Source organism: Malania oleifera, chromosome 2 (genome assembly GCF_029873635.1).
Source record: "Malania oleifera isolate guangnan ecotype guangnan chromosome 2, ASM2987363v1, whole genome shotgun sequence".
Taxonomy (NCBI): domain Eukaryota; kingdom Viridiplantae; phylum Streptophyta; class Magnoliopsida; order Santalales; family Ximeniaceae; genus Malania; species Malania oleifera.
In genome coordinates, this window is record NC_080418.1 from 4,968,009 (window position 1) to 5,040,097 (window position 72,089).

The 72,089-nt window shown below is 36.9% G+C and overlaps 3 protein-coding genes across 4 annotated transcripts; all 3 read right to left on the bottom strand.

Moving 5' to 3' along the window:
* Positions 1–14,903: 14,903 nt before the first annotated feature.
* LOC131147972 (ran-binding protein 1 homolog a-like) lies at positions 14,904–27,988 on the bottom strand. The gene is made up of 4 exons (XM_058097673.1): positions 27,678–27,988; positions 27,438–27,589; positions 27,202–27,327; positions 14,904–15,495 (listed from the first exon to the last, which is right to left on the bottom strand). Exons 1-4 carry the CDS (start codon positions 27,833–27,835, stop codon positions 15,245–15,247), a joined length of 687 nt encoding a protein of 228 aa, XP_057953656.1. The 5' UTR covers positions 27,836–27,988; the 3' UTR covers positions 14,904–15,244.
* A 4,695-nt stretch (positions 27,989–32,683) lies between these two features.
* On the bottom strand, positions 32,684–42,488 carry LOC131147973 (ERBB-3 BINDING PROTEIN 1). Its single transcript, XM_058097675.1, has 10 exons — positions 42,161–42,488; positions 41,940–42,076; positions 41,693–41,777; positions 41,291–41,440; positions 41,009–41,162; positions 34,228–34,443; positions 33,979–34,115; positions 33,782–33,873; positions 33,264–33,446; positions 32,684–33,084 (listed from the first exon to the last, which is right to left on the bottom strand). Exons 2-10 carry the CDS (start codon positions 42,028–42,030, stop codon positions 33,011–33,013), a joined length of 1,182 nt encoding a protein of 393 aa, XP_057953658.1. The 5' UTR covers positions 42,031–42,076; positions 42,161–42,488; the 3' UTR covers positions 32,684–33,010.
* Positions 42,489–46,431: 3,943 nt separating this feature from the next.
* Positions 46,432–59,544, bottom strand: LOC131147974 (ERBB-3 BINDING PROTEIN 1-like). Of its 2 annotated transcripts, none has more exons than XM_058097676.1 (10): positions 59,385–59,544; positions 59,156–59,278; positions 58,945–59,029; positions 58,555–58,704; positions 58,295–58,448; positions 47,872–48,087; positions 47,623–47,759; positions 47,424–47,515; positions 47,048–47,239; positions 46,432–46,881 (listed from the first exon to the last, which is right to left on the bottom strand). In XM_058097676.1, the coding sequence occupies exons 2-10, from the start codon at positions 59,244–59,246 to the stop codon at positions 46,808–46,810; spliced, it is 1,191 nt and encodes a 396-aa protein (XP_057953659.1). In that variant the 5' UTR covers positions 59,247–59,278; positions 59,385–59,544; the 3' UTR covers positions 46,432–46,807. The 2 variants fall into 2 exon arrangements, with proteins under 2 accessions (XP_057953659.1, XP_057953660.1); XM_058097677.1 differs by having other exon boundaries at positions 47,057–47,239; positions 59,385–59,520.
* Positions 59,545–72,089: the final 12,545 nt, after the last annotated feature.

A 72,089-nucleotide genomic window follows, 5' to 3' on the forward strand; every position in this document is an offset into this window, starting at 1 on the left:
AAATATTTATGTAAAATAACACGAATAAGCTTTAGAATTAATTTTAACATTAAAACACGCATATAACCTATTTTTATATATATTTAAAATGAAAAAAAATAATTATTTTCATTATAAAATATTTTAAAACAATAATTATGTACAAATTAATTTAATTTTTATATTTTTAATTTTTGTATAAAAGAGGGGGAAAAGAGAATGAACTAAGGTCTCACAAAATTAAAATCATACGCATCCAACCATAAGAGATGACAAAAGACCGAGGGAGGAGAATTTCATGTAATGAAGTGTCCTCCTTGGCTCCAAACTCAACTAAAAGTCAAATAATAATGAATGTTTATCATCTTTTGAATAAGCCAACGATCCAAATCTGTAAACTACTCGCATATTAATTTATTGAGGTTCAACATATGAGTCTCCTGTCATCTTTCTGTAATTGGAAAAGGAAATGAAATTGATAGTTGATGTCGATGTAAATCTTTTTCACTAGGCTCTTGTAATTTGAATACCAATCCACCTAAATCTTTATTAAAGAAGTTTTGTCACACCAAAAATACAGTCCAATAATAAATAATTTGGCTTTGGAGCGGTCCTAAATAGCATGGACAACTCTCTCTTTCTACTGCTGCATGTACAGAGACTTAGGCTCTGAAAAATTGAAAATATGGGTCCACATATTGCCGACCCATCATTTTGAAAGAACCCATATATCCCATTAGTGCAACGTACCATTTGCCAATGGCATTAGATGCTAAATGCCTAAAACCTTGATGCCAACCTTTCTCTCTCTCTCTCTCTCTGTATCTTCCCAATGGGGCATAGTAATATTGAATTTGGAATAGTTAGCTAGAACACTGCTCGATTAAGAAAGTAGATAAATGAGATGATATGTACGTTCAACAACCAAATCTGCCTTTGTTTCCATTCTCCCAAAATAATTGGGTACATTTTTCAATATTTGCTGGTACATTGCATGGAGAAGCTAACATATTAGAAGAGAGGTAGCTAGTGAAAGCTGTGGGATGTGTTAGGTGAGGTTTCTGCATCCAAGTGCTTCAGCAGATTTCTGTATTTCTCATTTCTGTCCCCACTAATTCAATTATCTATTGCATTTCAAAAATTGGGTTGGTCTTTTGGGCCTGCACCCTCCCCCACTCTACCCTCCAATTGTTTGAGATGGAGGGCGATTGATTGATGCGTGCCCTTTGCAGATCATCCCATGTGTGCTAGAGATGACTTGACACTCATTTAAGGTGCAATGGCCCAAATGCCCATCAAGGTGAAATAAATGTGATGGCTGCAGAAACTGCTTGGGGTATGGAACTGGCACGAGTTTTTTCCCTGATTATCTTTTTTTTTTTTTTTTTAAATATATTAAATAATACTTCTTTCAGGGAAATATTTCTCAGAATGACTCTAACGTAATCTCGCTACTCCAAATAGCGAGATTTGCCACGTATTGACATTAAACAAATCTCGCTACTTGGAGTAACGAGATTTTGCTGTCACGCGTCTCTGCGAGAATAGAGCCTCGCCTTTAAATATCGCTACTTTGAGTAGCGAGATTTGCTTAATTTATAATTTGTAATTTAGTTAAAATATAATATATAACAATCATACACTATAAATAAATAGTAATTATATTTAATTAAATAGGAAAATCTTTATATATTTTATTATTGAGTAGGAAATATTTCAATGTTATGTTCCATATATTGCCGCTATCTGTAGCACAAAGAGACTTGATGATTCATCAATTTATCATACTGTTTTTTTTATCGAAAAGTAAATATATTGATCAAAATGAGTATTTAAATTAAACACTCGACAGATATAGGGGGGAAATGAGTCCCATCAAAATTACAAGCAATAAAGTCAACACTCAGGATCTTAAGAGAACCTGAGCAATCTAGGGGCCTTTTGGCCTAGTACTGTGTATATATGTTTCTGAATTGTTACAATCAACTCCATTGGGGATATGAATTTTCCTTCAAACCTTTTCCTATTTCTGGCATTCCATATGAGATAAACAGTAGAGGTCAGACCAACTCTCTTACCAACCAAAAGGAACAATACAGGTTTCCTTCAAACCCAATAAGTCTATCACAAGTAGGTAGTTTCCTTATAATTCTCAGCCAAAGAGTGAAAGCATGTATAGGGATACTTCCACTCTTCCAAACCACCATGGACCAAGGAACCGTAGTTCCTTTAGTTATCCAGAAGTTATAGTAAATGGAAGAGCTAGAATGATCGAGGTCCCATTTCTCAAAAAGCTGAAGCACTGCATCCAGGTGGTTGGCACATCTTGACATAATTTGGTTCTTAATTCCAATGAGCTTTTTGTATAGTGAGGATTCATCATTTTTTATCCTGGCCTCCCACAGACTTGAACATTTCAGGTAGATTTGATTGACGCATTTGGACCAGAGAGAGTCTTTTTTAGAGTGGATATTTTAGAGTGGATATTTCAGAGTGTTTTTGTGAGTAAGAAAAGATTCCAAGCTTTTAGATCCAACACACCCAGACCACCTATCATTTCACAGTCCCTCTCCTTTCCCATCTATCATTTCACAGTCCCTCTCCTTTCATTCAGTAGTAGTTGCAGGTCACCATCTGAGGGATTATCGTGCAGTTTTTGTTGTGAGCTCGATCACATCATTCCCAGCCTTCTATGCTCTAGCCGAAATGTGGGAGAAATGGGATGCATTAAGAGCCTTTAGAGGTTTTTTTAGGCCCTGAAGTCTCCTCACCAATTTGAATTGCTCAAAGCCCTGGACCTGCGCATCCCAACCTTGTTTGATAATGTCGAGAAAATTATGGTTTAGAGTCCACATGTTGAAAATTTTTAAAGATCATTTTCCCAGACACCCCTCTTCAAACAGGGAAATTAAGCACACCAAGTGATTAGAGATAATCCCAGGGAAAAGGAATTCAACCTTAGCCCTCAGATCCCAAAATCCATCTCTGATTAGCAATCACCCTGGCCAATTTGCTCCAAACCATACCATTTGTCCAAGTAAGGAAACACCCTGATGATCTTAAATCAGATAGACTAGTCATTACTCCTCCAATGACTACTACAATTATACTTATCAGATAGACTAGTCATTACTCCTCCAATGACTACTACAATTATACTTATCGAGTCTTCTGCTCATTTCAAAACTTATTGTTCTTGATGTTGGGAATTAACATGAAATTCCCCAAATGTCAGCGAGGAAGAAAGTATCAAGGGCTGCAACACAGAAAAAGTCGTTAATTGTTACATAGATATCTGATGGGGAAGATGAAAACGATAATTTCAAAGATGAAGATTTTAAGGTGGAGGTGGTAGCTGCTGGCCCAGAAGTGGGAAAGAATGGGGGTAGAAGAAAACAAGCAGCAACAAATGCCAAATCGGCAGGGACAGCAGCATGAAAGAAGAGAGGACAAGATAATAAGCAACAGCCTCAGCTAGTAGGCCAGAAGCTGCTGACGGACATTTTGAAGCCTGCAGAAAATCCATGGATTTCACCAGAGAAGAAGAGTAATTCAGTGTTCGGCAGGATAGGTGGTAATGAAGTGAAGGCAGCGAGTAGCTGAGAGAAGCTGAATTCTGATTCTGCTTCTCCTTCAGACGACAATCCCCCCTTGGATTGTCTTTACATTTCCGAATGTTAAAACCCTTTCACCCTTCATGAATCCTACAAAATTTAGAGATTTGTAAATTATTTCCTTCTTCTATGTTATTAACATGTTCTAGCATATAGAGTTGGGACAACACTGTCCTGCATTTAATATTTTTTAACTTTGACTTCTTCATCATATATGCATCCATTATCGATAGGAGTTGATAGAATTTCCTCCTTTACAGATCGCAGGTTATTATTTCCGTCTGGCTCATGTTTAACTTTCTACATTTTGGATTGTCATTACATTTCTGATTTTATGATTGGTTCTATTGTGCCTTTACTTGGCATTTGGTTTGTGCATTCAATGATTCCAAAGTATTCCAATGTTTTCCCTCGTTTAGTTCGAATTCCATTATCGAGAATAAAGATTTTTCATTGAAACTGTTCATTCATATCTAGATTCGCAACTTGGTAATAATTAACAAAAAATCTTAAATTATATTTAAAAAAAATAAGACATACCCTCCTTTCCATATCAATCTTATTATGAACAAAAGATTAATGCTCCATGCCAAAAAATCTATTAGCAATATGTTTGTGATCAAAACATTAAAATTCTTATGTTCATGAAAATTTTGTATCTTGAGTAACATAATTCTGAAGCATCCGAAAGTGGAAGGAGACAATGATGCCACGAACCAAATGTTGTAGAAATACAAATGGCTCGGTATACACTTTTTAGGATTTTTTTTTTTTTTTTTGGTAGTTCTAAAGATAAATCATCATATCATACAGCTCTTTTACTGAGTATACATTTCCACCCTATTCAAGTTGAATTGCACCTAATTGAATTATTTGCTTTTTCCTCAGGGCCCGTTTGGTATTACTTTCAATATTGTGAAAATAAAAGTAGAAATAATAGAGAGACTAAATTATATTTCACAACGTTACATTCACGATATTCGTATACATTTAACCTATCAAAACACTATACTAATTTCGGCCAAGTCCTATTTACAAATTGAGCATATCCATCCACGCACCTGTGCAAAGAAAACATTCTTCAAATACAATTGATACCAGTATGTTCACAACGTTACATTCACGAGATTCATATACATTCAACCTATCAAAATACTATACTAATTTCGGCAGAGTCCTGTTTACAAATTGAGTATATCCATCCACGCACCTGTACAAAGAAAACATTCTTCAAATACAATTGATACCAGTATGTTCACAACATTACATGCATGAGATTCGTATACATTCAACCTATCAAAACACTATACTAATTTCGGCAGAGTCCTGTTTACAAATTGAGCATATCCATCCACGCACCTGTGCAAAGAAAACATTCTTCAAATACAATTGATACCAGTATGTTCACAACGTTACATTCACAAGATTCGTATACATTGAACATATCAAATTACTATACTAAATGATACCTACTTGGCACTTTACCTAGGGGTGCTCTATAGATTCAGAATTAAGAAAATTACATTATGTACAAATGATACTCCAAACAAATACATTATGTACAAATGATATATTCTAAACAAATACATGCTGTACAAATGAAGTCATGAATAAATACATTATGCACAAATGAATAATGAATAAATACATTATGTACAAAATGAAGTTGTAAACATATATCTGATATACAAATGAAAGTATGAAGTAATTAACAAATGCATATATCACCTACTCGGTACCGCATGGAGGTCGTCTCCAGTGTCGGGGTGGCTTCCGTCTGCGTCTACCCTCACCTGGCTGCTCTTCCGCGTCTGGCATCCGGTCACGTCGAGGGGCTGCATGTCTGTCGTCTCTACCTATAGGTACTGGATAATCTATCTCTAGGTGAAGCGTACGGGAAGCTATGTCGTATGTAGTCTCTGGACGAGTCCGAGGTGGCAACCCGAGTGCGTCCACGTCCTTTGCATCGAGAGGGTCGTCTAGTAAGTACGACATCAACAGTATCGCAGCAGAGTCAGATCGATAATCAACCAGTCTACTGGAGGGTCCCTCAAAATCAGCAGCTGTTGATGGGGCATACGGTGCGGACAGCCCAAACACGTACTCCTCATGTACAATGGGCGGTGAGAAGGCCGAACTCGATGGACGGCTGGAGGTAGCTGCTCGACCCCCTCGTACTGGAGCTGCGCGATCACCTCGTGGTGCCGGGGGCCGGCGTGGGGTAGGGATCCATCGCCTGTCCTTGTAGACAATATCCAAATCAGCTATCGCTAAATCGCTCACAGCGGGGTCTGATGATAACGAGTCAACCTGGTGTAATAGGTCAGCCTGTAGTATACGAAAATTGTGGTTACAACATTAAACTGCTAATGTAAACGGTAACAAATTAAGTATACGTTTAAGTAAGCGTACGAGGCTCACGTAGACCACCGTGGTCCTATCTACGAAGCGACGTGTGATCAACCTATACCACATGTAATACGAATCCTCCGAACCCATCGAGCCGTCCACCCGCACTCCCTCCACGATGTACTCCCGCCTATATCCCCACATACTCACGTACATCGCGTGCTCGGCAGCCCAATCCGTGTTCCCCCAACCGCGACCATCAATCTTGTGCATGTCGTCCCCACGTACATCGACCACGAAGTACAGAAGCGGCTAGGGATGCCCTGTCGAAAGTCAAACTGGCGCATCACTCGGTCTGAGAGATGCCACTCGACAATATAAAAACATATAAGTGGCACTCGGGCAACCCAGAGGTCCAACCCAACTGCATAGCCAGTCGGTAGGTCGGCAACAATGTCATCAATGTAGGGCGCCCATACGAACTACGCGTATACATATAGTAAATGTAAGAGGTGGGATGGGAATATCTACAAATAATGCAAAATACTGTCAATGCACATAACCAAGACTACCTCGTACTCTCGGTGCATGTCCAGCTCGAATCTGTACCAGGGCAGCGTGTGTTGCGCAAAATTAGGCGCCAACAACTGATCCCTCCACCTGTATAAAATGAAACGTAAGTTAACAAGGTGTAACCACCAGTACGTAGTACAACTCAATATACGTACCACTTATACAAGGAAATGATTGTAAGTGGAGTTACTAACCTCCACGCGAGTGGAGCTAGGTCAATCGGGCTTCCATCCTCGTCCCTCTGAATAAGACGCCGGAGACCGCGGCGCGTAGGAGCTAACGACGTGAATCTCTTCCACGCCTAAACCTGCAATAAGCAAAGTGCTCCTCCGATCTGTGAGTGGGAAACGTCAGCGGCGCGGCACATCTCCCGGTACAACTAGGCTAACGTCGCAGAGCCCCAACTATAATGGCATATCTCTGCTCGCTCTGCGAGGAGTGGAAGGAACATCAAGTGTGCGTAACTCCCCGATAGGTCACAGAACAGCGTCCCACATATCAATCGCAGCATATGGGCACGTGCGTGACACGCTACAGTGTGATCATCGGCATCACCGGAAGCTGGCAAAACATCTCCCCCTCTAGAAACCGCATGCGAATGCGGGAACTAACAAGCTCACCATCTAGAGGCACCACTCCTAACAATCTCTCGCATATGCGGCGAAGTGCTCCCCCCTGACCAGCGCCTCCCTCCTGTACTAGTCCAATTGTACAACTAGTGACGGGCAACCCATCAATCGGTAGCCCTAACAACACCATGACATCCTGTAAGGTGATAGTCGCCTCCCCGTGCGGCAAGTGGAAAGTGTGTGTCTCTAGCCTCCATCGCTCCACCAACGCGGTCACAAGATGCCAATCCAACTGGATATGGCCAATCTGATATATCCTGTGAAAATCCGCGTCACGTATCCAATCAATAATGTGAGGGTCTGGGCCTATCCTACCATGTACGCTCGGACTGCCCCCTCGGCAATATAACACGTCAGCATGTGAATCCGTCCACGCCCGACTGGACCGGTGACGATCGCTTATATTCAGTACACTAGTATCGGACGGCCCTGGATCGATCCTGCAAACAAGCCAGCATATTTAAAGCATAAACATAAAAATCATCAGAATTGAGTATTTGTCACAGCTGCTTTGTATGGTGAAACTGAACAAAAATCTCAGGGTTTATCCTAAATGTGTAAAAATGAAAATATCTCACTGAGTTTTTATCTCAAGATGCACTATTCTCCATTGATGAACACAGTGACTCAATTGCTCAGAGCCAAATTGAGCATGGAAGGAGATGTGTTCACCGAAAAACGAAAGTAGCCTGAGGATCTTACATTTGGAATCTAGGAAAAAGGCTCTCCTTATCCAAGCCCATGTTCATGAATCTTCACGTAAATGGATGTGGCTGACTTATTTATAATCGCCTTGTTTAGAAGGAAGAAATAGCATGGTAGCTGAAAACTTGTCGTGACTCGAGGACTATGAGTAGGCAAATCGCCTTAACCTATAAGTTATAGGTCAGTGCAAAGGTCCAGCTGCATCCCCAGGTTGTGTCCTTCTCGGAAATCTCGTGCGATTATGTCCTTCTTGACGACATATGCTACACGTGATATTTTTCCGACCTTCCCGGGCATCCATCTCGTTCTGTATACGTGAGCTCCTAGGCTGACCTTTATGTCGAGCGTATGCAGGATTTGCCTGCAATTTCGGCAACGAGGAAGTTGGCCAATATGCCTCATGTATAATTGGATTAAATTCGACAGCATATGTTGCATAGTGCTCGGCAGTGCTCCAATATGGCTCAACATACTGGCTTGCATTTAGTCGTGTCTCGGCACAGGCTGTGAGAAGGTGAGAGCAGGGATAGTGTAAAGATTGCCACTTCCCGCGAGAGCATTCGCGCCTCTAAATGCTCAAAGTTTGGACATTGTTTTCTTTATGGGGTCCCATCTGCACGGTCATGATACTAAAAGTACCCCTAGACCGGTCGAACGTCGTGACTCGTTGTCTGGTCGCCTTCAACTTCCTTCTTTCCATCGCTAGCAATATATGCGGAGTCAACGTATTTCTTCCAGATATTACGTTACGAGCAGCCTCCCGTCGGCTATTAAAATAATGTGCAACGTGATAAAATGTTAGTTGCACAAGAGCCGTTATGGGAAGGCTACATGCGCCTTTTAGGACGGCGTTGAAACATTCGACTAGATTGGTGGTCATGTTTCCATACCTCTTTCCACCGTTGTGGCACTGAGTCCACATATGAGGAGGGATCTGATCGAAGAACGACTTGGCTGGCTTTCCACCCTCATCGAATATCCTCTCCATCCACTTGTCAAATTTTCTCACCTGATGCTCCCTTCCCGCTCGCTCAGTCATTCGCTTCATATTGACACTCCGCATTTTCATATTAAAGTTGCTCACCACATGTCGAAGGCAGAATCGGTAGTGCGCACATGGTGGTTGCCAATCAGGATTGTGCTGCACCGCAGCAATAATCCCTGGATGCTGATCTAATATGAGGCAAATGTCATCCCTGTCGGTAATCAAACGCGTACAACATAGAAACCAATTCCATGTGTCAAGGCTTTCCTCTTGCACAATAATGAATGCAAGGGGAAATATTTGCCTATTTGCATCGGGGCACGTCGCAATAAGGAGTTTGCCCTTGTACTTACCGTACAAGTGTGTCCCGTCCACACATATAATGGGAGGGCAGTGACGAAAACCCTAAATAGATGCTACGAATGACCAAAATACAGATATGAAGGTTGCGCTGTTCTCGCTACCTAGAACAGGAGTTGACCTCCACCTGACTATAGTCCCAGGATTGTACGCGCGCAACGCTTCCATCCACTTCGGTAACGTTTCATATGATTTCTCCCAATCACCGAATACTTGGGCTATTGCCTTCTGTTTGCCCAACCAAATCTTCTTATAAGAGATTGAATACTCGAATCGACGATCTATGAACTTCTTCAATGTAGCGATCGACGTCGACGCATCTCCCCTGATCATATTCACTATCTCCCCAACAATGAGGGACGACGTGATTTGGTTATGGTCTTGCGATAGAAGTTCATTCAGACACGTGTGTGGACCACCATATTGGGTGATTTCGAATAAACGGTGTATCATCTGATACATGGCACGCAATCTCCATGCGCAATCGTGGTCCTTACACCTAGCAACCCACAACTCAGGGGTAGATCGCACCGCGTGGAAGTCATGGTGGGTGCGAGCGTGATATATTCGCACTGCGGCGATCAACTGATCCTTCAATCCGAAAAGCATCCCCTTACTCAACTCAGAGGATTCTTCCCAATGAGTCACGCGTATAGGAAGCTTATCGACCGCAGTTAAATCTGCAACATCTAGGTCAATATGACCATACATCGGAAGCTCGCCCATGAATTACACGTCAAACATTGCATCGTCTGCGTCATGGTGGGGTAAGTTCACATCATCGGGGACATCATTTAACCCTTCACCCATTTACTACTCATGCATGTGTTCGTCTTCAAGATGAACATCATTTGTAATGTTTATGCCCTCGTCCAATGCATCGTTCGCAATGGCGAACAACGATGCTGGTCCAGCACTCGGGACGTCTTCGCAACCTCTCTGCAGAAACGTGTGAGGAACAGGTGCTTCGTACGCCGATGGTTCGAATGACGATCCCGGATATTCATTAAAATCGACCGTAGACATAGCACGAACCTCCGCACCAACATCGACCTGATGTGTTTGTTCGGTGTCTTCACCAACCTCATCCAATTGCTCCGCGGGCGCATCTGGCTGCCTAACCGTGATTACACCCATTTGAGGAATGGTCTTGACATACAATTGCATCGTTAAATATGTCTCACCGACGCAGTGTGCGTCCAATACAATGCACAACCCATAATCATCTGATATGGGAACAGCCTCGTAGAAGGCTGTATTGTTTAACTCCCGCGCAAGGTATCTTATGGTCACCCGCAATGCATATTGATCCAGATCAATATGCATATATTTATATATCTTCGTATATAATTTACTTAATTTACACCTACGGCCAATTCGAATAGGTCGAACTACCCGACTACTATACCTAACACCATCTAATCTGGTTATGATGTTCCCCCCTATATATAATAATACCATCACCGGAGCACTGCTTGAGCTTCCTGCCATTTAGATCGGCGATCGGGAAATAAAAAAAACATACGCAAGACAAAATTGTATGTATAAGTGATATGTGTAAATTATATCTTAACAAAATAACTAATAACTATAAACCAAATAGATGTATACAAATTCTAATGATTGAATGAACTTAGAGTTTGGACCTAACTTTCCCACCAAGAAAATAAATAAATGAATTCAATGTCTATGAATAAACAAACTCTAGAGTTTGGAGCTAAGTTCAATTTCCACCAAGAAAGCAAATAGATTAATTGAAAAGTGTAATGAATAAACTGTTAAAACATTAATGTGTATTGATTTTCCCCATATGACATATACTTAGGATTTTCCCAAAATGGTACTTCAACTTAGAATCCAAAGAACTATGAAATGGTGCTCTTAAGAGTAATTTTTCCAAAATGGTACTTCGTACTCTGCCTCATTATGGGTTGGGTTGCCACTTAATTTGAAGTTCAATTTTGTTCAGTAGCCTTTTGAGGATTCATTGCTGATCCGAACAGCCATCCTCAAAGGAGTTGAAGGGATCTTTTGGAAAAATGTTACTTAGGACGCATAACATCTCGATTCATGAAATGGGAATGGGATCGTCTTATGGCAAGTGCTTTAAAATGTGAACACTAGGGGTACATTTATATCTATATATTGGTGAAAAATACATAAATTCGGGGAGGATCTTCAATTTTCACAAACATAATAAATGTGGTGTTCATTCTTAGTGATAATTTCCACTACATTTTTAAAAATATGCTCATATTTCTAAAAAGATTTTCAATATATGAAATAATCTTAAGCATCAAGTTGCTTAACTCTTCAATATCCTTAATATCTCAATGTCTCAAAATATTTAATTTACTTTTTTTTATAAAAAAAAAAAAAAGGGACAAGATCAACTCCACAAAACATGTGCAATTATGCTCTATGCTCTAATTTCACACCAACTATCACAATATATATATTATCAATATGTTCAAGATTCATTCACAAGGGTATTAAATGTCCAACTCAAAATGTTTTTCATTATGCTCAATAGATTAAAAAGAAAAATGCAATAATTAACAAATAAGTTCTCAAATTGAAAATTTCCACGAGAATGGCAAATGAATGTTTTATATACTCCCCTTAAACCAATGGAGTCCAATTTATAAAAACTTTGGCAAAATTTTAGCTTCAAAATCTCAATAGTCTATATACATTCATCAGGTTGCACTCAAAATTCCATATCAACAATTCAGTATAGCTTCTAATCATATATCCCAATAACAATCAATCCAAAATAAAGCACTACAATTGTAAAACTACTTCCATAACACATCCATAAATTAAAGTTCATAATTACCAATTTTTGCACAAATCACAAACATCAAGGAAATAATATTTTTAATTACCCTATATGAAAGATATTAAACATCTCTAATAAACATAAATAACATTCATATATTATGCAAATACAGCTACTCCACACATATAATGTTGTAGTTAATGAGTCCAGTATTACATACAATTTCAAGAGGCTTAAAGCTATTGATCACTCCTATCCTTTTAAGGGCTTTTTATTAGTCTGAGATAATCACACGGTTGAATACTTGTTAGAGGTTGAGCATCAAATGCTTCCATCTGATCAAGAGATTTATTTAATGAAATTGAAATTTCATCTGAGAGATTATCAAATCGTTAATGATTTTCTTCAAAGTCTTACAAAAATTGTGATATATTGAGTTTTTAAATTGGATGTTTGAAAAATCAAATTTTTAACTCATGGAAATTTTGTTCCATGGTGTAAATTTTTGGTAAGTTTTGCTAATATTTTAATAAATTTCGGATGTTTTGTATGTCAAAGGAAATTTTGTAAAACAAACATTAACCACCCTCTTTCAATTTCAACATGCTAGAAAAGGAGAAGAAAAAAAATATGTGAATGGAAATTTCAACATTTTTTTTAGAAAATCTATTTGGAAGGAAATTTTGTAGAACAGACATTTAGCCTTCTTTTTCAATTTCAAGGTTCCAGAAAACCCAAAATATGTGAATGGAAATTCAAAATAGATTTATTGAGTGGAGGAAACTTCAACAAATTTTAGGGCAGAAAAGATAATGCATTTTACAATGGAAACAACAATCCCAAAAAAAAAATTAAATATTGAACAACAGTTTGAATGGAAAAAATTAAATATTCTCGGCAAAAAATCAAATTCAAATACCAAAAAAAGAAATACTAACCTTAAGAAAAGTGCTTATCCTTGAATCTTTCAGCACAAATCACAAACTCACACTCTCCGCTTATCAAAGGCTTTGGATGAAATAAAATTAATGTAAATATCTATGCACCGAACATTGAAAATATAACTTACCCCATCTCGAGTTTATATAACTCTCGATTTGAAGCCCGCAACGGTCACCTGCGCTCCGGAGTCTCCTTCAACGGTAACCTACGCTCGGCTCTGCAAAGGTACTGGCTCTCTGTTCGCGCAAGGAAGGAGGAAGAACGGGCGAGGTTAGTCTAAAGCAAATCTTGCTACTCCAAGTAGCGAGATTTGCCACGCGTCGATAGCCGGGTGGATGGTCTTTTCAAATCTGAAGTAAATCTCACTACTAGGAGTAGCGAGATTTACCACGCGTCAAACGGCGGTTGGCAGAGCATTAAGTATCCGAAACAAATCTCGCTACTCCAAGTAGCGAGATTTGCCACGCGTCAACACGAACCCTTCAGTCAAAAGTAAATCTCGCTACTTGGAGTAACGAGATTACGTCAGAGTCATTTTAGAAAATATTTTCCTGAAAGAGGTATTATTTAATATATTTAAGAAAAAAAAAAAGATAATCCGGGAAAAAACTCGAACTGGCACCCCCTGGGTTTGGAGGGTAGCCGGATGGAGCAAATTAGAGTGTCCCTATAACCCCACATTGAAGGGTGGCTCTTTGGGGTACCCAACAGTGACAGGGTACCCTTGGATTTGAGGTTAATTAACTACTCAATTGAGTATAATGGTAGCACGAGCATTTCAGATGGATCCTGCGAGGAAATCTGCATCTTAAAACCAGTGAATGTTGAGATAAACTTAAAAAATTTGAATGAATAAGAAGAGAAAAATTATTGGTTCAAATCATGAATTTAAATTTAGTTAGATTTGAAAAATATAAAAACAAGTTATAATAAATTTTATTCTAATTCAGTACAACTCCGACGTCTCTAAACATAGGATTTTTTTTTTTTTCAGACCACTTGGATTGATAGATATTTTGTTCGCATTATTGACCAAATGGGAAGAGGAAAGCATTGCATTATTTGTTCAAATTTTTAATTTTTTTTCCACTTGAGCAATGACACTTGCACGTCTAAATGCTAATAGGGCAAAATTTTAAAAAATACAAAAATTTACTTGTTTTAGTGGTGTCTGTAAGATCTACATCTATAAAACTTCCATGTAATTTTTAGCGTAAATTTCAACCCTAGGCTATAAATCTGTATATATAATTTTTAGCGTCAATTAACAATGTAATGATCCTAACTCATAATATTATATTATAAAAAGTACTGAGATTAAGAACTCGTATCAATAAGTAATATTTGACTTATCACTTAAACATGCACTTATTTTAAAAATATTTTTATAAATTATATTTTTTTTAAAATAATTTCTTTAAAAAGTAATTATTTGAAAAAAAAAACATAAGCATTATAAGTAATTCTAAACAACATTTAAACAAGTAATTTTCAAAATAAATACTTTATTCAAATTAGCATTTCTCTATAAGTGATATCAAACAAATCAAACCAAACCTTTTTCCCTCTCTAGCTCCATTCTCCCTCTCATAGATCTAACCTTGGTGGTACAATGGATTGAAGTGGCAAAAGGAATGAATGAGGAGATTCACGTAGCTTCGTAAATCAGAACATGATGAAAATACAATGCATCACCGTACAACTATTAGAAAATACAAGGGAGATGAACATTTACAAATTTGTGCAACTACAAGTCCCCGATTAAAATGACGACTTTCCAATTCCAAACCTTTAATTTTATTTTATTTCACATTACTTAGAAAAAAAAACACATCCTCCCAAAAAATAAAAAATATTAAGCATAAACTCTGCTTAATGTGTTTATATTGCAGTTTCCTGTAAGATAAAAAGCAACCTTTTTTTTTCAAACTCCTGACACGAGTAATTCTCACTGCCAAAAATATAGAATAAACCAAGTACACGTCTTAACAAAAGCTCTGCTCAAAATATATAGTTAGTTCTCACTCAGCATCTGCAAGAGGATGATGACAAGCAGCTTACACAAGGTAAATAAATTGTACTCAAAAACCCCCTAGTTTAATTTTAAGACCCTTGACATGCAAACCAGAACCGAAGTCTGATCAAATGTTAACATTTGACAGACACAACTGAAGAAGAGACATACCCACACACCATTCCAGCCAATCAATCACATCTATTGGAGTTCACCAGCAGGAATAAACCAAGACATGGACCAGGAAACAAGGCAGAGAACTACTCTTGACAAGTATATGGTATAGGAGAAAAAAAAAAAAAAAAACCATTCTTAGGTTGAGGAAGGCTCCTCCCCTTTCTTTTCTGCATCCGCTTTTCCCTTCTCGCTTTCAGTTTCCTTTTGCTCGGATGCAGCGGCAGCGGCAGCAGGAGGTTCCACTTCCTTGGTCTTGTCCTCGGTTTTACTATCTTCAACAGTCAACTTATTTAGAAGCCCAGCAGCAGCTGATGCATCTTCATTCTCCTCTTTCTTCTGCTGTGATTCAGCAACCTCTTGTACTGTTTCCATGAAACTTTTGCAATCTGATGTAAAACACCACAAACAGTCAACAATCTACACACACAAGGATAATATATCCAACACAAACACACAAAAAATTATACAAGAAAAATACATCCAGCTACAAAATTACTTGCAAACACAACTATGTTGACTACCTTTCCATGCTTCTTTTGCACAAGAAAATAAGTCCAGCAGTTCAGGAAAGAATGTGGAGGATCATAGCAAAGATATTCGATAAAGAAAAATTATGCAATTCATGCACAGGACTCATACTCTGGCAATTTTTTTTTTAAATCCAATACCAAGCTTCAAGGACAAGCCGTCATCAACAAACCACCACCACGACCATGTCTTGAGTTGCACTGGGTAGTGTTGACTACATGAATCAACCATAGCCATTCCACGCGAGCTAGCTAGGGGTGCAAATGAGCCAAGCTGTTCAAGAGCTACTCAGTGCTCAGCTCGATAATAGCTTATTCGAGCTTAGATTTTGAGCTCAAAAAACTAAACAATTCAAACTTTACTCTGAATTGACATCATTCTACGCGTATGTTTCAAATTATTTTCTCCTTAATCATCACTAATCACATAGTTTTATTCATCTTAAAAAAAAATTTAACGACATAAGATAGTAAAACACAATTTAAAATACTAATTTTCTGTTTTAAATGAACTGAATCATTTGTTTGTTTATATCAATAAAAAATTTTAGATTTAAGTTCATTAATATGTAATCAAAATTTTAACGAGATTAATCTTGGCTTGTTTCAGCTCATTTTAAAGCCCTTTTGAAAGAAGCTATTCAGGAACAGATGGAACGCTTTGATTAATAAATGAGCCGAACATAAACAAATCTGAGCTTGGCTTGTTTTGTTAATGAGGTTGGCTCGAGCTCAGTTTCAAAGGCTCGTTTATTAAACAAGCCAAGCCTGAACATGCTAAAGCTAAGCTCGCTAGGCTCAATTGCAACCTCTAGCATAAGAAAGTTGTAATTCTACCAAATTGTCATTATCTTGATACAAGTTATTCTAGGTCTTATAATTTCCCTAGAACTTTAATTTTGAAAGGTTATTATATAATCACAAAAAATGCAAGAAACACTTCCCCATTTTACACAACCATCTTTAACCATATGTATTGAGATTATCTTACGAACACAAAATAAAAGCTATTAGGCGCAACGGTAAGGTTGTCACCATGTGACCTCACGGGTTTGAGGCGTGGAAACAGTCTCTTGCAAAAATGCAAGATAAGGCTGCATACTATAGACCCATTATGGTCCGCCCCTTCCCCGGACCCCGAATACACTAGAGCTTTGTGCACCGGGCTGCACTTTTTTTTTTTCTTGGTCCTATGCTCAGCAAAAATTGTCAAAAAAAAAAAAAACAAATTTGAGAAGTCAATAATTTTATACAAAGGATATAGAGCAGTTAGAAAATTTTCGTAGAAGCATATTTACATATTAATATTATATAAGAAAGAATAATAAAGGTATATGATGATATGGCAAATATAGACAGCAAAATTGTATCAAGATTTTAGAGTTATTGCCATATTATATTATGACAATGAATACTTCTTTTTGAGAAGTGAGATAAATAATAACTTTCAAGATTGAACAAAATAAAAGTCTAATAGGTTTTCTCTTAAATAAGAAGCAAAAGCTTTAAATACACAACAGATTGTTAGTATTAAAGATATGCACTAACAAATGAAAGAGAGGATAACATAGATCAATGTGAGAGAACTTGGAATCTGAAGTCAGAAAAAATAAGGGTTAAAATCAATTAAGACCACTAACTTTTTGTTAGTTATAAATTAGCCACTAATTTCAACCCTGTACAAAATAGACCCACCAATTATTGCACATAATCAACCCGAGAAAGACCCACCAACTATTGCACATAATCAAGTCAACTCATCAAATTTTTTTTTGAGAAAAAATGAGTTAAAAACATAGAAATCTACTCTATTTTTTGGCAAATAAATCCACAAAATATAATTCAATATAAAAATCATTTAAGTATCCAAATATACTGAGTTAGCTTATTAATAGTAATTACTTTCACATCATACATACATACATAAATATATATATATATATATATATATATATATATATATATTATGGGTTTAATATGAAAGTTTGGAAAGATTGATTCATTTGCAAATAAGTCAAATAACAGCTTTTGAATTCAAAAATCTAGTGTGTGTGTGTGTGTGTGTGTTGTGGGGGGGGGGGGGGGGTGGATATATAAACAAAAGAAGAGATTTCAACAATAAAAGGAGAATTTACAAGAAGGAGAAAAAGACTTCTCCGGTCAAAATACTGGAATAATCCAGAAAAAATAAACTAATAAAATAAAAAACTGGAAGAAATAATATTCAGAAGATTCCTCCATTCTCACTGAACCTCTGGCAAACTAGCTCCTTAGTCCTCTACATATATAAATAATATCAGCTAACATTTTAGAAATTTTTCTTAGAAATGCATAACACCAAAAAAAGATACAAATAATTTTAAAATTTAAGTTTTTGAAAGTTAAAAGTACTTTTTAAAATGTATTTGGTAATAAGAGAAATCTTATGAGATTTTTAGTAATAAATTTATGCAGTCCAATATTATAATAATCCATACAATTTTACTACAAGTTATATGTTTACAAAAATAAAATTGAGTATCAAAATGAGTTTAAAAAAATAAGTAAAGTTATAAAAAGTTATCTTAAAGATAAAACCATAACAAGGCAATTAATAATTAACAAGACGATAAAATTGACTCGGTAAACTTAGTATATTTGTATACTTCTTGATTATTTTGTCTTTGTATTGAATTAAATTTAGTGAATTGAACTGTAAAAGGAAATATTTTAATATTTTGTGGAAATAAGTTATGAATAAAATATTATAATAGTTCATACAATATTACTATAAGTTATATGTTTATAAAAATAAAATTCAATGTCAAAATGAGTTTTAAAAAAATAAGTCATAAAAAAAAGTTATTTTAGAAAAAGATAAAAGATAAAAAATAAAAATGTAAGGTGGCAACTAATAATTTACAAGGCAATAAAATTAACTTGGTAAAGTGAACTTCGTATATTTGGATACTTATTGATTATCTGTTTTTGTAGGGAATTAAATTTGGTGAATTGAATTGTAAAAATTTTAATAGGTTTTTATGATTTTAGGTTGCTGTTTTTTTAAACAAAATTATAATAGAAGAATTGACTCAATCAATCATAGTAACATAGGTGTTTTTGCACCAAATTTAAATTAGCAAAGTAATTTGCAACTAACAAAAAGTTAGTGGATTTAATTGATTTTAACCTAAAAAATAATAAAATTTAACGGTAAACTAATTAAAGAAGGCAACTGGACACCATCAGCCGTACAACAGATCCATACTTGAGAGTCTCAACATGTTCTACAACCAGACAATAGCTAAAATTAAATGTCAACTTCGCAACAAAGGCATGTAGACAATTACGACAGAAAATTTGAAGTTACAAACTTAATTGTTCCTCTTAAAATTCAAGCCTTGATATTGAAATTCCAGGACTATAATCTAATTGGAAGCTGTGAGTCCCAGTGTTATCTTGCCACTTTCTACTATATATTAGTCAAGTCATCTCAAGATAAACTAGTGTCACAGATTGTTTCCAAGTGATACACTGAAGGCAGGCCAGCATCCAAGAAGGCTTATCTCACAAGATCATGCCACAGGACCATGACAACAGACAAGTTCAATAGCAAAACTATGAATAGGAAAAAATATAAGAAAAAAGGTATTTATATTCAAGAATAATGAAATCAATATGAAATTGAACCAGTGCATTATAGGAACAGGACAGTGTGTAGTACCCATCCCATCGTCATGAGCCGAGCTTGTTCAAGGCATTATGCTTGCTTGTGACCGCTTGTCTCGTGCGTTGGGGATGGGCTTCCATCATGTAAATACTAGTGTGGGTTTATTTTCTAATAGTTTCTCTGCATGCCAATTAAGGCAGTATGACTCCTCGGTCACTTTGATGTTTCCTAGTGCCAGGATGAGATTTGCATATAAAACTCTTTAAGAAAGGGTGAGTGTTCATCAATCTTGTAAAACTCACTAGCTATTGTAAACGTGTTTAGCCTACTTGCCTCCATCGCTAAACACATAATGTTAACGGAAGTGTTGTTAATGAATTATGTGGCTTCAATGTTTACTGCTTGCTTGCCACTGCTTTCATAATTGCTTACTGCTTCTACTGATATTTGATTGAATGATAATGAAAGTATTTCGTGGATGAATTGTGGTAAACGATAGGTTGACTAGTTAAGCAAGAGTGTTTTAGCTAGCGCCGCACGATCTTTTCACAAAGGTGTAAAAATAGTCAGCCTGTGACACCTGGTATTAGAGCTCGGTTAGTTGCTACGTTAATTCAGTTACCTTCGTTGTTGGATTGGGAAAGCTTTGGTAAATGACCATGGCACCAACCAATGCTGATAGAATAAGTGTGTTGGAAGCACAGGCTGAGACAACAACCAACAATGTGGCCACAAAGATGGCCCAACTGATGGGACTTGTTGATGAAGTGATGGAATCACAAAAACATCACGCAAGTTTGATAGGTGAAATGTCAAAGGACTTTCACCATACTGTGGAAACTTTGCAATCTGATGGTTCTTCCTATGGAAAACTCTAAAACTCCGGGCTTTAGCAAGACCAAGGTACCATAATCCGGGACGTATGAGGGTGCCCATGATGCCTAGGAGTTGGAGAACTTCTTGTTTGATACGGAGCAATACTTTGGCACTATGAGGCATAGTAATTAAAGCGCGCCTCAAGCACAAGGCCCAGCGAGGCGAGGAGGCTAGCGCCTCATACCATGTGACGCGAGGCAACCTGCAAGAGGCGTAGTGAGGCGCGATGAGGCAATAAGAGGCGCCAGACGCCGTGCCTTGAAAATTTTGAACCTGTTAAATGAAGAAATAGCCAGAGGCCAAAGCCCTAGCCCTCATTTGACTCGAACAAACAGGAGCCCTAGCCCTCTTAGACCCTTCGAAGCCCCACGACCCTTTGCGAGTTCGTCTTGCACATTTCGAACCAGGAACAGCCTTTGCGAGCCTTTGAACTAGCAACGTGAGTTCAACTGCGAGCCTTCAAACCAGCAACGTGAGTTCGTCTTTGACATTTCGAACCACCACGACCCTTCACGACTTCACCTTCCACATTTTGAACCAGCAGGAACCTTCACGAGTTCGTCTGCAAGCCTACGAACCAATAACGTGAGTTCGTCACTTCATCTTCAACATTTCGAACCAATAGCGAGCTCGTCTTTGAGCCTTTGAACCTTCATAAGTCGTCGTCGTCTTCTTTTTCACTTCTTCTTCTTCTTCTTTCTGCTGCCTACTGCTTCTTTTTCTTCTTCTTCATCTTCTTCTTCTTCTTCACTTCTTCTATTTCTTCTTCCTTTTTCAGTTCTTCTTCTTCTTCTTCTTTCTACCGTCTGCTGCTGCTTCTTAGAATATTATATGCAATTAAATATGTAGTTTAATCTTTAATGTAAATTTATAACTAATACATAATATTCTTTTTACTAAATTTAGCTACTATTTTGTAATCTATTTGGAAATGCATTATACAAGTCTTAAATCTTAAATGGGTTATTGCTTGTATTAGGCTATTAGCTACTAATACAAAATGAGTATGCTGATGTTTTATTAGGTTATTGCTTTGAAATCTTATTAAGTTATTGCTTTGAAATCTTTTATTGTACTCTTTTATTTTGATGTTGAACGATGTTGAATTGTTGGTGCTTTTGGCCTCGGCAATTTCATTAAATTTCCAATTCGCTATTGAATGTTTTGGCATTTTAAATTCTAATATTACTAGATATTCATATGTTCATATATCAATTACCCTAAATAGGCATTTTACAACATTTTAATAGTTGTGCGCAAGGCAAAGGCTTCAAATACCCTTTGCACCTCGGCTCACCTCGCGCCTCTAACTACTATGCTTGAGGACAGCCTCAAAACAAGTGAAAGTGGACACTGCGACCATATACTTGGTTGGTGACACTAAACTGTGGTGGCGCACCAAGTACAATGAAATTGAAAATGGACGTTGTATAGTGGAGAGTTGGGCAAACTTGAAGAGAGAGCTCAAGGCCCAATTCTTTCCTGAGAATGTTAAGTATAATGCTAGGAAGAAGTTGATAGACCTTGAGCATACTGGGTCAATCAAGGAGAACGTGAAACAATGCTTTGATGTTGGATATCGGGGATGTGTCCAAAAAGGATAAGCTATTCTATTTTCTTGAGGGGTTGAAACCGTGGGCAAGAACAAAACTTCACAAGCAAAGAGTTCAAGACTTGTCTACCGCACAAGCTATCGCAAAACACTTGACTGACTACACTGGTGATAAAACATCCTCATCCAAAGAGTTTGGCGTAGGGGGGAACAGCGGAAAGTCTTTCAAAAAGAGCAAACCCAAAAGTGAGGGAGTTGACCATAAGACCTTAACTTCTAAAGAATCTTATCGTCTCGAGAGTTCAACACACCCAATGGAAAGAGTAAAATTTCGTGTTACTTGTGTAGAGGCCCTCACAAAGTTGTTGAGTGCCCACACAAGGGATCACTCAATGCCTTACAAGCTTCCACTTCGGGACAAGTAGTGGAAAGCGATGAGGAAGAGGAGGATACCCCAAGGATGGGCGCAATGCGGCGAGTGAACACATTAGAAAAGCAAACAAAAGCACCGAAAGTTAAATAAGCAAAAAAAACTGATGTTTGTGGGCCTGAGGATCAATGGGAAGAGTTCCCGCTCTATGGTGGATACTGGGGCTACTCATAATTTTGTTTCGCAGTAGAAAGCATAGAGACTCAATTTATCCTTGGAGAAGGATACAAGATGCATGAAAGCAGTGAAATCTATAGCCCAACCTACTCCAGGAGTAGCCAAGCAAGTGATTGTAAAGCTTGGACAGTGGGAAGATTATACGAATTTCGTAGCAGTGTCATTGGATGACTCTCCAGTCATTTTGGGGATGTAATTCCTAAGGGAGACGAAGGCAGTGCTGATGCCTTCTACTGGTTCTCTATGTCTGTAGGATATCACCCATGCATGGTGCAAGTCATTGTAACGAAAGGAGACAATGGAAAGTTCCTTTTAGCCATGAAACTCAAGAAGGGATTGAGAAAGGGTGAGCAGACATATCTAGCCACGGTGGTGGTAGATAAAGAAGTAGGCCAAGAGCAGGTGCCTACGACCATCGAAGTGGTGTTGGATGAGTATAAGGAGGTGATGCCGGATAAGTTGCCGTATAACTTGCCTCCACGACGGAGTGTGAAGCACGAGATCGAGTTGTTTCCAGGAATGAAACCACCTACTAAAGGGTCATATCAAATGGCGTCTCCAGAGCTAGCAAAGCGGAGAAAACAACTTGATGAGTCGTTGGAACCGGGATATGTTCACCCTTCCAAAACACCGTTCAGAGCATCGATATTGTTTCAGAGGAAACATGAAAAGCATCTACAAAAGGTGTTCGACAAGCTAAGGGGGAGCAGTCTGTATGTGAAGAAAGAAAAGTGCTCTTTCGCTCAACGGAGCATCAAATTCCTTGGTCATGTGATTGAGCAAGGTCATATCCGGAGGGATATGGAGAACTCATGAAGCAAAGGTATTACTGACCGCACATGCGTGATGATGTGATTGATTATACCTGAACTTGTCTCACTTGCCAACAAAACAAGGTAGAGCGGAGGAAGATTACAGGGCTGCTAGAGCCCCTACCAGTACCATCCAAACCTTGGGAAAATGTCTCACTGGACTTCATCACCAACCTGCCCAGAGTGGGAGATGCAAGGTCTATACTTGTGATTATAGACAAGCTTTCGAAGTATGGTATGTTTATACCCACACCAAAGTACTGTTCGACAGAGGAGACGACACAATTGTTTGTCACGAATATTGTGAAGTATTGGGATGTTCCCTAAGACATTGTTAGTAACCGAGACTTATTCACTGACAACTTCTGGACAGAATTTTTCAAAATCCTCGGTTCACAACTTGAAACATCTTCGAGTTGTCATCCACAGACAGACGGACAGACAGAGAGATTCAATGGGCTACTCGAAGAGTACTTGCGCCATTTCGTCAATGACAACCAGAAGAATTGGGTGCAACTACTTGATGTGATCCAGTTCTATTTCAACACCCAAAAGAGCTCAAAAGCCAACAAGAGCCCTTTTGAGCATGTCACATGCCAGGAGCCGCTATTACCTCACACAGTGGATGAGTCATACAGAGAAAAGAGTCCCAGGACATACATCTTCACCAAAGAATGGAGACAGAATGTAGAGATTGCCCGAACCTATCTGAAGAAAGCTTCTAAGCTAATGAAGAAGTGGGCAAATCAAGGGAGAAAACCGCGGCACTTCAACGTAAGTGACTTGGTGCTTGTTAAGCTCAATCCTGAACATATCAGGTCACTACGAAGATGAGATAGGAGACTACTTCGCAAATATGAAGGACCAATCCCCATCTTGACCAAAGTTAGGAAGGCCACTTACAAAATCGACCCTCCAACTTGGATGAAAGAACATCCTGTGTATCACGCCAACTACCTCAAGTCGTTTAACGTCGACACCGACGACTCGAACAGAAGTCACTCAAACAGAGCATAGTTGAAGTGCAACCTGACAGACATGAAGTTGAAGATGTTACAGACAGAGAATTCATATCCTCGAGGAAGAAGTAGCAAGAGTTCCGAGTGAAGTGGAAAGACCTTGGTGATGAAGAAATCAGCAGGATTTTTACGGAAAATATGCAACCGTTCGTGGATAAAGTTAAAGTGTACCTAGCATCAAAGTCTATGAGGACGCTGACCGCATAAGTGGGGAAGCGTCATGAGCCAAGCTTATTCAAGGCATTATGCTTGCCTGTGACCGCTTGTCTCGTGCGTTGGGGATGGGTTTCCATCATGTAAATACTAGTGTAGGTTTATTTTCTAGTAGGTGTTTCTCTGTATGCCAAATAAGGTCTTATGACTTCTCAGTAACTTTGATGTTTCCTAGTGCCAGGACAAGATTTGCATATAAAGCTCTTTAGGGGAGGGTGAGTGTTCATCAATCTTGTAAAACTCACTAGCTATTGTTAACGTGTTTAGCCTACTTGCCTTCCTCACTAAACACACAATGTTAACGGAGGTGTTGTTAATGAATTACGTTGTTTCAATGTCTACTGTTTATTTGCCATTGCTTTCATAATTACTTACTGCTTCTGTCGATATTTGATTGAATGATAATGAAAGTGTTTCGTGGATCAATTGTGGTAAACGATAGGCTGGTTAGTTAAGTAAGAGTATTTTAACTAGCGCTGCACGGTCCTTTCACAAAGGTGTGAAAATAGCAGCCCAGTGAAATAGTTGATTCAAATGCACAAGTGAACAAGACCATTCTTGCTAAAAAACTATATCCTCAAAAGCCTAAAAAATATCTCCGTGCTACCTAGGAAGAGTGATAAAGTCAATTGTACAAGCCACTACAAAACTTTAACTAGTATGCAGATATACCACTAATACATAAACATGCCAACTTTTACAAGACACTTGGAAAATCTGGGAACAAATTGTCAAATGAGATTTGAATTGTAAATTTGAAATCCCAATTTCAAGAATTGATAATCAAATTGAACTATAAGATTTAGTACAAATTTCCATAATCAGTTCCAAATTACATGCATATATGTAAAAGTGTAAAACACATAAGCAAAACAATAAGGCCATTCATAGCCTCCAAAACCCCACTCCTAATTTTTGGAAATTGTAAATTAAAAACTTAGAGAGACTACCATGAACAAACCAAACATCACATTTAGTTTTTAAATGAACTTTCTTTCAATTGCAGGGGTCCATCTGTCATATATTATTATTTTAATTTCGTTTTTTTAATAAATAAAAGGACATATATATTTATTATAAATTTAGAAAAAGGTTCAAAGATTTTTATTGATTATTTATTTCTATTTCAAATTCACAATATGTTATTTTTGGAAATAGTTAATTATATGTAGATCCCATGCATAGCATGAGATATTGCTAGTCTTTTAACAAATATGGATCCATATTAAAATCATGGGCAAAAGACATCGACCTCCTCCAAGATTTGACACCCCTAAGGTTTCAAAAATCTTATAGATGTCAAAATTTCCATAGATTTTTCTTGACATTTGATTTTTGGACACTTATACCCCCCAAAGTATTTGTGTTTTTTGTCAAATATAAGGAGAGGTTTGTGTATTTTTGGCAAACTTCCAAGGAAGTCTATAAATTTTTTGTAATTTCAAGGGAGGTCCTTGGGATTTTTGAACCTCTGGAGAGGTCCTTGTCTAGGGTTCTTGTCTTTTTTCCAAACCTCAAAGGAGGTGTCTTTTACCCTAAAATATTTAAGATGACACTTTAAAGTGTTGAGAAAATTACAGGAAATTCATTTTAAAAATCTGAATTTTATAGTGCGCAAAATCATATTAAATGCGTGTGCGTATGCTTTCTCTAATAACTCAAAAGAAAAAAAAATTAATAACAACTTGAAACAAAACTGATAAACTACACCATCTAATCAATAGTATGGGCAAAACAGTCAATTCTCAATGAAAGATTGTTGTTCTGTTATAAGAATGGAGAGATGAAGCACAAAATTCAGGTTTGTTAAAATCCTTAATGATAAAGCCAAACATTGTGGTTTTCTTTTATCTTTCAAGATAGAACAGTCGTACAGATGGAAAGGAAGGCACTGGCGAAAATTTAAGGCATTAAAAAGGTTTCTTTTATGGGACATGACCTGATCAGTGTAAAACAACATTGATCAATTCATATCCATTTGACATCAATTCACAAGTGAACTAATTAATTCAACTATAGTTCAGATAGCTCCTCAAATCTCTCATGGAACTCGACTTGTTTAGGGGTTGAATCAATTTGAATTGTATGGCTCAAACCCAAGCAGAGCAGCCCCAAGTACAGCATTTTGCAGTCCATAAAAAAATTCAAAAGACAGATAGTCAACCTAGGAAAATTACATGTGGAAAAATATAAGAGTCCAACAAAGAAAGAGCTCTGTTACTTGCAGGATCAAAGCTAATGAACATTAAAATGAAGAAAAAATACTCATTTGACAAATTGCACCTAAGAACAGCATGTCGACATGGAACTGTGCAAATATTTTGAAAGGTGGGGGCTTAGGAGATGAAAAGAAGGTAAGATGGCAAGACCTGGTGTAACAGTCTTGGGCACGACCCTAACGAGGTGCATTTTGTAAGATAAAATCATAAAGTCAGTGGGCCAAAACATACAATATCTCACCAGAGCTGGGTCACAGACTATTACATTTGGTAGTAGAAACACTTTAGGAGTACTATCATGCCAGTGAATCCTATACATAGGTGTGTGGGCTACTTTGACAAGGGCATCAAAAATTAAATGAAAGAGCATGTCATGATCAAATACCAAATAGGTACTATGGAAATCTTAGGCTTATAAGGATGGTTTAGACTCCAAATATGTGAGATGCCTTTTACAGGAGAAAAACTATAAGGCCAATAGGCCAAAGCATGCATCACCAGAGTTAGACCCAAGACCATTACATTTGCTATAAAAAACACCCTATTAGTGCTACAATGTAGATGGATCCAACACAAAGGCGTGGAGGAAACAAATGAACTGATATAGATTACACTCACTTTCAACTGAGGCAAACCGAATGCAGAAAAGTTCATCCTTCAATTCTCCGTCAGCAAAATCAGGAGCGTGCCAGACACATGACTTATCGTTCCCAGAATGTTCCTGGACGGACATAGTCGGTAGAACTGCAAAAGCAAAGACACTTTTCATTTCACTCCATCATTTCCAAACCCTAATCATAGACACCAAACAACCTAAAAGAAAACGAACATACGCAGAGAGAAAGATCACAGACCGAGATGATTGGCACAGATCTTGAGAGTCTTTGATTGGCGCATGAGAAGCCTAACTTTTCCAGTCTCCTTGTGCTTCAAAAGCTTCACGGTACCAGCACCTCTCTCCTTCCATTGCTTCCCGTCTTTATCGAATCGATAGAGCTTAGCTTTGCTAAAAGGAGAAACGATCGACGATAAACCCTACTCCTAAAAAATCACAGAACCCTAGAATTCGATTCACGAGAGAGAAACAGACTTACAGATCGAGAATGGCAGTTTCATCTTCTTCGCCAGTGGTGACGGCGACCTCTTCGAGCCTAACAATTGGGGCCACCTGTGCTCCGGTGTCTTCCTCTTCGCCCGCCGCGGCCGTGGCCGCAGCCTCCCCTTCCCTGTGCTCCGGATCGGTGCTTGCCATGGCTAGAGAGAGTGTGTGTGTGTGGGTTCAAGAGGGGGCTAGAGAAGGAAAGTGTAGGGTGAGAGGGTTCAGAGGGTTTTATAGAGAGGCAGGGAGAGAGAGAGAGAGTTGAGACAGCGCAAAATGCCTGACAGGACGGGTTTTATGTTTGGGTAGGGCGGGGGGCAAGCTGTGCGAGTTTTTTACCAAAATATTATTAAAAAAAATCAAAAAACACAAACATGAAGAACCAACTTTTCAAAAATAAAAAAAAAAAAAAAGTCAACCACAATTCTTGACTGCCAAAATAAAAATAAAAATAAAAATTGAGAACCGACTTTTCAAAAGTCGGTTTAGGCTTTAAAAAAAAAAAAACTATTAGCCACAATTCTTGACTGTCAAAATAGAAAAAAATAAAAAAATTGAGAACTGACTTTTCAAAAGTCAGTTCTAGACTCCCCCCCCTATGTTCTGCCCCTCACTCCCTCCCTCTCCCACCCCACATTTCTGCCCCTGCCTCCCCCCTTGGAAGTAGGAATCATAATTTTTTTTAATTTAAATAATAATAATAAAATATATATTATTTTTAAAATTTTAATATTTAAATAAAAAGTTATAAAAAAATATATATTTTTAAGTGTGGTTCAATACAAAAAATATTTTTTACTTTTTATTTATTTTTCAAATGAATTAAAAAAAGCAAATTAATTTTTTATTTTCAAAATATTATATAAAAATGAATACAATAACAACAAAATTGAAATAATTTACTTTTGAGAATAATAAGACAAAACGGACATCTTACTTCCTAATTACATAAAAAAATTTATTTAAAAAAACTAACTTCTAATTTTTTTCCCTAAAATATAAAATTTGTCTCTAATTTTAATTAATCTTTCCTTTCTCGCTATTCTACTTTTCTTTCGAACCAAATAGGATCAATGTGTTACAATGGAATCTATCATCTCTTCTACCAGTACAATCCGAAGGGAGCTATGTGGGGCAACATCGTTTGGGCTCACTTCATCTCCAAGGACCTCGTCAACTGGGTCGCCCTTGATGCGACCATCTACTCGTCCGCCCTTCGACATAAATGGGTGCTGGTTCCCATTTACCACCATCCTCCAGGCAACAAACTCGTCATTCACTACACCAGACTCGACCCCCAGAACAGGCAGGTCTAGAACTACTCTGTACCCTGCTAACCTATCCGACTTATATCTTCATGAATGGATCAAACCCAACGACAACCCCCTTGTGGTTCCCACCCCAAACATGAATACGAGCGCGTTTCGTGACCTGACCACGGGCTGGATTGGGCAAGACAAGCACTAAAGAATGGTCGTCGGCAGTCGAAGGAAGCACCTGGTACTGGCCTACTTGTACTGAAGTAGAGATTTCATGAATTGGATCAAGGCAAAGCACCCACTCCACTTTACTCCAAAAACCGGAATATGGGAATGCCCAAATTTTTACCCAATTGCGGTGCGCGGGCGGCATGGGTTGGACACATCAGTGATGGGTGAACACGTGAAACACGTGTTATAATTTTTTTATTTCATTATATTTTTCTTCCATTATATTATTTCATTCTTTTTTTTGTGTGCCTAGATTTTTGTGCAAAATTTTTGTTTTGTTTTGTTTTTTTTTAATCCAAACTGACTTTTCAAAAGTCGGTCAGGTAAGAAATATTTAATTTTAAAATTTTTCCATATAAAATATGCATAAAATAATATGTTAAATAATTTTTCCATTCTTAATTATATATTAAATAATTTTTTTTATGTAATTAGGAGGTAAAATGTCATTTTTTGTTTTAATATTCTCAAAAATAAATTATTTCAAATTTTTTTGTTATTGTATTCATTTTTATATAATTTTTTAAAATTAAAAAAATTAACTTACTTTTTTAATTCATTCGAAAAATAAATAAAAAGTAAAAAATATTTTTTGTATTGAATGACACTTAAAAATATATATATTTTTTATAACTTTTTCTTTAAATATTAAAATTTGAAAAATAATATATATTTTATTATTATTTAAATTAAAAAAAATTTATGATTCCCACTTCCAAGGGGGGAGGTAGGGATAGAACTGGGGGAGGTGGGGGGGGGGGGTGGGGGATTTGATTTGGAGGGAGGGAGGGAGTGAGGGGTATAGCTAGTCAAGAATTGCAGCTGAGGTTTTTTTTTTTTCTTTTAAGTCCTAACCGACTTTTGGAAAGTCGGTTCTCAATTTTTATTTTGGCCATCAATAATTGCAGCTGACCTTTTTTTTAAAAAAAAAAAACCCAAATCGATTTTTGGAAAGTTCGTTGGGTACATTTGTGTAAATTTTCTCAATTTTCTTCGTATTTGTATTTTTTGATTATTTTTTATAATATTTTGGTAAAAAACTCCTGTGCGGAGCGGGAAAATTGGGCTGGGCTTGCACGCGGAGCTGAATGTCTGGAGCATTTGTGGGTAGGGCTTGAACTCAAAATTCCAACCAAATGAGTGTCAGCGCCGGCCATTCATAACTCTAGCCAAGCAAGCAAACATCAAGCTAATTCTATTAATGTTATAATAGTTAGAAAATCGAAACCAATAAAAATCATTTAAGTCTAAAAGATGGATCTAACTATAATCAAAACATAAGAAGTAAGATTGGTCCGAAAGTATGGAATGCAATTGAAGGCATATAAGACAAAATAGTAAGATCCACTAAAACAATTGTTGGTAATTGGGTTTGTTCCCCTGAGAGAGACAATTTTCGCTCGAGAGAAGCCGTTTAAAATCGGAAGGCAAAGATTGTTGATAATTCCACTTGCGAATTTGTCTTATATTAGAAAAATAAAGTGGTTGATGAGTGCTTATATAAATGTCTGAATCCAAGACCCAATAAATTTAAGTTTTTGGATTAAGTTAGTGCTCACCCATGCAAGTCAAACCTACCCTTGGATTCTTTCAATGCTAACAAATGGATGAAAGTTGAATCAATAAAGATATATCTTAATTTGATGCGGATCAATTTACTATTTGAGCGAGTTAGATCAAACTACATTAAGAATGATCGAGCCAAAATTGGGTTTTAGTATTTGATTTTTTGGTACATAATAAAATAAAATAAATCATTATAACTTTATATGTTTTATGAGTAAATTTTAATTTAATCCATTTCATTATGAAGTATCAAGGATATGATAAAAGTATAGCTTAAATTATAATACGAAACCTTTAAAAATAATTTGTTACAACAAATTATTCTAACATCAATTTAAACATAATATTCAATTAATGAAACTACTAAAATAATATACTTTTTTTTTTACAGAGAACAAAGGGTCTATTATTCATATTGGAGAAGTATTTAGGAATTTATCTTTACAAGAATAAGCAAAAAATAGAATTTAGTTCTCGAAACATTGTTCTTCTGTCTAGATTATTCTTTTTCTTTCCTGGTCCTCTTAAGATGTTGAGCATGAAAGTTGAGGTCGATCACAACCATTTGGATTTTAAAAAGCATAACTCTTTAATCTCAAATTTCAATAATTGAATGATAAAAGCATGAAAAATTGTATTGGGGGTTTCCTCCAATGTACTCTTCAATTTTTAAAAAAGTCATAAAATTCAACATATATCTACATTAATAATAATAATAATAATAATAATAATAATAACAATATCATTATCATCATTATTATTATTACATCAAAGTCCTCAATGCAACTGGAAAAATAGATTCTTCTTGCTCAATATTTCCATATTTTCTTAAATATATGTATTACCTTAGAATTTTAAAATTTGAACCTTAAATTTAGAGTTGAATAAAATACAATATCAATTTGTGCTAAATTTTGCTTAAATTTATACGAATCCAAATTAAAACTTAAAATCTATATTCCTAAACACAACATTGTACCATATTTGGAGTTTGAAATAATTTAAACATTACATTTAAAAATTTATGAAGGCTTATTGTTGAATTCAATACAAATTCAAATTCAAATAAACACAGCTCCTATATTGAGAAGTTGCTATTGCAATCTAACCTTACATGTTTGGGAATATCAATATTGAATCTTGAATTCGAATTTGAATAGATTTTAATAAAAAAGTTTGATACAATTTTATTTTAAATAATATGCTTCAGGCCAAAGTGACAGCTGTACCAAGATTGCAAGCACTTTGGTAGGCTCAAGCGTGCATGCTCTTGCGAGGCATAGTTTCAGCTTGGCGGGAGGGCATTCTTAAAATTTCATTGCGATAGTAGATGAAAGCCCAGCTACATGAGAACATAGAATTTACAACTTTAAATTTTAATTTTATTCAAATTCACGGGAATATAAATCCAAAGCTCACTCTATCTTAATGCTACATTTTGGAAGCATGAAAATTTAAATATTTAAATTTGAATTAATGTAAATTTAAATAAAATTTAAGTTAAAAGGCACTCACTTGCTTATGAAACTTCCCAAAGTTATAAAATTTTCATTAGCCTTCCTCAATGTTGCAAAAATGTCACATACATTTCCCTTGCATTTTAACAAAAATACGTCCTTTAAAAGCCTATTTAAAATTTCAAAACTCTTTGTACTGAACTTTCAAAGCCTCGGAGATTTATTAGAACACACATGCCTCCCCTTGTATTTTAACAAAAATACATCCTTTAAAAAAGAATCGTGCCTTTCTTAAAAGAGATCAGTGTCTTTATGCCAAAAAGAGAAATATATTTTTTCACCTAGACTTACCAAAGATATCAACCAACGAGCACTGAGAAAAGAGTGAGTTTTTTTGTTTTTTCACTTATAAAATTCTTTTCCCACGTAGGCATGACAGGCAAACGTTCAATACTAGAAACAACTGTGTAGTGAATGAAAAACCAAAATGACAAAGGCAAAATGTACTCTATAAGGGTCAGCTGAAATTATCTCTACTCAAGTTTTCAAGGGCCCATGCCGAGGATAAAACATTGCACTTCACATTCAACGTTCATTGGAGCTTCAAACGCTGTGGGCATTTATGCATATATGCCTTTATTCCCAGTGTTTTAAACAACACACACCAGGAATGGGGCATTAGAACTTGGAAAAGAGAGGAGTTCGTCGATAAAGCGTAATTACCACATGCACAAACCAGAATCCCCAATTCACTATAGATGTCTTGCTCGCCCCCATGAATCATACTCGCAATTGTCCGCATTGTATGAAAAATTCTATTCTTGAGATGAAACACCATTTGATGCTCCTTCCGCTACTGCAGAATCTTCCATTTTGTCCCCTTTTTTACCTGTGCAAATTATAACACGCATGCAAACAACATTAAAAACATAGAACCAAAAGGAAAAAAGTGCACAACCCTCAATTAAATGAGCATCTACATCAGATCCAGGAAACCATAGATATAATGATCTGCAGAACTATGCAAGGGTAGATGGGAACTTTATGCAAAGACTTATCTGAACACACCTTTCTTTTTCTTCCCACCACCTTTCTTTTTAGTCTTTATGCCAAGAGCTAGCCAGGACTTGATTTCGGGGTCATCATCTGTAGTCTTTGTGGGCTGCAGCTGCTGCAGAGGATGGGATGTGATCCTATCTGACCCATTCGGCATTAATAGTACTGTGAATTTAATGTGCGCAACAAAATCACCTGCACTAGCACCAACCAAATGTAAGAAAAAAGACCTCAGTTGGGCATACCACCTCTTATGATGCAAAACAGTACAACTCAAATCAACACTATTAGAGTGAAAAAAATATTTAAAAAAATGTGATAGGGAAAGAGAAAAGTGGGGTGTTGGGAAGAATGTATCATACTTGATTTGAAAAGTGGGAATTTTGTAAGATAAATTCCAAGAACTAGCTAGACCTACTTTACAACTGCAAGGACGAACAATACCACAGCACAATACAAGGGAACATTTACCATCATAATATAATATACCAAGAACACAGAATGAAATTCATCTTATAGCAAAAGCTCACCAGGCTTCTCATGTAGAACAGGATATGGCTGCAAAAGATCATGATTCACACATTCCACTAATCCAAGTCGAGCCCTCTTCTCTTCCAAAGCCCTAAAAAAAAGAGAGGTGGCATGATACTATGATGACAAGCCAAAAAGTCCTGCTACCAATAATTTCTCTCAGAGAGTTGAACTGAAGCATGGAGAAGTTTTAAACCTTGCTGTAAATGGCATGATGGGAAATTTCTGATTTATTTCGCTGAAGATAAACCTTGATGCTTTCATCTTCAAGTGATAATTTCTGTCCACAGCTCTTTTATATATGGTTGTTTGCCGCTCATCCAACAGCTTAGGCTGCGTGGTTTTTCCCCACAAAAGAATTACGAACCAACCACAAACTATAGCAGCATACAAATGATAAAGCAGACATTGGGATTAATATTAGGTCAACAGACTCCACACTTACTTTGCCATCACCTGTGCTGGCAACTATATCAACGGCATAGACTTCGTTCTCTTCAAACTCTGCATCATCAACTCTTGTTTCAGGACTGGAGACACTCAAAACAACTTTATTCCCATCAATGACAAACTGCTTTAGCTGGTGACTAAGAACGCCTTCAACAATCTTGCAGTCATATGCAGCAGCAACCTTCTGAATGGCATCTGTTACATCTTTGTTCTGCAAAATTGAGAAATTTTCAATAAGCCAACCTAGGGGAATCATTAAACCTGACTTGCAATGAAAATATTGTAAGGATCATCAACATTTAAAAAAAAATAACAGTGAAATTTATAAGGTCAAACATACAAACACAAGATTGAGGGAAAATTAGGCTTGTGCCTAAGGATGTAAATGGATTCAAATTGGTGAATATACCCTGACAAGTTATTCAAAGTATTAGGAGCAATAATTGGAATTAATTTTGTGATCCAAGACAGATTCAGGGCAATAAGTGGAAAGTATATTTTCCTGCTCTGGTTCAGGCACACCCCAAACACCACCACTCTAAACCAAAACCTGCAAAGAAACAGTCTCAAATAAAAATAAATAAACAAATATAGTATGCATGTGTGTCTATATGTGCATGCGAGTGTGGGTGCAAATATAGCATTTTCAATCAATTGTTCATAGCTTCTGAATGCAGTATTTTTATTTATTTTATATTATTCCACTAGAAAAGTTATGTTTCATCAATAATTATATCAAAATAAGATAAGTAATTTTATTTATCTTATTTTAATAATATAAAGACAAGGGATTTTTTTTTCAAAATTTTATAATTATATATATATATATATATATATATATGAGTGTATGTATAAGTATAAATATGGTATTTTCATTCACTTGATGGGGTGGATTCGGGCCATTCGCAGGGGCAAATCCTCTAATGAGGCTAGGACAGGGATATAAATAATAATCCAAAGAAGATTAGGGGCGGTAGGTGGAGTGGATCATTCTTGGCAGGGCAAATGTGGGTTCTACATCTCCCAACTCCAAATCAGCTCCATTTACATACATATACATACAACCAATGGAGAGGCCAAAACCTGTTGCGGTCATTGATATAAGCACAGTGAGAGCAAGAAAATCCCATATCAGCAAATTCCAATCTCACCAATGTGAAAGATAAAAGAAAAATCTCAAACTAAAAAAGAAACAGAAAAAGAGGGAAAAATATGTAAAAAGCTATAGTAAAAAAAGTAAGATAAAAGATAAAAGGTAAAGCACAAAGACTGAATTTTAGTATTTAGCAGCACTAAAAATTTAGTTAAGCAGAACTTAGCCATCTTAAGATGAAGGCTAAAGAACCAGAGTGTGGAGAAATACAGAACTGATGAACATAGCACAATTTGGGAACCAACTGTATATAGGTGACAAGCAGCATATTAAGATACTAAGATAGGTAATCAACTGTACATAGGTCACTGGGTTCACGGCATGGAAACAGTCTCTTGCAAACACAAGGTAAGGCTGCCCATTATAGACCCATTGTGGTCCGCCCCTTCCTTAGACCCCACTGCTACAACAGGTGATTGCAGATCATATAGAAAATATATGTAGACCAAATTCATCCCAACTTGACCCAGCACTATGTTGGCAACAGGGAAAAAAGGGAACCAAAACGCCATTGATCACCTCAGCCAAGCTGCCTATACAATCCATCCATCTGATGCAGCAGCCAGTGGGGCCAATCACAGCTTGTAAAAATAAGGAGACTTAGTTTTGCATATTTCGAATTTTAGGCACTAAATTTATTTTCATCGGAGACAGACACAATCAACAACAAATATTTATGGTGAACAAGTACACTTTATTTAGCTGATGATGTTAAATTTTTTTATGTGATTCAATTGGTTAAATTTCGACCAATTACTCAATTAACCACAAGTTAAGAATAAGAGACAAGCAGCATATTAAGATTTGTTGGCTACAGCAGTTGACTGCATATCATATAAAGAATAGACAGACCAAATTCACCAAGTTGAGCCCAGTACAATGTTGGCAAAAGGGAAAAGAAGGGACCAAAATGTCATTGATCCCCTCGGCAAAATTGCCTATAAAACCCACTCATCTGATGCAGCAGCCAATAGGGCCAACTGCTGATTGTGAAAATAACGAGGAACAATTTCAAGTATTTGTAACTTTCAGCACTTTGCAACTTAAGATACAATTTTGGAATTTCTAGCACATCACAACTTATTCTCACAACAGAGGCAATCTACAACAAACTTTTTACTGAACAGGTACACTTGATTTAGCTGTGGATATGAAAAACTTTTATGTGATTCAATTGGTTAGAATTTTGCTTTCTAGCCACAAGCTAAGAATATAGAGGACATGCACAATATTAAGATATGTTAGCTACAGCAGGTGATTATAGATCTTATAGAGAATAGATAGATCAAATTCACCAGAGTTGATAGGCAACAGGGAAAAGAGGGAACCAAAAAGAAATTAATCACCTCGGCAAAGTTGCCTATAAAACCCACCCGTCTGATGGAGCAGCCAATAGGGCCAACTGCTGCTTGTGAAAAATCATGGAACTTTTAACAACACAAAAGAGAGGGAACCAAAAAGATATTTGGAAAAATTTTTATGTGATTAAATTGGTTAGAATTTCACCTTCTCGTCACAAGCTAAGAATATAGAGGACATGCACAATATTAAGATATGTTGGCTGCAGCAGGTGATTGTAGATCTTATAGAGAATAGATAGATCAAATTCACCCGAGTTGAGCCCAGTACAATGTTGGCAACAGGGAAAAGAGGGAACCAAAAAGACATTAATCACCTCGGCAAAGTTGCCTATAAAACCCACCCGTCTGATGCAGCAGCCAATAGGGCCAACTGCTGCTCGTGAAAAGTCATGGAACTTTTAACAACACAAAAGAGAGGGAACCAAAAAGATATTTGGAAAAATTTTTATGTGATTCAATCGGATAGGATTTTGCTTTCTCGCCACAAGCTAAGAATATAGAGGACATGCACAATATTAAGATATGTTGGCTGCAGCAGTTGATTGTAGATCTTATAGAGAATAGATAGATCAAATTCACCCAAGCTGAGCCCAGTACAATGTTGGCAATAGGGCCAACTGCTGCTCGTGAAAAGTCAAGGAACTTTTAACAACACAAAAGAGAGGGAACCAAAAAGATATTTGGAAAAATTTTTATGTGATTCAATTGGATAGGATTTTGCTTTCTCGCCACAAGCTAAGAATTTAGAGGACATGCACAATATTACGATATGTTGGCTGCAGCAGGTGATTGTAGATCTTATAGAGAATAGATAGATCAAATTCACCCAAGTTGAGCCCAGTACAATGTTGGCAACAGGGAAAAGAGGGAACCAAAAAGACATTAATCACCTAGGCAAAGTTGCCTATAAAACCCACCCGTCTGATGCAGCAGCCAATAGGGCCAACTGCTGCTCGTGAAAAGTCATGGAACTTTTAACAACACAAAAGAGAGGGAACCAAAAAGATATTTGGAAAAACTTTTATGTGATTCAATTGGATAGGATTTTGCTTTCTCGCCACAAGCTAAGAATATAGAGGACATGCACAATATAAAGATATGTTGGCCGCAGCAGGTGATTGTAGATCTTATAGAGAATAGATAGATCAAATTCACCCGAGTTGAGCCCAGTACAATGTTGGCAACAGGGAAAAGAGGGAACCAAAAAGACATTAATCACCTCGGCAAAGTTGCCTATAAAACCCACCCGTCTGATGCAGCAGCCAATATTCAATAGGGACAACTGCTGCTTGTGAAAAGTCATGGAATTTTTAACAACATGAAAAGAAAGGGCCCCAAAAATATATTTGGAAAAACTTTTATGTGATTCAATTGGTTAGAATTTTGCTTTCTAGCCACAAGCTAAGAATATAGAGGACATGCACAACATTAAGAAATGTTGGCTACAGCAGGTGATTGTAGATCTTATAGAAAATAGATAGATCAAATTCACCCGAATTGAGCCCAGTACAATGTTGGCAACAGGGAAAAGAGGGAACCAAAAGGCCTTTAATCACCTCGGCAAAGTTGCCTATAAAACCCACCCGTCTAATGCAGCAGCCAATAGGGCAAAACACCCATATCTTGCCCAGGACCCCGCCATTTATGATCAGAGAAACAACATAAATCAACATAGAAAGCTAAAACAACAGGTTGAAGACATTCAAAGAAGAATAAAAATTACTCCAACCTTTGTGAGCAACATATATCCCAGAGAAAACAAACATACACAAGTAGTCCAACACACGTGCAAAGGAGAGAGGTAATAGGACAACAGGGACTAAAAGATATGTGATTCTCTATCGGAGTAACTATGACAATGTAAAGCTTCAGTGGAGTTTTCTCCATAGCTGTGAATATCTTCATCATTTAGAGAAATCAAGCCCCACAATATAAAATCAAAAAGAAAAACGGATTTGAGCATCCAAACACTGTAAAAAATATAGTCAGTAAAAATAAAAAATGCAATGCTAAAACAACAGGCTGAAACATTTCAAGGAAGATTAAGAATTACTCCAACCTCTGGTGAGCACCGTACACACAGAAAACAACCATATGCACGTAGGCAAACACACAGGCAAAGGAGCGAGGTTATTGAACAACATGGACTAAAAGATACACGATTCTCTATCAGAGTAACTATGACAATGTAAAGCTTCAGTGGAGTTTTCTCCATAGCCATGAATTTCTTCATCATTTAGAGAAATCATGCCCCACAATACAAAATCAAAAAAGAAAAACGGATTTAAGCCCCTTAATACTATAAAAAATATAATCAGAAAAAATAAAAGTACAATGTTATAACAACAGGCTGAAGACAAATCAAGGAAGATTAAGAATTATTCCAACCTCAGATGAGCACCATATATCACACAGAAAACAACCATATGGATGTAGGCAAACACATTTGCAAAGGAGAGGGCAATGGAAAAACATGGACTAATAGGTATGCGATTCTCTATCAGAGTAACTATGACAATGTAAAGCTCCATTGGAGTTTTCTCCATAGCCATGCATATCTTCATCATTCAAAGAAATCATGCCCCCAAAACATAATCAAAATAAGAACGTCAAAGTCTCTAAACACTGTAAAAAATAGTCAATAACATTAAGGGCTGAGGCACTAAGCAGTTTTAAAAATATGCCTTCTAACAAAAATAAAAAAATATATATTTTATTAAATTAAATAATCTAAAAATAAAAATTAGGCTTAATATATATATCAATTAAGGGTTTTTTAAAAAACGAAAAAACCTAGACCTGTAAAACCATATCAAGGAGTATTCAAATATAATTTATTATACCTCATCACAAAAACTGACTGTGGCCCCAAGTAGCTCATCCATTATCCAACTCAATGAGTAGGCTTCACTCAAGCCAAACCATATTTCTCACAATATTTTGCGACTGGGCCAACTCAGCTGGCCCATCATGTTTGTCCAGTTTAGGTCAAGTCACAACAAGTTGACCGAGTGGACTCCAGTTCAATTCAAATTTGGTTCTTGCCCCCTGTCCGGCCAAGCCACATGTCGGGTTGAATCCAGTGCGACATGGAATTTAGGTTCATTGGTTTCACAGTAGCAGGGCTCATTATGAACCCAGTTCTATCTCTACCTATGATTTTGCACCAAATAGCATTTGGAGAGGATTCATGAATGACAAAGCATTTTAAGATTTACCAAATTTTCTAATTCATGTGAAATTGAGATTCTGTCAAGACAAAAACACTTTTTAATTCATCAAGCTCTTCTAACTACAACACAACTCAATCACTAACTCAATAATGATGCATACATCAAATATATACGAACAGTCATACATCATGACAATGCCCAAACATTTCCTAGACAAACAGCTACTATATACCCAAAGTTCACGAAAGAATAGATAGGTATAGCTATCTAAACAATGAATCATATAAATCCCATTTCTTCCAGTAATTAAAAAATTTCGATATTGTACCAGAATCCAATCTGGCTCATTTCTACACCATGGTTTTTAAAAACATCAACACAGTGAAGCCACCCAATCAGTTGGACTGATTGTTCTGAAATATACTAGAAATTAATTATTATGATTATTATATTACTATCATGATTCAATTAAAAATTTATTGCTCAAGTGAATGACTTCATACAGATATGTATTAGGGTTATTTGCATTGTAAATTATCAAACAACCGCATTTAACTGAGTACTCAGGCCATCTCCAACCTTTTCTCTTGGGTATTGGGTTCAAGTACACCACAGAAAAATTGCACCCATTAAACTTTCAATTTCCTTCATTTTTTTTTGCTGCATGCAAGAGGGCAGGATGACCAGAGATTGACCTTGGGCCAGACCAGTACAAGCAGGTTCTTACCGAGTTGGCAGGGTCACCACTGGTTCTTTTCACTATTGGTTTTGCGACAATGAGCACTGGTTCCGGTCAAAACCAGCCTCTCCAGTATGGTTGTTAAAACCATAAACCATGCTACAAACTGATGTCCTCAAGACACAATATTCCCTCACTAGTAATTGTGCTTTTGAAAAAGAATTGTTCCATTCTTTTAATTAAAAGGCTTTGGAGTTCAAAAATGCCTTTAAAAACTACATGAAAACAGATTTCAGATGATATGAAAACTTAATAAACCCTGCAATTACTATCTAACAACATCTATTTACTTTTGTACCATAATAAAGCAAGGAATCCAGGATAAATAAATAATAGACGGACAAAACTACCTTCCTTCCAGGCCTCACAAGCCTCAAAGCAACTTCAGCAGCAGTATTGGCTGCTGTAATAACATCAGCTGCCCTACCAGTCACTGGCCCTTCTTGGAGAACATGAGTGTGTGCCACAACAGCTATGAACCCATCAATGTGACATCCCATATCACTGCATCCAATAAAAACTTCCACATTTCATCCTTACACTACGTCTTTTACCTCTAACAAAATTTTCAAACAAAAAATTATGGAAAAAAAGAAAAAGAAAATAAGGACAGTACAGAAAACAAAACTCACATTTTCAACATATCACCTTCTTCTAACACGGTCTCATCACTAGCCAGAGGAGAGAAGTGGCAGACAGTATTGTTTGCGGAAATGCAAGTGGGGAACGCAATACCCCTTTCAATCTTCTTCTTTACATTCTTGTACATGTTCCCAGTTTGCCTACACAGACAATCCAAGTCCCGTATTAAGAACCCAACTCAATAAAAACCACAAAAGTTAAATTTTTGCTCAAACAAAGTCCAACATATGCAAGTTCCCAGTTTGCCTATATCCAAGGTCTAATTTCCACGAAAGATTAAAACCCAAGTCAACCCACAGAACATCAAACACTCTCTCAGACAAAATAAAATTATGACCAAGACAAAATATCATATTCTAAATAAAATCATATCCATTCATAATAAATCATACTCTCTGATGAAAACATCGCCTTTTTCGCATATATCTACGATCTTTGCTTTTGGTTTGCATTCCGATAACACCAACTGCAGAGCCTCTGCAAAATTTGTTCCCAAAATCGTCATAATCCACAATCAAACGCAACCCTCACAAGAGATCAAAAAGAGTCCAATCATTCGACAAATGACTGACAGTAACTAATGACATTTAAATTAAAAGATAACACGAAAGAGCCAGGGAGGGAGAGAGATAGACTAACTGTTCACGATTTCAGCTGCACTTTTGTACTTGGTGACGACCTCAGGAGTCGTGAGATCCAACTCCTTCTCTTCTCTTTCCTCGTCCGACATAACTAGCGCAGAAGCTTGGAATCTCCAACAAACACAAGGGCACAAACTGCTTCAACAAGCAAAACCAATCAGTCCTGTAAAATGAAGAGAAATGAGAGCATGACGAGCGAATTAGGACGGAGAAAATTACCAAAACTAAATCAAAAGAGACAAAATATGAGAATCGAAGATGGAGTTGAGCTAGGGTTTTAAAGGAATGGGCAGCAAAAACAAGTAGGTTGTGGAAGGGAGAGGAGTACGAAAAATTAGGGTTTCAGTTATAGCGGGGCTATGTTTATATAGTGGGAGCTCAGAACATAGTTGGGACAACCCAGTGGCTGGTGGCCAGATAAACCTTTAGAAGAGATTATTTATTTATTTATTAATTATTATTATTATTATTATTATTATTATTATTAAGTAATAAATAGAGGTATTTTTTAAAAAATAAAGATGTTAATTCCAATTGCCAAGTGGGTAATTGGTTGTTTGTAGATTTAATGGATTTTATATAAACTTATAATTTTTTTTAATTTAAAAATATTCAGTTTAATTATTATTTTTTTTTTTTTGTAAATGGTGACTAAATTAATTTAGAGTTCAAATCGAGTTTGCTAGTTTACATTGCTAAACATATTTACATATGTTTTAATAATTCAAAACTTCAATTAATCTGCAATACCAAATCATAAGAAAACGTGATTGGCTCTTGCAACTCTCACCATATCGAGCATGATTCTCTAGATGTTTAATCGTATTTTAATAGCATACTTAAATTTTTTTTATTATGTAATTAAAACTTTTACATTTTTTATTTCGATTATTATAATTTTCTTATTGTTTCTTTTTTTTTTTTATCAACTCAAACTCTATTTGCTCGTAATTATGTAAGAGGAAGTAACTCATTTTCCATTCTGTATCTTTACTCTGCTCTCCAAAATTAGAATTCAAAACCTCTAGGATTAAAATTCTTAACTCTCACGGCTACTATAATATTCTGTATAATTCGTTTGAAATTTGAAGAATATTGAAAAAAGGAAAAGAAAATAAAAAAAGATTTCACTTTTTTATATTTGCTTATCAAAGAAAATTAGAAAGAAAATTTTAAAAATTCCAACTAAATGAATTACATTTAATTTTCACACACCTTAACATTTTGTTTTTTTTTTTTATCCTTAACCATATTAGAATAAATTTTTTTTAGTGGTATTTAATATAGAGAAAAAATATATAATGGAAAATAAATTTTTTTCTTCTTCTTCTTCTTTCCTTTCCTTTTTCCAAAATAAAATTCTTAATCCAAACCGACCCTTATGCTGCATTTGAGAACATGAATTTCGGACCTTAAATTTGGATTTGGGTGAATTTGGACAAATTTTAATAAATTTTTATATTATGACCGATCGAAATCCAATACATATCCAAATCCAAAGTTTTTCCAAACATAAGGTTAGAAAATTTTTGTTATGGTTATTATACAACCTAACTATTACAAATTTTGAACAATTTTTCAGGAAGAATTAAACACATATATTTAACCAATATGGGAATGGGAAATGCACGCCACAAATAGTTTAAAAAGGATACAAAAACAATTAACAGAGAATATAGAAGCTAAATCAAAACCACTGGTACTCCAAACCGGCCATAACTAAGCACGTAATCTGCCCAACTAAGATTGTGTGACCAAATCCTTTTTCTTCAAACAATAAATCATTCCTAGCCCTCTAAGAATAATTGTATACAGAAGAGCTTGTATTTTTCTACTTCAATGTTATTTTCCATGGCAGCTATGAGACTTGAACTATCATTCCAGCCGGAATGAATTCTCTACAGACATGCTTGCCTCAAATTGACACATCAATTAACAAATGTTTTGTGGTTTAAGGATATAAACCACAATCTCACGAGTACAATTCACATTTATCTCCCATTTAGCAATATTTTCCATTGTATTAAGTTTGTTTAGCATGACAAGGTGTCACGAGCTAAGCTTATTCAGGGCATTATGCTTGCCTATGACCGCTTATCTCATGTGCTTAGGATGAGTTTCCATCATGTAAATACTAGTGTAGGGTTAATTTCTGCTAGTAGAGTCTTTGTAAGCCAAATAAGGCAGTATGACTCTTCGGTCACTTTGATGTTTCCTAGTATCATGATGATAATTACATAAAAACCTCTTTAGGGGAGGGTGAGTGTTCATCAGTCATTGTAAAACTCACTAGCAATTGTCAACGTGCTTAACCTACTTGCCTCCCTTGCTAAGTACAACATGTCAACAGAGGATTTGTTAATGAATTACGTTTACTTCAATATTTATTGCTTGGTTGCCATGACTTTCATGAATTGATTATTATTTCCGCTGCTATCTGATTGAATGTTACTGAAAGTGAACCGTGGATGAATGTTGGTAAACGATAGGCTGGCTAGTTAAGCAAGAGTGCTTTAGCTAGCGCCGCACGACCCCTTCACAACGGTGTGAAAATATTTAGACCGTGACATACAAGGCCATGCCACACAAATGGTATTTAAGAACATAATGCTTACAAGTAACCAAAGGCCTGCTATCTCTAATGTTGCTCCGAGCAGAGTAGAAAGAGAAAATACCATATTAGGAAGGTTTTCAGGACCAAGTATTCGTAATTTCTCTAGCTTAATTCCTATAGCGAAAACTCATACTAGCTTAAAAAAAATATATTGTCAAAATGCCCTCGAGGCAATCTCCACGAATTCCCATTCATTATTAACTCTCAACTTAGAAGAGAATTGAGCTCCATTGTATTGCATCAAAGGGCTATTTTGATGTCAATTGTTAAAAAATAAATGAACAATTTCACTGTTCCCTGCCCTAAACAGTATGTTTAGATAAGCTAATTCCCCTAACTTCAAGTCATTGTCCCTCCACATAAACAACCAAAAATAGAGCAAATGCCCAATAATTAAAGATGCTTTGAAGTTTGAATTTTATTAACTAAAGCCTCCCAACACAAGATATGCATTTGAGTCCAAAAGCATATTCTACTTGATATTTTTCAACCAGTATATCACAATTAGTTTTACTCATTGTTTTGGTAACTAATGGCAGTCCCTTGACAGGGAGATGGCTATGAGGCATTCGAAGCAAAGGAGATGTTTTCTTGTGACTTTTCAATAGAAAGAGCAACACAATATGGCTTTGATTTTAATGGATTGCATTTCAGACCAATCAGTTTGTAGAAAATATAGAGTACTTTTAATACTTCTAGCTGAATCAATTTCCCCTTTAGATAGTACTAGAAAATCATCAGTAAAGCACAAATTACTAAGTTAATTCTCTTACATCTAGGGTGTAAAGATAGTTGACCATGTACAGTAGAGTCTTGAAGCAATCTTGTTAATACTTCCATAATCATAACACAGAGATAAGGTGGGATATGATCACCTTGTCTTATTTTGTTATCCCTCTAAAAAACCCTCATATAAGCCATTAAAAATAACAGAACAAGAAGGTGTCGAAATATGTTCTTTTTATCTACCCAACAAAGTTCACAGGATTTTCAATACATTCCCCAATAAACCAAATCAAATGCCTTCATCAAATCAATTAGAGCTGATGTTGGAAATTTAGCCTCCAAATGACAGTAGTGTAAAATTTGTAGAGCTAATAAAATATTATTTCGAATACTACTCCCTTTAATAATATGGCAGACTTCTTTAGACCGACAAAAGAATTTAGAAGTTGTTACAGCCCGTGGGTCACAATTTTCTTGATGCATTTATAAACTAGATTGCAACAAGAAATAAGCCTAAAATCCTTGGGAGATGAAGGTCTTTCAACTTAACAAAGTTCTAAGAGTGGCATTAACCTGCTTGAGCATTTTTCAGCCTCTGAAGAAGGATAATATGACTTCAGTAATGGTACTTCCAACCATTTGCAAACTACTTTTTGACTTGGCACAATAGCCATTAGGACCCCGTGCTTTGTCATCATCAAGAGAAAACATATCCTTTTTAATTTCCTGTTCATCAACTTGTTTGCAATGAATAGTTTTTTTCCTCACATGTCCGGTAAAAAGAAATGATATCCCTTAAAAGAATAGTATTTGCAGGGCTGAATTTCTTCACTTGCTTCTCCCAATGGACTATAGTAATGTTTAATAATCAACAATCCTAAATGCCACTGAAGGAAATGAATTTTGGATTCTACAATTCTGTGAATTGATTTGAATACTTGCCACAAAACCCTCAACATAACCCTGAGCCAGTTTAGATGTTACTCAAAACAGTATGATTGCTATTACAATACCTCTATGATTAGGCCATTTAGCAACTGTAAATGTCATTCCACACTGGCGTCTCTTGCGAGCACAAACTTCACAAAGACAACGGTTTAATTTTTTAAAAAAGAAAAACACAAAAATAAAAGATGAGCACCAGGAAAAATTTTGTTTTCATTCTGTTATATATATATATATATATATATAATGATGACAAAAGATGTGCAGTAAATGAAAAACAAGACTAACCAAGGGCAACTACTCAAGGGTCAGCCGAAACATCTCTATTCAAGCTTTTCAAGAGCCCAACACCCAGAATAGAGATTGTGCTTCACATTTAACACTCATTGGAGCTTTAAATGCAGCGGGCGTTTATGCCTATATCCCTTTATTCCCAGTGTTTTCAACAGCACAGACACACCAGGAATAGGATATTAGAATCTGGAATGGAGGAGATCGTCAACAAAACCATAATTACCATGAGCTCATGTCCTGCCCAAACCCATGAATCAGTTGCAATTTCAACTGCTGATGGAAAATTTCTATTCTTGAGATGAAACACCATTTGATGCTGCTTCAACTTCAGCTGAATCTTCCATTTTGTCCCCTTTCTTACCTGTAAATTAACAAAAATGACAACATCAAAACACTGTAGAACCAAAATAAATAAATGCATAATCCTAATTAAATTGAGTTTTGTTCTCATCAAATTTGGGGAACCATAGATACTATGATCTGCAGAATTATTTAAGGGTAGACGGGAATTTCCAGCAAAGACCTACACAACACACCTTTCTTCTTCTTCCCGCCGCCTTTCCTTTTAGTCTTTATGCCAAGAGCTAGCCAGGACTTTATTTCAGGGTCATCATCTATGGTCTTCGTAGGCTTCAGCTGCTGCAGAGGATGAGATGTGATCCTGTCTGACCCATTCGGCATTAATAGCACCGTGAATTTAATGTGGGCAACAAAATCTCCTGCACTAGCACCAATCAAATGTAAGAAAGGAAACCTATTTGGGCATATCCCCACTTAAGTTGCAACACTATACAACTACAGTAGCAAAGACGGTCTATTTTGCAGGACAACACAACTGCACATTCATGATCATTATAATACCAAGAACTCAGCATGACATTCATTCTCATGAAAAAAGCTTACCAGGCTTCTCATGTAGAACAGGATACGGCTGCAAGAGATCATGATTCACACATTCCACTAATCCAAGCCGAGCCCTCTTCTCTTCCAAAGCCCTAAAAAAGAAAGACAATACATGAAATTATGATGACAAGAAAAATAGTCCAAATATCAATAACTTCTCTCGGAGAATTGAACTGAAGCATTAGAGAAGTTTTAAAACCTTGCTGTAAAGGGCATGATGGGAAATTTCTGATTTATTTCGCTGAAGATAAACCTTGATGCTTTCATCTTCAAGTGATAATTTCTGTCCACGGCTCTTTTATATATCGTCGTTTTCCGCTCATCCAAGAGCTTAGGCTGCGTGATTTTTCCCCCCCAAAAAAAAGTTAAAAACCAACAATAGAATACGAAAGAATACAAATAACAGAGACTAGGGTTAGTATATTTGGTCTACAGACTTCGCACTTACTTTGCCGTCTCCTGTGCTAGCGACTATATCAATTGCATAGACTTCATTCTCTTCAAACTCTGCATCATCAACTCTTGTTTCAGGACAGGAGACACTTAATACAACCTTGTTCCCATCAATGACAAACTGCTTTAGCTGGTGACTTAGAACGCCTTCAACAATCTTGCAGTCATATGCAGCAGCAACCTTCTGAATGGCATCTGTTACATCTTTGTTCTGCAAAATTGAGAAATTTTCAGCAAGCCAATCTAAGGAAATCACTAAACCAGACTTGCAACGAAAAGATTTAAAAATCATCAGCATTTGGAAATTGAAAAAAAATAAAATAAAATAAAATAAAAAAGAAAAGAAGACAGTGACGTAGGCACAGAAGGAAAGCAGGAAAATCCCATATCAGCGACTTCCATTCTCGCTAATATGAAAGATGTCACTTTAAGAAGGACCATTTTTATCTAAAAATGATGGGAACAACTTGCAAGCACACACACAAGCGCATGCAAAAGGAAAAATAATATCACAAAATAAAAATATAATTACAGAAATAAAGAGAGGCGCAAAGATATGAAAAATCTATAGTGAAGTTAAAAGATAGGAGGTAAGTCTAAAGACTGAACTTCAGTATTTAGCTGCACTAAAAGGTTAGTTAAGCAGCACTTACCCCTTATGGCAAAGGATACAAAACCACACAAATAACATTCTCTAATCAACTTGTTGGGGATGTGGCTCATATTCCTAGTGGATCACATGTACCGGAGAAAGCTACGTGAAGCGAGGGACAATTGCATGAGAAGAGGTTTCAGGCAATACACAGGAGAACCTTTGCTCATCACAAAACCATCGACGGTTTGATCGATGGTTTCCATCGGCATAGATCACGTATTTTCAAATCGGGAGCTTATAGATTGGGCTTATTGGAGGGATTTGCTATGGGGAATTGCTACAGATGTAGTTTAGTTATACTAGAACACTTCTGTACGCATTAGATGTTATATAAACATCATTATGTAACCATATTGGGGTAAGAGACATTGATCATAGTGAAAACCCAAGTGCTGCTTCCTTGGACATAGGCTATTGCCGAACCACGTAAATCCTATGTGTTCTAGTTTTTTTTTTTTATTCTTCTTATTATTGTTTAATTGCTTCTTGAGTATATTTCATCATTGAGTAATTGCATTAGTTGTTGTTAATTGTTTCGTGATTGTGTGCTTCTGTTGCACGCGTTCAAGTTGAACGAACATCAACAAGTGGTATTAGAGCTATTGGTTCTACAATGGTTGGGGTCTCTACAATTAAGTTCGATGTGAATAAGTTTGATGGAATTGGTAATTTCAGGTTTTGACAACGAAGGGTGAAAGACTTCCTAGTACAGCAAGGGATGGTGAAGGCATTATACGGAAAGAAGTCGGACAACATGAATGATGCAAGTTGGAAGGTAGCTTGAAGCAAAGGCAGTTTCCACAATCAGGTTGTTATGTCTGGCCAATGACGTGTTGTATCATGTCATGGATGAGGACTCATCAGCAACTGTTTGGCTAAAACTGGAGCGCCAATACATGTCCAAGTCGATTTTGAACAAGTTGTATCTTAAGCAAAAGCTTTATTGGCTTAAGATGGCAAACTCAGTACATCAACACATTTAATCAAATCATTAGTGATCTAGGGCGAGTTGATGTAAAGTTCAAGGAGGAGGACAAGGCGTTTATGCTACAGAATTCCCTACCTACATCACCTAGAATCTGGTTACAACGTTGACTCAAGGGAAAGAAACCCTAGAGTTGGAGGACATTACGAGTGCATTGCTGGGGTTCCATCAAAGGAAGAAGGTTAGCGATGAGGGTTCACATGGCGAAGGGTAATCAAGATCGTGGGAGAGGCAAATCTTGGAGTGGACCAAGTGGTAATAAAACTCAGTCCAGGAGGAAGAAGGATGTTTGTTGTTTTAAGTACGGGAAACTAGGACACATAAAACTGGAATGTCTAGAGTAGGAGAAGGGAAAGGCAAGAGCTCAAGGGGGTTCGTCAAAATCTGTGAATGTAGTTGAAGAAGGGGACTTGGGGAGCAGTGATGGTGAGATGCTTAATGTTTCATTAGGTTCAGGGGTTCTTGGATCCTAAACTCGAAATGTTCTTTTCACATGATGCCAAACAAAGTCTAGTTCACCACTTACAAATTGGTGAGTCCTAGTTCCGTTCTGATCGAAAACGGTGCAGTATGCAAAATTATCAGAATGAGGGATATTAAGATCAAAATTTATGACGGTATGATAAGGATGTTGTGTGGGGTAAGGCATGTACCTGATCTACAGTTTGAATTGTAACGGGTATAGTTACAAGTCCAAAAACAGGATGATGATGGTAAGTGATGGCGTATTGATGGTGATGAAGGGACAGAGGATAGTAGGGAATCTCTATGTATTGCAGGGTAATACTGTTGTAGGTGGAGTTGCAGCTAGAAGTTCTGAGTCAGGAAACACCATTTTGTGTAATGTAACCACACAAAAAACGGTGGGTATTCTTAACTACATTGGTATGGATGTTTGGGGACCGGTGAGGGTAGCATCACGGGTTGGACATAGGTATTTCATGAGATTATCACGAAAGGTCTGGGGGTATCTCATGTGGCACAAGTTGGAATTGTTTGCCAGGTGTAACTTATGGCGGAGGTGGAGTACCAGACTGGGAGAGAGTTCCTCAAGTTAGATATTGTTGTTGCATATGCTGGCGTTCAAGGAGTTTTGTGAGCAGGGCATAGCGTATGCAAGGCTTGCAAGGGAATTCTTGGTGAAGTCCGGGAGTATAATGTGTTTCTCGGTTAATCGATCACCAAAGGTATCACTAGATGGGAGAGTTACAGGAGAGACTAGAATTGATTATGCCGTAGACTTTAGAGGTCCAACTATGCATGTTTCTAGTGAAGTGAGATCTAGGCTTAGTGTTATGTCCAGACAGTACATCTTTTTGATATATAAGAAAGATGAGTTTATGCTGGGTGATCCAACGGCAAACATGGTGGCGATTGGTGGAGACATGGCTTTAGGTGTTAAAGCCATGGGACAACGTACTTAGGTAAATGAAGAGAAACAAGTGTCAAAAAGCTGCAAGAGCAGCTATGAGCATGTCATGCAGATGAAGTTGGAGACTTAGGGCAAGAGTGCAGGGAATTCTAACTCAGGAGACTTATAGTATCACATGATAAACTCAAACAGAAAGGCAATGTGATGCAGATGGAGTTTCAAACTCAGGGCAGAAATGCAAAAAAGTTCAAACTTAGGAGACCGGCAGAATCACAATGGGCTCAAAGGCACTATCAGGTCATCGCCGGTGTGATATGATGTCTTATGCAACCATTACCATCAGAAAGGATCATACTACCTTTCAGGAAGCAGTGCACGATCAGGAAAAGGGTAGGCGGACAAGTGTAATGGTGGAGCAGATGGAGGTACTGTATAAGAATCAGACGTGGGGGTTGGTGGTGCTCCTAGAGGGGAAGAGAGAGAGAGGTTGCAAGTGGACAGGTATTCTATGATTTTATGTGAGTGACATGCCGATTGCAGAAAAGGTTCCGACTGAGGTAAATCAGTTAGGAGCTCTATTGAGAATGTAAATTGACATGAAGGTTTTGAGTGCTGCCAAGAGTGTTCTTGGGTTGGAGATTCACAAGAGTAAAGTTACGGGGAGATTGGGATTATCTCAAGGTGATTTTGTAGCTTCGGGGAGATTGGTGTTATCTCAGGGCAGCTGTGTGGACAAAACTATATGGAGATTGTGGTTATCTCAGGATGGTTATGAGGATTAGGTTTTTGTGAGGTTTAGCATGGTTAGTATTAAACCGGTAACCGTTACACCATTGGCAAATCTAAGTAAACAGTCTACCGCTCAGTACTTGAGGACGAACGGTGATGCTAAAAGGGTTCATACACCAGTGCAGTTGGGTACTTTGGCGGGCAACAAAGGGTTTCGTCACTTGTGAGGTTCGCAGATGGAGACTACACGACTACACAGGGGACTTGGAAGACAGAAAGCTCACAACGGGGTGCATTGTGAGAAGGTCTTATTGTTGGAAGTCCAGGGTACAGTCTCAGGGTGCATTGGTTATAACTGGATTGGAGTTCTTGGTAGAGGCTACGGCTGTCAAGGTAATATTGTGGTTCGAAGGATCGTTCAAGGAGCTGGATGTTCAGCTAGGTGAAGTTCCTGTTACCACAGTCAAGTACAAGCATGGCTTGGACTTGGTTTACGTCTCCAAGTGTTAGAGGGGAGGTGGGTCTCGATCTACAGGCCCGGGTGGAACAGCGGTTATACTTTCAGATTTCCAAGGTGGCAAATATTTGCCAAGGTGGAGATTGTTAGGGATGTGGCTCATATTCAGAGCGAATCACATGTAGCGGAGAAAGCTACATGAAGCAAGGGACAATTGCATGAGAAAAGGTTTCGAGCAGTACGCAGGAGGACCTTTGCTCAACACAAAACCGTCGACGGTTTGGTCAAACCGTCGAATATTTCCGTCAGCGCAGATCACATATTTTCAAATCGGGGGCTTGTAGATTGGGCATATCGGAGGATTTCCTCCGAGAGATTGCTACAGATGTAATTTAGTTATACTAGAGCACTTCTGTACGCATTAGATGCTATATAAACATCATTATATGACCCTATTAGGGTGAGAGGCATTGATCATAGTGAAAACCCAAGTGCTGCTCCCATGAATGTAGGCTATTGCCAAACCACGTAAATCTTGTGCGTTATAGTTGTGTTTTTTATTCTTCTTATTATTGTTTGATTGATTATCGAGTATATTTCATCATTGAGTGATTGCATTAGTGGTGGTTGATTGTTCGTGATTGTGTGCTTCCGCTGCATGTGTTCAAGTTGAACGAACATCAACACAACTGCACATAGGTAACAAGCAGCATATTAAGATATGTTGGCTACAGCAGGTGATTGCAGATCATATAGATAATAGATAGACCGAATTCACCCAAGATGAGCCCAATACAATGTTGGCAACAGGGAAAAGATGGAACCAAAAAGCAATTGATCACCTCAGCAAGGTTACCTATATAACCCATCCTTTTGATGCAGCAGACAACAGGGCCAACTGCTGCTTGTACAAATAAAGAGACATTGTTTTGCATATTTGGAACTTTAGGCATTTCACAAATTATTTTCATTAGAGACAGAGGCAATCAACAACAATTTTTTCTACTGAATAAGTACACTTGATTTAGCTATAGGATATGAAAAACTTATGTGATTCAATTGGTAAGATTTCCACCAATCAGCCACAAATTAAGATATGTTGGCTACAGCAGGTGATTGCAGATCATGTGGAGAATAAATAGACCAAATTCACCGAACTGTGCACAGTAAAATGTTGGCAACAGGGAAAAGAGGAAACCAAAAGGCAATTGGTCACCTCGGCAAAGTTGCCTGTAAAACCCACTCATTGATGCAGCAGCCAATAGGGCTAATCACTGCTTGTGAAAATAACAAGGCACAATTTTGAGTATTTGGAACTTTTGCCACTTCACACTTACTATCATCAGTTGTCGAATATATACAGGGGCAACCAAAAAAAAATTTTCTACTAACATGTTTTTAACTACATGTATATGAAAAACTTGCATGTGATTCCATTGGTTTGATTTCCCCCTCTTAGCCACAAATTAGGAATATGTGTCCATATGGATGACAAAGAAAAAACATATGGTTTTTCCTACCTTGACTATAATGACTAAAGCAAGGCCTAGATAAAAGTTAACAACCAATGATAACACAAGGATAAAAAGAAAAAGACCCATGTCTTGCCCAACCTATCATTTAAGATGAGACAAACACCACAAATCAACATACAATGCAAAAACAACAGGTAGAAGACATTTCAAAGTAGATTAAAAATTACTCCAACCTTTTGTGAGCACATATGCAAATGAGAGAGACAATGGCACAACATGGACTAAAGGTATTCAATTCTCTATCAGAGTAACTATGACAATATAAAGCTTCATTGGAGCTTCCTCCATAGCCATGAATATCTTCATCATTTAGAGAAATCATAACCCACAATACAAAATCAAAGAGATGAACTTCAAAGTATCTAATCACTGGAAAATATACTCACCTAATCCCTATAAACTATACTCACTAATGAAAACAAGGACTGAGCAGTATTTAAAAAATATTATAAGAAATGTATTGGTCTTGGCCCAATTCTGGTGAGGCATTGTCCACTTTGGCTCATTGGCATCACAAATTTCTCATAATTCAAGCCTAAACCATCCATGCAGGGTTCAACTACAGTGGTTCAACTCAGCATGCCCCCCATTTCTCATATATTTTGCAACAAGTCAATATCGCTAGCCACATATGCTTGGTTTAGTCCAGGTCACCCTGAGTTGACTGAGTTGATTCCATTTCTATAAAAACCAGTTCTCACCCCTATCCAAACCGGTCAAGCCGCAGGTCCAATTGAACCCGGTCATACCAGGCAGCCCATTCCAAGTTTTAAAACCATTGGAGTTAGGATCATTGGTTTCAGAGTAGCAAGGTTCGTAGTGAACCCAATTCTCTATCTCTGCCTATGATTTTGCACCAAACGTTGGCATTTAGAGAGCATTCCAGAGTAGCTTCAGAGGAATGGCATTTTAAGATTTACCTGGTTTTTAAAATTCATGAGAAATTGATATTCCATCAAGAAAAAAATGCTTTTCAATTCTTCAATCTCTTCAAACTACACAGATCAATCACTAAATCAATAGTGATGCATATACTGGACTATATGCAAACAGTTCAGCATCATGGCAATACCCAAACATATGTTCCTAGTTTATGACAAAACAAACAGGTAGCTATTATGCCCACAGTTTATCAAGGAATAGATAGGCATTAGTTATCATAAGCAATGATTCAAATAAATACCATCCTGGAAATTAAAATTTTGATAATCAACCAGCATCCAATCTGGCTCATTTCTACAAAGTACAAAAACCTGAACTGGAGATCAACTCGGTGAGGCCACCATATCACACAGAAAATAACCAGATAAATGTAGGTGAACGCATGGGCAAAAGAAATAGGAAATGGAACATCATGGACTAAAAGGTATGTGATTCTCTATCAGAGTAACTATGACAATGTGAAGCATCATTGGAGTTTTCTCCATAGCCATGTATATCTTCATCATTTAGAGAAATCATGCCCTACATTATAAATCAAAGAGAAGAACTTCAAACTATCTAATATCTGTAAAATATACTGAGTAACAGCAACAAGGACTGAGCAGTACTAATAAAATATTTTAACAAAAAGAAAAACAATTATTTCACATAACACCAATTCAAAAATATCTATATTAGGTTTAAAAGTATATATTAATTTAATGGTTTTTGTACATATAAAAGCATTTTTTTTTTTTAAACCAAGGGAATGTAAGCCATATCAAGGAGTATTCAGATGTAATGTATTTGATCTCATCACAATAACTTAATATTGGTACCAATGGTAGCTCATCCCATTGCCCAACTCATCCAGCAGGGTTCAACTCCTACCTGCCTCCCATCTCACATATTTTGTGACAGGCCAATTTGGCTGGCCCACTCTATTTGGCCAGTTTAGGACAGGTCAAACCGAGTTGGCAGAGTTGACTGACTTCAATCCACATACGGTTCTCACCCCCTGTACAGTCTGACCAAACCTGGCCCGACTGGCCAATCCAATCCAGATTTAGATACATAGGCTTCATAATTCATAATAGCAGGGCTCATAATGAACCCAATTCTATGTCTGCCCATGATTTTGCACAAAATGTAAGCATTTAGAGAGGCTCCATCACTAGCTTCAAAGGAATGGCATATTAAGATTTACCTAGTTTTTAAATTCATGAGAAATTGAAATTCCATCAGACTAACTATGCTTTTCAATTCTTCATGCTCTAAATACAAAGCTCAATCACTAACTCAATAATGATGCATATACTCGACTGTATACAAACAGTTATGCATCATTAAGTGTGTACAAAAGTTAACGAACAATCAACAACCAACCCAAAACCAGATCAAAATGAGTTCCGGTACAGTTTTTAAGTTTTCAGTTTTGGTTTTGGTTTTTTTCAAAATGAAAATTTTCGATCTTCGGTTTTGGTTTCGGTTTCTAACCCATAATCGAACCGGAAAACTGGAAAACCAATTAATTAATATTTATATTTATCTGTATATCTTGGCATACAGAATATTGGATAAAACTGGTTATATTTTTATCTTTATGTATTTTGAATCTCTAATCTTTATAGCTTCAAATTATATTGAAATAAAATTTTAAATTTCACATGTTACATCATCATGAAACTATAACTTTGATTCAGTATGTTGAAGAATGAAAAAAGATGAGGCTAGGGGCAGATTTGATAAAGGTGGGGAGGCGAGGCTCTCTCCCCATAGATATATTCAATGTGGGATGAGAAGATACAAGCTGCTGTCTGCTCGCACATTCCCCAATCCCCATAGTGACTAGTAAGTAGTCCCACATCGGACATGAGTAGAGGCATTCTTCTCTTTACAAATTTTGTTTGCCCCTAGAAAAAATTCATTGTCCAGTTTGACTTGCATGCTCTCCTTGGAGCAGGTCCAGTCAATAATTTCCGGCCAGCATACTTTTCTGCTAGTGGGCTTAGATATTCAATTATCACATTAATTCTGGTTGACGTTTCTGTGTTCTTTATAAAGGTTTTGTTCATTTAAGTTTCATTTTCGGTTTAAAGACCAAACCGAACCACTAAACCATCCTCTCTGTCAATCAATGAACCCTCAGTGTCGGTTTGGTATCGTTCAGTACTTTAAAAAACCAAGAAGTTCGGTTCAGTTATCAGTATACGTTAGAACCGAAAAGAACCGATTACACCCCTATGCATCATGGCAATGCCCGAGCATATCTTCCTAGTTTACAAAAAAACAGGCAGCTATTATGCCCAAGTTTACCAAGGAATAGACAGGTGTAGTTATCGTAAGCAATGAATCAAATAAATACCATTCTAACATCCACTGCCCTAACAGTCACCGGCCCTTCCTGGAGAACATGAATGTGTGCCACCAGAGCAATGAACCCATCAATCTGACAACCATATGGCTGCATCCAATGAAGTCATTTATCACCTTGGCAAAGTTGCCAAAATATCCATCCATCTAATGCAGCAGCCAATGGGGCAAATTGCAGCTTGGGAAAATAAGGATATATAATCTTCAGTCCTTGGAACTTTTGGCACTTTGCAAATTTTTCTCTTCACAGACGTAGTGGCAACCAACAACAAATTTTTCTACTGAAAATGTACTTTTGATCTACCTTAGCATATGAAAACATTTTATGTGATTCAATTGGTTAGGTTTCCCCCTCTTAGCCACATGTTAGGAACATATGTCCATGTGGATTACAAAAAGATAAAGCACATTGTTTTTCTTACCTTGACTAAAATGACAAAAGCAAGAACTGGAGAAAAGTCAACAAGTAAATAACACAAGAGGACAAAAAATGGAAAAGTACCCATTTCTTGCCCAATACATCATCATTTAAGAAGATCAGACAAACAACATAAATCAACATACAATGCAAAAACAACAGGTTGAAGACATCTCAAAGAAGATTAAAAATTGTTCCAACCTTTTTGTTAGCAACATATATCACACAGAAAATAACCAGATGCATGTAGGCAAACAGATGTGCAAAGGAGAGAGGCAACGGAACAGCATGGATTAAATGGGAAGAGATTCTCTATCAGAGTAACTATGACAATGTAAAGCTTCATAGGTGTTATCTCCACAGCCATGTATATCTTCATCATTTAGAGAAATAATTCCCGACATTACAAAATCAAAGAGAAGAATTTCAAAATCTCTAAGCACTGTAAAATATTTTAACCAACATCTACAAGGGCTGAGCAAATTCAAAAAATATATGATATTTAAAGTATAAATTAATTTCATAGTTTTTTTTTTTTTGTAAAAAATAAAAAATGAAAAAAAAATTATGTAAAGCCATATCAAGGAGTACTCAAATATAACGTATGTCATCTCATCAAGGTCTCATCGAACCCAGTCCAACCCTCCTAGTCCGCATACAGATTGTAAAACCATGGGATTATGTTCATTGGTTTACCATATGGCGCTCAATTGCTCAATTGGAACCTAGTTCTCTGTCTCTACATATGATTTTGAACCAATTCATCACTAGATTCAAAGAAATGGCATCAGTAATTAAAATTTTCATATTCTACCAGCATCCAGTCCGGCTCATTTCTACAAACCACAGTTTAAAGACAAATACCCGTTGATCAACCCAGTGAAGCAATCAGGTAGGTATCTTAACATCTATTTATTTTTGTACTGTAATAAAGAAGGAAAATCAGGGGGAAATATTACAAGTAGACAAATACCTTCCTTCCAGGTCTCACAAGTCTCAAAGCAACTTCAGCAGCTGTATTGGCTGCTGCAATAACATCAGCTGCCCTACCAGTCACCGGCCCCTCTTGAAGAACATGTGTGTGCGCCACCACAGCAATGAACCCATCAATGTGACATCCCATATCACTGCATCCAATAAAACACTTCCATATTTCATCCTTACACTTCATCCTTTACCTTAAATAATTCTTTTTTAAAAAGTAATAAGCAGAGTACAGAAAACAAAACTCACATTTTCAACATATCACTTTCTTCTAACACAGTCTCATCACTGGAGTGAGGAGAGAAGTGACAGACAGTATTGTTTACGGATATGCAAGTGGGGAAGGCAATGCCCCTTTCAATCTTCTTCTTTGCATTCTTGTACATGTTCCCGGTTTGCCTATACGACAGCCCCATTTCCATTTAACATTAAAAAAACCCAACTCAATAAAAACCAAAAAGTTACGTCTGCCCAAAAAAAGTCGTTAATGTACATATTCCCCCAGTTTGCCTATATCCATAATCCAATTTCCATGAAATATTATAACCCGAATCAACAATAACCACAAAACATCAAACACTTGCTCAAACAAAATAAAATTATGACCAACACAAAAATCATATCATAATAAAATCATACTCTCTGATGAATGCATCGCCCTTCTCACATAAATCTACGATCTTCGCTTTTGGCTTGCATTCCGATAACACCAACTGCAGAGCCTCTGCAAAATTCGTTTCCAAAATCATCATAATCCAGAACAGATCAAAGAGACTCAAATCACTTTGACGAATTACTGACAAGAACCAACGACATTTAGAAAAAGAGAGAGAAAGAGAAGAGGACCAACTGTTGACAATTTCAGCTGCACTCTTGTACTTGGTGACGACCTCAGGAGACGTGAGATCCAACTCCTTCTCTTCTTTCTCCTCGTCCGACATAGCTAGCGGTGAAGCTTGGATCCTCCCACAAACTGCTTCATAAAGCAAATCAATCAGGAAACGAAAAACCAATCCATCCTGTAAAATGTAGAATGAAATGAGAGAATAAAGAGTGAATTAAATAAGGGAGAAAATTACCGAAACTAAATCAAGAGAGACGAAATGTCGCAATGAAAGCTGGAGTAGAGCTAAGGTTTCAAAGGACACTACAGAAGTTCAAATTGAATGGGTCAGTGACGGACAGTGGGTTCTGGACTGAAGTGGGTGAGGAAGAATTAGGGCTTAGCGGAGTTACGTTACATATAAATAGACGATGACCATATTATAATAATTATTGGAAAACAAATAAATTAACTTTTTTTAAATAAAAGGATTTAATTCCAATTACCAAGTGACTGGGTGAGTACACAATAACTTGTTATTAAACCTTTTTAACTTAATTTAAGCTTGAGTTCAAATCAAGCAAAAATATATTTACAACTTGTTTATAATGTAAATAAATAAAATCAAGAATCTTTATTAAGTCACATGTGCTGATTGATAATTTAATTTATTTATACTCTCTCATTATAAAAATAAAAAAATTATATTACATTTTTTATATATAAGAATAAGATGGAATTTGATAGAATGGAATCGACTTAATTACTTAATTCCATCATATACACTCTCTTCAAATATTCATTTCGGGTCTTTGTATATATTTAAAATATAACACTCCAATCTAATTGAATTGACTTTCTTTTGTAAGAAATAAATTAAATTAAGTTAGTTTTAAATCAATTTAATTAGGTTGTAACTTTGTGTGGTTAAAAGAATTAATTATTTTTTAATTTTTAACATTACAAAACTTGAATATGACAAGACTTTTCAAGTCCATATGAGAAAATGTCAAATAAAAAAAATATATATATATATACATATATATATATATATATATATATATATTTTTCATACTGCTCTCTCTAATTGGTGTTTTAAAAGGTCAAAACGTAAGGTGAGACATTTTACACCATTGAGACATAAGTCTTTTAGGAATTTAATTTTTTATTTAAATATGTAAAAATAAATTATATATACCAAAATTAATATGAAATTTGTTAAAATAGGTTATAAATTTTACTATTTGAATTCTAAAACTAAAATATTATATAAGAAAAAAAAAATCTAACGTCAAAAATACAATAAGTCCCACATCAAATGTGTACCAAGAAGATTTTAAGCTTATAAGGAGAATTTGGGCTCCAATTAAGTGAGGTGTCTTTTAGAGGACAAACTCATGAGGTTAGTGGGCTAAAGCGGGCAATACCTTATAGGAGTTGGGCCTAGGACTATTACATTTGGTATCAGAGCCTCATTGAGAGTTTTACCTGAAGGTACTATCATGTGAGTGGATCTTATACAGAAGTGTAAATCACTTTGACGAGAACGTTAGAGATTGGACAAGAGAGTTTATCGTAGTCTCACATCGAATGTGTACTAGGGAGATCATGCTGATAAGCGTATTGAAAATTGGATCAAAGAGCCGATCGTAAACTCACATTGGATGTGTACTAAGGAAATCACGCTGACGTGGATGTCAAAGATTAAATGAGAAAGCCCGTCACGATCCTATATTGAATGTGTACTAGGGAGATCTTGAACTGGGCTCTAATTAAGTAAGACATCTTTTATGGGACAAACCCTTGAGGCCAATAGGTCAAAACGGACTATATCTCACCGAGGTTGGACCTAGGACCGTTACATATAGGCTACAATCAAAGAGCTATATGACATTCCCACCTAGTAGAAATGAAAGACACAAAAGAGGGTGGGTGTATTAAACTACTAGATTGGGAATAGGAGATCACTTTTTGATGATAGACAAGACTCAAGTTCACCTAAGAGATAGAAAATGTAAGAGACACGAGACTAGAGAGAGGGATTCAAAGACATCAATCGGCTCATCGGAGAAAGAGAAATTGGAAATCATGGTCACTAAAAGAGATGATAGTGTTGGGGGAGTATCTCAGGAGAAAGATCGACACAATTTTGTCAAAGAAAAGCTTTGTCGAGGGTGTTGCTTCGTCAAAAGGGGTGGTTCATTGAGGGAGATGCTTTGTTAAGGGGTTGCCATCATCGAGAAGGCATACGAAGGGCATTTGTGCCCTAATTTGCCTTTTCTTTGTTTCTTAAAATATTTTTTACATTTTAGAAAGCAGGTTAAATGGAGGATCAACATATGTACGCCTCAAACTCCGAGGCATAAAAGGTGTAATTTTTTGATTGATGAGTGCGCCAAGTTACAATTTTTATGAGAATTAATCATATTAAATCATTGAATTAAATGTATTTTTACTGTTACTAAACTTTTTAAATTATTTATTTTGGTTGTCACAAATTTTCTTATAACTACATTTTTGTCCATCTAAATTACATAAAGAAGTAATCTTCTTCCATTTTGTAGTATTTATACTCTCTCCAAAATTAGAACTTGGCATCCTAATCGAAAATTCTAAACTCAAGATTAAAATGTCCTTTGGAAAATTTTTATTGTGGTTATTGTACAATTTAAATTGTATAATTTTTAATAAATATTATAATGAAATTCAATTACAATGATTCCAATGCAATGACTAAAATTGTAAAAATTAGAAGAAAAACATTGATCTTTGTTGTCTAAAAGCCCTCAAACAATGCACAGCGGAATAATAATTTGTGTAAAGGATCAAACATAAACACTGTAGCAATCTAAATGGCGAATATAGAAATAATTCCACAACCACAACAAGTAAATAAAGCAATAACAAGAACAATGACACCAAGAATTACGTGGTTTGGTAAAGCCTACATCTACGAGAGCAAACAACAAGAATTCACTATCTCTTTGTCCAAATTATATGAACAATACAAGAATCCTCTCAAGAATACTCTCAATCTACCATTGGTACCCTTTGCACACAAAAGGCACAAAAGCACACTATATACAATGTATTTTGTGTATATATAAGCCTCCTCTGAAGTTTACCCCCGAAATCCAACCAAAATAACGTCCAAATTATTCAAAATTCAAAATCTCCGCAAACTGCTCCGAGCCAAACCGTCGACGGTTTTCCTGAAACCATCAACGATTTCCCTCTACTCTGCTACACCTTGATTTCTTCCATACTTTTCCTTAGTATGTGAGACACAATTCACAACAAACTCCACCTTGGCGAACATACGCCCCTTAGGATAAATCGAAAAACATGAACCCGTTGCTCCACCTTGAACTTGGGACGATAGGTTGGGACCGCCTCCCGTCTAGCAACTGGAGACAAACACCAAGTCCAAGCAACACCGCTTGAACTTGCCAATGGTAGCTTCAGCTTCTACCATCAACCCTGATACAGTTGTAGATGCAATATCCTAAGACTTCACCCTAGGCTTCCAACAAGACCTTCCCACAATAGTAAACACAAATGCTGCTGCAAGCCTTCTATCACCAAAGCCCCCTGTATAGTCTTCAACAAAACTATCAATTGATAGTTCACTCTATTGCCTGTTGAAATACCCATTTGCACAATAATGGGGGACCTTTGACATATCCTGGACATCACGGTCAGTCCTTGGATACCGAGCAGTAGACATTCCATATTGATTCTCCACATAACCCCCCCTAAAACAACAAACGAAGTCTTCCTATGGTTCCGTCCATAAAGCCACAATGAGATAACATCAATCTTGTAACGACCTGCTATTTAACTGGTTTTTTTTTTTTTATACTATAACATTTATAATACTCTGATACCACACTGGATTAAACTCAATCATCAACCTAAGCAGCAAGAAGTAGAAATCAAATAAACATAACCATATGTAATTATATACAATACTAGAGTGCTAAAATGTTTCCCAAAATACCCTCAATTGGCTAGGGCTATACAACAATACTCCCAAAAATACTCACTCTACTTTCAGGACAATACTAAGGCCCCTCTATCTGCGAGTCTGATCTACTCGCCTACCTGGATCACCTGAAAAATGTTAAAGTAATTGAGATGAGCCAATGCTCAATAAGACGAAATATCCTATTACTAGTGTGTGGCAAATGAGTTATAATGTGATGAAAATCTGTTGTTATATAATCAAGTATAACTAAATCTGTAAATACAGTACAAATAATAGAAACCACCATCATTTCCATGTTGCTTAACATATCTATATTTTAGGTTGCCATTCAAAATACTTCTAATGTACATAAGTATATTCTATGTCTCTGTAAATTCGTATATACATAATAATAACTGAAAACTTCCCAGTGGATAACTGTATGTCATGATTTAACCCCTCATGACAGGGTTGTGCGGCCCGTAGGCAGGATCTACCCTGGTTGGCTGACCAGGGTAAATCACTATACTCCCTCAGTCAGATCGGCCACTCCTCAACCCATATCTGATGGGGAGCCTGTCCACGTCTGGGCACGATAGACCTACTACCACGTATTATCTAAATAGGTGGTTGCACTCTGAACTAAATAACTGAATATTTGTAGCTACGGTACCGTGTTCTGTAACTGTATGGTCCAACAGGGTCTGATACTATATAATACATCTCTATATACAACTATCTGATTTACCATGATTCTGAAAATAACTGTATTAACCATGACACTGAAATAAACTGTAACTGTGTCAACTATATTTCTGAACTGAACTGTAATCTATAATTCATGGCACTGGTTGTATATTCTGTAAAACATACCTTGAAATACTGTAAAACATACTCATGTACTATATTTATATTTTCAAGCTACATAGTAATTTAATACATAATATTCATAATTAATAAACTGTATAAATTCTTGCTATGAATAATAACCTAGTAAAAATATACATTTTATACTGAAAATCTGTTTAGAACTACCTAGCATAGTATATCTCCCTTACCTCTTTTCTGCTAAAATCCCCCTACTGATACGGGTCTTACACCCGCAGGGTTCTCCACTCAATATCCTGAAAACCATATATCCCATAACAAATGTCACTATTTCTATGTCTATAGCATTTCCTACAACTGCTGGAAAGTCAAATTCTGAATAAAAGACCTTACCCTGGATTTGGGATGAATTCCAACTTCGTTCCACCGACGATCTGCTCCGGCAAACTTGAAGAGAACTCCGCCAGGAGGGTCGTGGTGGCCTCAGATCATCGATCCGGCAACTGACGAGACTGAAATCAAAGAGAGATAGAAGAGGGGCCTTAGGAGAGAGAGTGGCGCTGAATTTCTGAATTAATCTGAAGTTTTGCACTATTTATACTGCGAGATTAGTCGACGAGCCACGTCATCTCGTCGACGAGTCCTGTAGAAAGTTCGTCAACGAATCTGCACCCTCGTCGACTAATCTGCACCCTCGTTGACTCACTCAAAAAATGAGCAGCTCGAAAGCTATCCTAAGTATAGGAGTTCTGTCGTGTAATATTAAGCACAAGGGCTAGATCGTCTCCTCAGGGAATGCGTTTAATCTCAGATCTTACGTTCTTCCAATCAAAAATAAAATTATACTAAACTCAGTTCATATTCGGGTTTTTCAAGATTTTGGGGATTTAAACAAAAACTTAAATTAAAGTCCTAAAACTAACATGTTTCAATTTAAAGAGTAAGGATGGAAACTCTAATCTACCTAAGGAAACATCAAACCACACGCTAATTAAAAATGGTAACATTGATCATGGAATTAAAGCACATAATGGAAAATCAATCACAAATACACACGCAATAAAAATCAAATCTTTTACATGAACCAAAGACTATGAACCAAAATCACAAATTAAATGCACACAAAATGCTAAATTTTTAACATAAGCCAAGAACTCGAACCCAAATATCAAAACACAACAAAAACCTAAATTTAACGAACACAATAAAACTTTTCCTTTTTCTCTTTTTTTTTTTTGCATTTTAATTTTTTTTTCAAGAAACCGAACTAAACCTTAATCAATAATAATAATAATAATAATAATAATAAAATAACTCAAACAAATAATAAAAAAAAATAAGTATAAATCTAATGCTAATATCAATTGAGAAGAGAAAGAAAGTAAATAGAATTTAATACTAATCATCCAAAGATTCAAAACTTCAAAACATGAATAGAAATTTTACTAAAATTTGACAATAACTAATTAAAAACAAGAGTAAATAAAGAGAAAAGGAAAGAAGAGAGAGAGAGAGAGAGAGAGAGAGAGAGAGAGAGAGAAATTTGCAGGGGATGATGGTTGCTCTCGGGTGTTCTCAGCAGAGGCCACGGCTGCTGGTTTGCTGTCCTGTGATGGCCCTCGGCTGGTGGTTGTTCTGGTGCTCTTGGAGAAGCTGCGCAGCAGGATTGTAGAGGAAGGCTGCTGTGTGGAGCTGCTGTGATGGAGCTCGTGGCTGCTACTGGAGAGGGTGGAAGCTGTTGTTGCTGCGACAAGGGCTGCTTGCGTTAGTGTGCTCGGCCATGGCTGTTGCAGAGGGCTGGACGGAGTTGAAAATAGAGGAGGAAAAAGGAGGGAAAGGAGAAGAAGAAAGAGGAAAAAGAAGAAGAGAAATACTGAAAGATAGAAAAGCTAAAAGAGATATCAAAAGAGAAGACAAGAGACAGCAAGGAAAAATAAGGAGAGGAGAAGAAGAAGAAGAAAAAGAAGAAAAAGAAGGAGAAGAAGAAGAGTTTATGGGAGAGAAGAGGAGAGCTTGGTGCGCAGGGCACAGCTGGGAAAGAGGAGAAGAGAAGAATAAATAGAGATTGGGGAAGAAAGCCCTAGACCCGGATAGCATTGACCCGACCCGTTTGGAAAGGGTTGACCCGGCAACTTGATTTTTTTCATTTTTTTCATTCTCTATTCATCGCAAATCTGACTCTTCTGGAGCCTGTATCTCACAAAACTTAAAACACAAAAGTTGTAGATAATCCTTTTCTCTTTCTCTAAAAATTTGAATCGTCTCAATCGGAGCTTGGACAAAAAGGTTATGTATGAAATACGAACAGGTGTCGGTTTTGGTTCCCGGGAATTTTTCCTGCGACAAAAAATTACCAAAACTTCATAAATAGTGCAATAAAGTTCAAAAATGATAATTTTGACACTTTTTTAAAATATTGAACAAATTTGGACATTTAATTAAAAATATAAACCGTAAAGCCCGGGTTAAGATGCCCAATTACGCAGTTTCGGCGCGTAATCACTTGTCGACGAATTTCAAACTTCCCAAAAATTCTCTCTCGGTATCTTCTTGTCGACGAGACGAGACCTCATCGACGAGGTCCTAAAGAACCTTCGTCAATGAAACCCCTGTGTTCGTCGATGAGGCTTGGAAAATTTCTTGGAAATTTTTACCTCCAAAATGCAATGTCGTCAACGAACGCGAAGCGTTCATCGACAAAGTCGGTTGCCTCCTTCTGTTACTGTTTCCATTTTCCTTCCTCTTTATTATTTAAATATCTTTATTCTTCGGGCCGTTACAAATCTCCCTACAGCTATGTCAACAAACCAAGACCCATCTTGGTCATACCCAATGCATTCATGTCAAAACCTTTCAACAGAGTTTCCAACTAATTAACCTCAATTAAAACATTTTCAACCAATAACATGTCATTCACACACAACAGATACATCAGTCCACTGCATCCTATGACCCTCTTCCCAATTGGAAGCCTCAACAACTCACACACCTTGTACATATGTAATACTTCCATTTCCTCCACCGTAACACTCATCCACCTATTTTTTTCCTTTTGTCATGCATTGCAATTTGAAAAATAGTAGGAACCTTGCTGCTGGTAGTAATGAATGCATAAAACTCCAAATGCCAAATTTATTCGTGAGTGGTGGTCTGATAGTGCACATGGGCCCACCGTGATTCTGTTGGTCTCCTGAGCTAAAACTCCCTACAATATGAACTATGTCATCTCTGCTCTGAGTCTGTTGATCCACCTACATCACATGCCCATTCATACAGTGATACTGTTGACCCGAGATAGGACTCCCCGCATTTCTGCCCAAAGTCCCTAACTCCACCTGAATAACACAATTGCTGCTACCGCATTTTTCTAACATTTTTTTCTCTTCCTTTACCTGAGTACGCTACCCCATGGCTTTATCACCAAAAGTCATATCCTCGATCACCCCTTTGTTTGCCACAGGATCTCCCAACTTGCACTCACCTTTCTTATAACCCAGAAAGATGTATTGTCTAGACATAATACCAAACCTAAATCTTCCATCACTAGAATAGTGGACCAGTGGACATCCACTCACAACCAAGTAGTCTACCACAAAACCTGCCAACAATTCACTTGCAACTCTCCCATCTAGTGATACCTTTGGTGATCGGTCACACAAAAAACGCGTCATACTCATTGAGTCAACCAAGAAGTACCCTACAAGTCCTGCATATAACCTACCCTGCTCACAAAACTTCTTGAACAAAATCAGCATACTCAGTTCCAATATCTAACCTGAAGATCTCTCTCCTAGTCTAGTTCTCCACCTCAGCCACAAGTTAAACCATGTAAACGCATCAAGCTTGTGCCACATGAGATAAACCACAACCTTTCGTGCTAAACCCACGAAAAATATATGTCTACCTCGTGATGATATCCTCACCGGTCCTCAAACATCTCAATACATGTAGTCACCCATATGCCTTATGTAACGACGTGCCTATTTTACCATTTTTTTTATAATAACATGCAATATAATATTTTTGTACCACCGAATAACATAATCAACTTGGACCCATGGGTACTAGGGATATACCTAAAGTACAACTCTAATACCAAAGCAGCAGGAAACGTAAAATCATATACATATCAAATCATTCATTCAACATGATACCAAAGTTTTACTACAACTGTCATATAAACATACACACATCCCCAAAATATCCAAAATGTGCTCTAGGGTTACCACCCAAAAATCCGTCATACCCTAGCAAAATAATTTACCCTTTAGACAGGGTAGAACAGTCGAACCCTAACACTGTGGAGCTCTATCCGCTCTTCTATCTGGAGCTCCTGAAATGTTTATATAACTGGGATGAGACACCTCTCAGTAAAAGAAATAAACTAATATCAGTGTGTGACAACATAAGTATTTTCGTGTTATATATTTAACATTACATAAATCATATTTGATAAAACTGTCTGTATTATATTTGGGAAAAACATAATTTATCATAACATGAAATAATATACTGAATTTCTATACATATAAATCATCTCATATAACTGTACATGAAAAACATCCTGGATGGATAGCTGGCTAATGTCATGTCTTACCCCCACATGACTAGGTTGTGCAGCCCGAAGGCGGAACTTAGCAATGGCTGGCTGGCCGACCACGCTAGATCAACATAAGTCTGTAAATACGATGGGTCTACCCCTCCTGGTCCGGACACCATAGGGACGCCTGCACTACAATAAAACCACATTGATTGTCGTTCTCCCACTGCCCCTTACGACAAGTGGTAGCATTAACATATACATGATCGTGATCATATAGCTACGGTACCGTGCTTCGTGAAAGCTTAAACCAAGCCAACTAGGTCTTGATAACATATAGTATATAATGATACATGGTTATTTCATAATAATATCTGTCGTGTTAATATTTTCATAAAACCTTACATAACATATCATATAAAATTCACGGCCCTTATACCAGCATTTTGTATCTTGTAAATTACGGCCTTTACGCTGATATTTCATATAAAACCTTGGCCCTTACGCTGGCATATCATATAAAATCCTTAGTTTGAAAATCCCTGTATCATTTTAATATTTTTCTGAAAGTAGTAATAACATGCTTATTTTGTAAACATAATATTTCATCATCATAATTTCCATGGTAAATGTTACTTATGCAACACAAAAATGGGTAATATTCTGAACATAATATCTGTTCAAAAATCATGTTTCTGATATTATACATGAAAACCATATTACTGATCAATAACATTATTTTCAACATAATTCTACAATATACATATTTACTTGAAAATTAAATGCTGTAAAATAATAAATATATTTTCATAAGAAACTGACTTAGTTTATCCCCTTACCTGACTTTTTGGGAAGCCCTCCAAATACCCAAAATCACCCTCATGTGTTCCCCAGCTCAATACCCTGAAATTGATATTTTCCGAACACAACTTCAATATTATCTTCCCTAACATATCATCCTCAGTCTAGAAACACCAAAAACCTAATAAAACTGAAATTAACTAACTTACTCAAATTTTGGGATGGCTTCCAAGTTAGCTTAACCAACAAATCACTCCAGCAGATGTGAAGAGAATCTTCCCAAGAGTGACGTGGTAGCTTCGGATCGTCGAAGTGGCGAAGAACCAGCCTAGAATCTTAGAGAGAAGGGGCGGAGGACAAAATGTAGAGAGAGAGAGAGAGAGAGAGAGAGAAGGGTTTCATGCAAAATTTCACGCTGGAAAACTGAATTTGAACTATTTATACACCTGACTTCATCGACAAGACACGTCACTTTGTCGACGAGGCCAAGTAGAGAGTTCGTCGATGAATACTTATTCATCATCAACGTATTTCAGGCCCTGAAAAAACTCTCTTGGTAATTCCTCGTCAATGAGACACGTGTCCTCGTCGACGATCCCAATAAGTCGATTCCTCGATGAACGTTGTGACGACCTAGTTAATTTTCACTTTTTTTTAATATAATAAAATTAATATAACAAAACTCAACAGATCATAATCCACTTGGACCCGTGGGTACTAGGGATACATCAGAACATATAACGGAAGCCTAAACAGTAGGAAACATACAATCATACACATCTCATTATACCATACATCACAATACCAGAGTTACTACAACAACTGTATTTATATACACACAGTACACAACACAAAATATATCTTAGGGCCATCCCACAAAATACATCCGACCCTATCAAAACATTTACCCTTTTGGAAGGGCAGATCAACCGTACTAGATCAGCGGGGCTTTACCCGCTCTCCTATCAGGGGCTCATGAAATGTTATGGAATTCGGGATGAGACACCTCTCAGTAAGGGAAATAAACTAACACTAGTGTGTGACAACATGAGCATTTCTGTGATATACATATAATCATAAACATAACCAGTAAAACTATATATACATTATTTTTGGGAAAACATGTATAATCAAACATGGCAGAACATAATGGTTTCCATAGCATAATTCATCTTATATAAATAATAATACGAAAACAATCCTGGTAGGTTAGTTGGTTGTTGTCATGTATTACCCCCACATGACTGGGTTATGTGGCCCGAAGGCTGGACCTGACAATGGTTGACCAACCATTGTCAAGTCAAAAGTACAATCTGTAAGTCTGATGGGTCTGCCAGACCTGGTGTCACACACTTCTTAAAAACCACATCGACCATCCAATCTCACACCACTCCGTATAGCGGCGTTAACACAAATATCATGATCATGATAACCATGGACACATAGCAACGGTACCGTGCAAGTGCTAGCCTAAACCAAGCCAACCAGGTTCTGATATCATATAACATATACTGAAATTGTGATAAAAGGATATTTCATATCATTAATTATAAAATCAATCATATCATTTTTCATATATATGTCTATCATGAAAATCATCGGCCCGTACACCGGCAAATCATATCCATAGTTCAGCCCGTACGCTGGCAAATCACATCCATAACTCGGTCCGTACGCCAACAAATCATATACATAACACGGCCTGTACGCCGTCAAATCATATCCATTGCTCATCCCGTATGCTGGCAAATCATATACATAGCTCGGCCCGTACACCGGCAAACATATCAAAATCTCAGCCCGTACGCCGGTTTTCCATTATAAAAATCCGTATCATTAATACATTCCCAGAAAATAGTATTTCATAACAATTTCTACTCATGCCACACGAAACAGGTTTTTCATATATCTAACATACCATCATTTTTAGCAGTATTTCCCACATATAAATCATATATAAATATATTTGTTTCCTTGAAATCAAATGCTATAATATTGTACATACTTTTCATAAAATACTAGCTTAGTTTATCCCCTTACCTGTGTCCTAAAAAGCCCCTAAAAGAAATACTCATACAATCGTAGGGTTCCCCGTTCAACACCTTGAAAACGAAATTTTCCAAAACTAAAGTTCAGTATTTCTACGTGTACTACGCTTTCTACAACTGTCAAAAATCCAAATATTGAGTAGAAAGCCTTACCCTAGATTTGGGATGGTTTTCAACTCAGCTTCACCGACTATCTACTCCAGCAGACTTGTAGAGAACTTTCCCAAAAGCGTCGTGGTGGCTTCAGATCGTCGAACCGGCAAAAAATTGCCTCGAGATCTTAGAGAGAAGGGTAGGGAACCGAAGGATGAGAGAGAGAGAGAGAGAAGTTTTGCGCAGCAAATGTTGGCCAAAAATGGATTTTAGGTCTATTTAAACTATGGCCTTCGTCGACGAGCCACGTCATCTCGTCGACAAGTCCTGTAGAAAGTTCGTTGACGAACCTCAACCCTTGTCGACGAATTTCAAACTTTTAAAAATTCTCTCTCTCGGTATCTTCTCATCGACGAGACGGAACTTCGTCGACGAGATCCTAAAGAACCCTCGTCAACGAAACCCTGTGTTCGTCGACAAGGCCTAAAAAATTTCTTGGGATTATCCCATCCAAAATGCAAGGTTGTCGATGAACGCAAAGCGCTCGTTGACGAAGTCGACTGCCTCCTTCTGTTCCTGTTTCCAATTCCCTTTATTTTTATTATTTAAATACCATTATTCTTCGGGTCATTACAAACGCTGACCCCCTTAAAAATTTCCTTTTCCTCTCATTTTTTATTATTA

What these genes read in the sequence shown, in the direction of transcription:
- LOC131147972 (XM_058097673.1), bottom strand. Translation starts at nt 27,835, where the DNA reads ATGGCAAGCACCGATCCGGAGCACAGGGAAGGGGAGGCTGCGGCCACG. An exon ending in GATCTGTGCCAATCATCTCG is followed by an intron (nt 27,328 to 27,437) that starts GTCTGTGATCTT and finishes TTGCTTTTGCAG; the next exon opens with TTCTACCGACTATGTCCGTC. An exon ending in TCGGTTTGCCTCAGTTGAAA is followed by an intron (nt 15,496 to 27,201) that starts GTGAGTGTAATC and finishes GTTTTACATCAG; the next exon opens with ATTGCAAAAGTTTCATGGAA.
- LOC131147974 (XM_058097676.1), bottom strand. Translation starts at nt 59,246, where the DNA reads ATGTCGGACGAGGAGAAAGAAGAGAAGGAGTTGGATCTCACGTCTCCT. An exon ending in TTGTGAGACCTGGAAGGAAG is followed by an intron (nt 48,088 to 58,294) that starts GTATTTGTCTAC and finishes TCAATTTTGCAG; the next exon opens with AACAAAGATGTAACAGATGC. An exon ending in ATCATGCCCTTTACAGCAAG is followed by an intron (nt 47,516 to 47,622) that starts GTTTTAAAACTT and finishes TTTCTTTTTTAG; the next exon opens with GGCTTTGGAAGAGAAGAGGG.
- LOC131147973 (XM_058097675.1), bottom strand. Translation starts at nt 42,030, where the DNA reads ATGTCGGACGAGGAAAGAGAAGAGAAGGAGTTGGATCTCACGACTCCT. An exon ending in GAAGGTGATATGTTGAAAAT is followed by an intron (nt 41,163 to 41,290) that starts GTGAGTTTTGTT and finishes TATTGGATGCAG; the next exon opens with TGATATGGGATGTCACATTG. An exon ending in ATCATGCCATTTACAGCAAG is followed by an intron (nt 33,874 to 33,978) that starts GTTTAAAACTTC and finishes TCTTTTTTTTAG; the next exon opens with GGCTTTGGAAGAGAAGAGGG.